General features: G+C 41.5%; 1 non-coding gene across 1 annotated transcript; it reads left to right on the top strand.

Annotated features, from left to right (window-relative positions):
• The first annotated feature begins 39589 nt into the window (after positions 1-39589).
• LOC122090264 lies at positions 39590-39696 on the top strand. The gene has a single exon (XR_006143503.1). It is a non-coding gene; the product is annotated as a small nucleolar RNA R71 (small nucleolar RNA).
• The last annotated feature ends 32393 nt before the right edge of the window (positions 39697-72089 follow it).

The following is a 72089-nucleotide window of genomic DNA, read 5'->3' as shown; positions in this document are numbered from 1 at the left end:
CCGGTAACCAAGTTAACTCTGGTTAACCCAAAACCTGCCAGGATCATCTAATACAGCACCTCACCACAGCATACCCACATCTAAGATAAGTGTTTAAAAGTTCAGTGGAAGACTTAAATTACCTGTAAATATCCCCAATATACTTGATACCCAAAATGTAGTATATAGCTAAGTACATGTGGGCTCCACAGGCATACTATTTATACAAAAGAATAACAATTTACATATCAAGTACACAAAGGAGAGGTCATCAAAAATCCAAAAAAGAAATCATGTACTATGTCATTGCTGCTATCCCACAGCACAGCCCTCGCACATGCAATCAGCACCGTTCTCATACTCCTCATGGACCCACCAATCCTCAATAGAAAACTCAATTGTGGGGCCTGACTCCTGATCTTCAGTTGGGTGACCTACAAAATCATCTAAAAGAGGTCTGCACGTGGGGTGAGCTCACTAGCTCAGTAAGTGAAAAGAAAGACCACACAAGCTTTCACATCCATATGCACTATATGTAATGCAAGTTATTTTAATCTTATCTAGCTAACCAACATTACTAAGTCTTAGGTTATGTGCTACTCACAACCATAGTGTGCGTATGCCCCGGGTACGAGTCACGAACTCCATCCCGCGATACGCCCATAGGGTTGTCGGAGAAGGCCCACCATAAGTACTCAGAAAAGTAAAGTATGCTGACCATGGGCTCTCAACATAAAAGTAAATGACAGAAATGTAAAGGTGCCGACCCTGACAAGTTAAAAGCAGTACGATTGGCCCTCTTGAATATACCACTGAGATTGCCGACTGTCCTAATGACTAGCCGGGCGTATGTCTAACTACCATAGTGACTCGACAACCGTGACCACTTCCCTCAAGTGATAACCCAACACCTCAACCCCTGTTGGGAAGGATCGTAGCACAGAGAATGATAATCCTAAACCGCATGCTCCTATATGACAAAGTACGATTGCATAGTGCCACCACGTCCCATTCCACGGGCCACCAATGCACTCGTTTCTAATCCGACTATAGCGTCCAGTCTAATAATGCATCATGCATAGTAATCCAACCATTCATCACATAAGCATATCAATCATTTAGCATTGAGAATGTAAAACATAACACACATATCATAATTCATTTGTTTAGAATACACAAGCAATGCGTGCGAATGGCATACAAGGATGACTAATCTACACATAATTTGTATGACGACATGGCTAGTCTAGATACAATTTAATGATGCAAAAACATTCCTTAAAATAAAGTCAAATGTCCTCTTCCCACTTACTTGTTGTGTACAAAAGCTCACGTTCGGTACGGGTGAGATCTGGCGTGAGAAATGTAAGTTTCTAGTGGAACCTATCATAAGCGAATGAGGTTAGTATTTCACCACTTTGGGGTCAAAACTAATGAGGTTTGATATTTAAATCATGTTGAAAATCATAAAAGAAGGCTGCCCTCCCATTTTGGGCCCATTCGGGCTCAAAAATCTAACTGGTGGGTCAACAGGTGGGCCAAATAGCCCACCGGTTCAACAGGCGGGCCAGATAGCCCACCGGTCCTTGCCCACTGGTTCAACAGGTGGGTCAGATAGCCCATCAGCCCTTACCCACCTATTGGAATTAGGGTTCTACCTCAACAGACGGGCCGCTATTGGTGGGTGGGTTCGCCCACCTGTTGGCGCGGGAATTTGTTTTCTCTCTTAAAAACACTCCTCAACCTTGGAAAAACCAAATGGGACTATTTCAATAACATTCTCCACACATCTAAGGCCTCAGAAGATGATTCTAATCTATATCTAAGTAGATTTAAGGATTGAAAAGCAAATCTTACCTTCTTTGCTCAAGAACTCTTCCAAAACCCCAAAATAACCTCTTAAACTCAAGAAATTACCAATGCTTGTCAAATCTTGCAAACACTTCTTTAAAACCTTCAAAATCAACTCATAGACCATCTATTAAACCTTAGATTCATCATCTCAAGTGGGGTTAACAAGATCTCAAGGGACTCTACCCAAATCAAAGGTTTCACTTGGGGTTTTGTGAAAGTTTAAGAAGTATAGCCTTCACTCACCTCAAATCGTAGGTCTCATGTTGGGGATCACTTTTTCGGTGCCGGAATGAGAAGATCAAACCTCAGTGTCGATTAAAATCATTTCTTCATTTTTTTCTTTTCCTTTTTTCTTCTTCGTTCTCTTTTCTTCCTTTCTTTTCTCTCTCTTCTTTACTTTTCTCACCCACTCTTTAAGGCATTAAATGAGAAAAAGGAAAAACAATAAGTACTATTTATACTAGAGAATATCTAGTAACCACATGGGTGGGTCACACTAGTGGGCGAGTTCGCCCACCTGTGACAGTCCACCTACTGGTCATAACTTAGCCAAACAATTGAGATTTCGATGGAATTCGACTCTCAGCATGTATCTCACTCTCGGCACAAGATGATAGGTGCATACCAGTATTACCCGTATATGGCCTTATGATAGGTGCATATACACGGCTTGGGTACACCCGTATCCTTAGGCACTGACTCAGACTTGTCTTCCCAACCTGTGTTCAAAGTCACCCTTGCCATCATAGTCCATAGGGAAACTACCTCAACCCTCTCTGGTTCGGGTCATGCATGGTCAAACCAGGTTAACCGTGTCAGTAAACCAGGTTTAAAAGTAGGGTATCACAGCTAACGATCAAGAAGTTCCCTTAGGGATGGTAGCAGGATTTGTACAGGTAGAACCACCTTAATCCCATATACCAAAGAGAAAGAGGTGGCCCCTGTCGAGGATCGTACAAAAGTCCGGTATGCCTATAAGGCAAGGGGTAACTTATTAGCCCAATCTTGTGTATTTCTGCCATTTTCTATAAGATGACTTTGATATTTTTGTTGGCTGCTTCCACTGCCCCATTGGTCTATGGCCTGTAAGTTGTAGAGCGATGCCTTCTGATACTAAACTTTGTACAGATTTTATCGGTCTTACTCCAGAAATGGGATCCCTGATCTTATATCAATTCTTGAAGTACTCCATATCAAGAAATGATATTTTCTTGGATGAATTTTGCCACCTTAGAAGATCTGAGGACCGCATAGGACTGAGCTTCTACCCAGTTGGTGAAATAATCAATGGCTACCAAGATGAACTGGTGTCGTTGGATGCCTTGGGGCTGACCTTTCCAATGATATCAATGCCCCAAGTGGAGAATAAACTAAGCGAATGCAACTCTATTGGCGGGATATGTATGATGTTGGCAAATATCTAACACTTGTGGCATTTCTTGACAAAGTCCAAGCAATCTGCTTCCATTGTGTTCCAGTAATATCCTAGCCTGAGGATCTTTTTAGATAATATCTTAGCATTCATATGGGTCCATAGAGACCTTGATGAATTTCCTCCATGATGGTTATAGATTGTTCTTTATCCACACACAACAACTGTATTCTGTCATAGGATCTCTTGTATAACAAATCCTCTTGAAGAATAAATTGGGTGGCATATCTTCTCAAAAACTTCTTTTCTCTGTCAGTTGCTTCAGCTGGGCACTTTTCTCTCTCTGATGAAATCCACTATATGAGCAAACTAGGACTGACCATCCACAGTAAGAGAGTTCACCTAATTCTAATAATTGGGCCTATTTCTTTGTTCCACTAAGAATGGTCGAACCCTAGCCACAGGGTTGCATTCTATTATGGAGGCCAAGGTTGTAAGGGCATCAACAAACCTATTGTTATCTCTCTATAAGTATTCGAACAAGATCTTCTCAAAGTGTTCAATCACCTCTTCCAGATGTTCTTGATACGGCTTCAACTTTTCATCTCTGGTCTTCCATTTTTTCTACTTCTAGAAAATGACAATGGATGAATCTCCATACACCTTGATCCTTTTAACCCCAATGGTCAGGGTCATTTCTAGTCTCAAGGCACAAGCTTCATATTCAGCAATATTGTTGATACAGGGGAAATCGAGGCAGAATGATAGAGGTAAATAAAGGCCATCAGGAGTGACAAGCAATATTTTTGCACCACACCCTTTTTGATTAGCCGCTCTATCAAAGAATAACTGCTATCCATTAATTGTGTCTTCTTCCTCTATTGCTGTGATTCCTTCATCAGGAAAGGCATCATCCAAGGATCTTCCATCTTTCGTGGGGTGGCCCGCCAAATGATCAACTATGGCCTGCCCCTTGATAGATTTCTGAGTAACATAAGTGTTGTCAAACTCTGATAGTAAAAGCAACCAATGGGTCATCCCTCCTGTTAAGGCTGATTTCTCAAAGAGATATTTGATGGGATCCATCCTTGAGATCAAGTGCACTAGATAAGAAACTATGTAGTGTCATAACCTTTTCGTTGCCCAAATCAACACAACTCAAGTTCTTTCCAAAGATGTGTACCATGTCTCATATTGAGGTAATTTTAAAATGCTCTACCCCTTCTTTCGTCTCCTTTTGTGCTAGTAATGAGCACATGGAATATTCTCCCATGGATAAGTACAAGAGAAGTGGTACTCCTTCCATTGGCTATGCCAATACTGGTGGGTTCATAAGGTATCCCTTAAAATATTAAAATCTTGTTGGCATTGGTCATTCCATTCTGTGTGCTGATCCTTCTTTGGTAGCTTGAAAATTGGTTCACAGATTGTAGTCAATTGAGCTATAAATCTGCTAATATACTAGATGTGACTCGAAAATCCTAGTATTTGCTTCTCAGTCCAAGGTGTGGGCATTTCCTGAATGGCCTTGATCTTGATAGGGTCAACTTCAATGCCTCTTTCACTCACCAAGAAATCTAACAACTTTCTTGCTATTACCCCAATGCACACTTCTGAGGGTTCAGCTTGAGCTGATACTTCTTGAATCTTTCAAAGAAATTCCTTAGTGTGGGAATATGCCGCTGCTAATCTTTTGAATTTACAATCATGTTGTCCACGTAGACTTCAACATCTTTGTTCATCATGTCATACAATATGGCCGTAGCTGCTCTCTGATAAGTTGCCCCAGTGTTCTTCAGTCTAAAAGGCATCACCTTATAACAATAGGTTCTCCACAGAGTGGTGAAGGCTGTCTTCTCATGATCTTTAGAGTGCATGCTTATCTGGTTGTATCATGAGAATCCATCCATAAATAATAACAAAGCATGCCTTGCCATATTATCCACCAATACATCAATGTGAGGTAATGGGAAGTCATCTTTAGGGCTCACTTTGTTAAGATCTCAGAAGTCCATGGACATTCGTACCTTACCATCTTTCTTCTGTACTGGTATAATATTGGCCAACCATTGGGGGTATTTCACCACTTGTAGAAATCCCGCATTCCACTGCTTCACAATTTCTTCTCTGATCTTCTCACTCCATTCTGGTCACATTCTCGGAGCTTCTATTTTATCGGCTTTGCCCCAGGGTAAGTCGGCAATCAATGTTGTATGATGTTGGGGTTGATACCAGGCATATCCTCATAAGACCAAGCAAAGACCTCAGCGAATTCCTTTAGAAGACTAATCATTTGTTCTGCTTCTTCGTCATCAAGGGTAGTGCTAATTTTTACCTCTCCAAGGCATTAGTCATTTCCTAGATTAATATCCTGAGTATCCTCATGGATGGGTTGGGCTTTCTTTGATTTGCATTGTTTTATTAATTCTTAGTATTTATTAAGATCATCATCAAAAAAAGGAGGCAAGTCATACTTGGAATCTGAAATTTCATTCATAAAAGGAGTAACATACTCAACATACAAGGAATCTGGACTCTCCTCAAGCGGGGAGGCCAAAATGAAATCATAAATAACAGACTTGACTATAGACTTGATAACTGGCATAATGCTTTTTCCGGGGGTATTTAGACTGGTTGACTCAATAGCATGAGCAAACTTGAAGTTTTCTCCAATGCTTGTCCAGTTCAGGAGTGGTTCAGTGGCTTGATGGATGAGGAGGTGGAAAAGGCCTTCTTCTCCTTCTAAGAAAATTGTTGCTATTTTTTCAGTGGTGCAATGGTTCTTCGTGAATAACAGCTGGTCAATTTCATGCTCTCAGAAGCCAAAATTTCTGAGGGGTGAAGATTGGTGGAGATTGCTCAGTCCTCTTTCTATAAAGTCCATCTTTTCTAGCCTGTTGAGGGATGCCATCCCAGTGCCTTGATCACACATTTGACCACCTTCACTAGTCTTCCCATTGCAGTTGGTTCAGGCACAGTACATGCAAACCATCATTCTTTGTTCCCTTCTTTGCTTTGCATACACACTTCTTCCTTTGAAGGACGAGGCTTGAGTTCATGTAGCTCTTGCGCTCTTGGTTCATGTAGAAGGTAGCAAATGTAAATTTTCAAATCCGTGGGAAGTTGTAGACTCTAGGAGAGCCTTATCTTCTTTTCCCATTCTCTTTTCAGGAGGACTCAAGGACTTGGTGCCTCATTTGATTGGATCAATGTTGTAGGGTCACCAGAGGAAGACCCAGTCTCAATTAGTGTAATTTCTGCTATCCCAGTGATGCAACTATCTTGATCACTTTTATTGACTAGCATTTTCTGTTGTTCTACTTCATGAGTCACCCAGTTGAACTCATCTTGGAAAAATACTTCAAATCCTAGTTGCATCTTTGGGACGATTTCATCAAACCCTAGTTCCATATTTCCACAAAAGGGGAATCCTCTCCTTTTACAAAATATCCATTAAGATTAGGTTAGTAAGAGATGGAGATCTTCCTAGCCATCCCCAACACTTTCTACCCCTTGGTGGTCGAAGGAGTGTATCCAAGACCATTCTTTCCTTTGTTCACTGCCAAACTGGGCTACTTTGGAACTCCCTAATGATATTTCCCTTACCCCGTACCAAGAAAATATTGTATATTCTTCATCATTTGATTCACCAGTGAACTCCAGAAGGCTTCATAGTTAGTTGGGATTTCCTCCTTTGGAACTTCTTTGGCAATGACTGCACAAGTTGTTTCTAATTCGAAACCAGTTAGTTGAACTTCCTGGCCTTATTCTTCTCCGTTTTCAATATTGGTTAAGGTGTTAACCACTTCGGGGTCCCCAACTACCATGATTACCTTTCCTTCATGAATGAACTTCATTTTTTGATGGAGACTAGAGGACACTGCCTTCGCATGATGCAACCAAGGCCTTCCCAAAAGCATGTTAAAAGCTGTTGGTATATCAATGACTTGGAAGTCAATATCGAACTTCACTGGGCCAATCTTTACGGCAAGAGTAAGGATGCCAAGGATCTTCCTCCTAGTATTGTCATATGCCATATGGTTTTGGTAGTCAACCTCATTTCTTCTAAGTTGATGCCAATACTCTTTACTGATCTCAAGGGTAGCATATTCAAAGTGGACCCATTGTCAACAAGAACTTGGGGAACCACTTTGTCAAGATATTCTACCATGATGTTGAGAGCTCAATTGTGCTAGACCCCTTTGGGAAGCTCCAAATCTGAGAACATCAAGGATTGCACCACATATGTTGCACCTACTATATATGCGAGATGTGTCAGATTTATCTTGATCGGCACTTGTACATTGGTGAGAGACTTCAAAACTGCTTCACGGTGTGTGGAGGATGCCATCAACAATCCCCAAATTGAGATATTAGCCTGGGACTTCTTGAGTTAAGCCAAGACTGGGTTCTCTAATTCTTTCTTCAAGTTGTTGGTTTCTACCTCATGGGTCCCTCACTGTTCCACTACTAGAGTCTTGCCCTTATAGTCTCTTCCACTTATAGTTTCCATAACGTTGATAGGTTTCTTCACAATAATATCTATGGGATAGCAATCTTCATCATCACTATTTGTTATGATGATTATCCCTACCATGGGATCATCCTCTTCTTTTTATTCCCCCTCCCTGCTTGGGGTGGGAAGTGGAGGTCCTCCATAAATGTCAAGGGCCTGGCTCACAACTTCTTGACTGCATTAGACAACTATTGGAATGCAACGTCAACTGCTTTTGCAAATGTGTCATATAGCCCTATTTCCTCCAGATCATTCAGCTGCTCACTGTAATAATGATCACTGATAGTTACTTCACTCAACATACTATCATTTCTTCCACCCTTTCTTGCATTCTCAATGTGTTCGAGTACACTCCACACAGCTTTTCTTCTAATTCAAATGTGGAGTACTGTTCATCCATATAAACTTATGTCAACTCTCTAGATTCCTCATCATTTTTTGAATCTGATGTAGAATCATCTCCCTCCATGCATAGGGAAGGGTAAATGCCACCTGTTGGATCAGCTATTAGGTCATCACCACCAATAGCATAAACTGAGAAACACGTCGGATGTTTTGGTGAGTAATATTCTGACTCATCATCGTTGTCATTGTACCAAGGCCCTCAGTAGTCATCCCAATCTAGATACCAATCATCCTCTTGAGAATCAGAGTCATCTCCATCATCCTCATCCTCTTCCTCGTCCTCATCATCGTCATCATCCTCTTCTTCACTGATTTCCCCCTCATTTGGTTCTTCATCAGATTCTTCTGGACCATCAAATTCTTCGGTATCCAAACGCTCGTAGTATTCAGAGCCTATGGACCAGAAGATTTCCATAGGGTTGGTCCTGACATCACTGGCCCGTAGTTGGACCAATCCTAACTCATCATCCTCTATGTCACTACCTATGTGGATTAGGGAGGTGTACTCTTTGATTTACTCTCCTACTGAAAATGTTGTTACTGCCCTGAGAAGATCATCTGTGACTTCTTCAATTACTTCTGGATTATCCTTTGAAGAAACAGCGGGCTGAATTAGAGAAGTGGGATTACCCTCCTGGTCTTCTCCTAAAGAATTCACTGATCCTATTAATGGGGTCATCCTTGGGGAATCTGGGAGTGTGAGCATATCATTCCAATTATACCTATCCATCTATCCTTCTTTTAGGTTATATACCAAACCTTGAGAATGGGATTGGTATAAGGGAGATGAGGGGTAAGAAGCGCGATGGTATGAAGATGATGTAATGTGAGATGTGGGATATGAGGATTAGGGGTGATAGGATGAGGAAATTCCTTCTCCTTGATAATGAGGGGAAGATTGATGATATGGCGGAGGCTGATAATATGGTGAGGGTGGAAGGTATAGTGGAGGTTGGTAATATGGTACGGCAGATTCTTTTGTTGATGATGAAGGACGAATGGCGGGAGTTCAATCTTTTGATTCTTCTTTTGATGATTCTCTTCTTCTAGGAATCCTTATGACTCTAGCCTTTGACTCCTGAGTTTCCTATAAGCATTGGCATTCATATGGTTCTTCCAAGCTCTAGGTACAATAACTTCAGAGGGGGCACTCTCTATGGCTTCTTCATCTAGATTGTTCACATAATCCGAAAGTTGGTTGGTGTTGACATTGGGAGATTGTTTGACCTTGACTTCAATGGTCCCATTATCCACCAAGTCTTGAATTACATGCTGTAAACCCAAACATCTTTCAGTGTTGTGCCCATTCTGAGTATGGTAAGCACGATATTCATGATCCCTATACCAAGCTGGAGGAGGGTTGTTGATCACTCTCGAGGCCACTGTCCCTAGCAATCACTGTTTCTTTAATGTCTCACATGCTGCTATCACAGGCATTCCCAAATCAAAAAAATTGCCTTCTTGGATGAGGGGCTTTCTAGGAGGGTGTATCTGCTTGTATTATGAATGGTTGTGAAGAAGTGGCTGATGGGCCTGACTACTAAACTGCACTCACCACATTAGTTTTCGGACTCTTTCCACATCCGACTCTGGTGTTCTTCCTTGTATCTTGGAAAGATCCTTGATACTGGGCTTCCCTTAGGATTCTGTTCTCCACCTGTGTGCTGGTGGCTATCAAAGGCATCAAAAGTCTATAGATGTTGGTAGTAAAGAACATCCTAATAAGGCTTTGATAAGCTCTTTATCAATATCTTCACTTGCTTTGCTTCTGAAGGCTGATCTGCCATCTTGGCAGCCTTATCCTAAATCTCATTAAGAAGGTGGTGAATCCTTCTCTAGGTTGTTGCCTCAAAGTCTCAATCTCTCATCGCTTTACATCCACTTCGGTGTTGTATGAGTACTATTTGGTGAAGGCTTTCACCACTGTTGCCCCATTTTGAGTTTGGGATGTCTCCAACTATGTGAGCCACCTTAGTAGTATTCTCAATAGGGTTAACATGAAGGCATGTCCCATCTAGTTATCCGCAAGTTGCCATGACTTGGCGATGCTGAGAAAAACTTTGAGGTGAGCCTTGGGGTCTCTTGACCCATCAAACCTATCAGTCTGCCATTTGAATTTTTCAAGAATTCTTGCCTCGGAGAAGAAACTCATTTCCTATGAATCCACTGTTTGGCCTTCGGAGCTTTTTCTCGCTCGAATCATGTTCTCCAGCTTCTCTAATTGCTCTCTGAGTTTCCTTTCTTTCTCCATCTCAGGAGGCTAAATGCGGATATGTGCTACAAATTCTTCTTCCTCATCTTCAATCATTACCCTAGGAGGAGGGACTCTAGAGTAAGTTCCCTGTTGACTATTTGGACAAGTAGGTGAGGTTCCTCTCTGGCTGGTTGGCCTAACTTGCTCTGGTTCTCCTAAGTCAACTCGCGAATAGTTCCCACTATAACAGGTAGCTCCATTCTATTCCAAATCTCCCGTAGCTAGTGCTGGCTTAGTTCTGGGATCAACTTTAGGAGGGTTCTGAAGTGCATGCAATATCTGAGCTATCCCTCTCTTGACTTCAGCCATTTTTGTTTGTAAGGTCTCTACGGGATGGAACCATGCTTGCTCGGGTGAGTCAGGGTTGTGGGGATCCATGCTAACCGGACTGCAATCACTTAGTGGTAGAGAATCTCAAGGAGATGATGGAGGTGATGATGGACTTAGTCGAGTCAACCGATTACCCTGAGGCATCCAAAGGGATTACGGAGAATAATTGAGGTGTGGAATTGTGCCTGAATCAAAAGTGGCTTATTTAGGATTCTAAAATTCCCAACCCCTTGTTCACACATTCACTAGATTAACAACCAATGATCCATCCAAAGTTAGTCAACTTAATGATAGGGGGTGGATAGGGTTTGATACCCCTAGTCCACTCGATATCATAAGCCGGAGATTCATACAAATGGCTTGTCGGGAACATTCCCATAAGATATTCCATGTAATAAAGTCATCCTTTCTTGCCCTTTTCCCCACTAGTGTCCTTTCTTCTGATTTTCTTGGGACGTCTAAGGACTTGACGTGACTCTGATGGGATTGCCTCTGAGTCACATATCTGGACTTTTTCTTAAGGAGGAGGGACATCTTTTATCCAAAACCCACTTAGGAGAGCAATTCTTTACAATGGGAATATAATATAGAAACATTCCTTTTCAAGACCGTAAACAGGTTCTATAGTTAGCTTATGGCACTCCTAGCTTTTTCATCTATTTCCTACATGATGCAAGCATACGGTGGATGCAATAGAACCGACAAGGCTTCCTTGATAGGATCTATATACGTAAGGTATGTGATCCTTTCGATATACCCGTAGGTAATAGATCAAAGGGGTGACTTCCTTGGCCATTACTCGTGACTACACATGAGGTTAAGCAATTGACCACGGGGTGGTGGAACCGTGAGTGATTGTGCGCAAAAGTGTAATGTAGGGTAACCATCATTCAATCTTAGAATGCTATAAAGTGCACGGGCCTCTCCGAGGGTACTGGCACAATTACAGACATCCTCGTCGTATGATAACGCATTCAATCTCAGAATGTCATAAAGTACACGGACCTCCCCAAAGGTGCTAGCACAACTACAACATCCTCGCCATTTGATGATATCTTCCATTCTTGTATAGGAAGTATGATTTTCTTTGAGAGTACTCTCCATGACATACACTAACCTCCCTGAGGGTGTGGGCATGACATGGAGTCCCTCACCAAATGATTTCACTTCGAGTATGATGCATGATGTGGTTAGTGAATACAATTACAAACATGGGGTTAGCCAAACAAGTTTTAAAAAAAATGTGGTGGTGGAAAATGTTCTTGCTTTTAATGGTAGCATTTACTATTGGAAGACTGACATTTGTCCCCAGCAAAGTGGCCACTGTGAGGGTAGCGGCTGAAAATGGACTTATGCATCAATTCTATCCTCTTCTCCTCTCTTTTTCATCTCTTTCATGTGAGGGAGGGGTGTGTTGTGTGTGCTTACCCTACAGGCCCCGCACCGTTGTATCGCCACTCAGAGATATGTGGGGGCTATTTCGTAAGAGTTTTAAGCTCGTTATTCTAGATGAGCGGTTTGATGATGATCCAATATAGGGATTGAGATCATACAAAAGGGTTTGGTGTCACCACCTAGAATTATGGGCCTAGGACCCGGGGGTGGATCCAATTCTGGAGAAAAGGGCTTGATAATTGGTCTAGTCTAGAGATTTAGGGTAAGCATCAGGTTATAGAGTTAGGATGGTGTTAGACACCCAATCTACCCAGTTCAACCGGTCTTCCTATTAGATGCTTAAGAACGAACATTTTCCATAAATATTACTATTCCACATGCATGGCTAAGTTATGACACATATATACATTGATTGAACTTAAACTACTATGTACACTAAAACAAAGTCTATATAAAGTCTACATGATAACAATTTGATTGAGAAACTATACTTGAACTTAACCCCTATTTCGGGTCAAGAGGGGTGGGCCCCTGAGTAGTACCAGCTCGGACTGTCTTTCGTGTTTTTCTAGCTCAGGGGAAGATAATCTTAACCTCTAACTTCCTTTCTTGAGAGATGCTGACTGTGATGGTATTCGGATAGGGTTTCGACTAGGAACGATTACTTTCGCATTTTGGATTTAGATAGAGCTTTAGCTAGGGAAGGCTATTTTTGGATTTAGATTCAGATAGAGCTCTGGCTAGGGAAGGCTATTTTTGGGCTTAGGATGAAGTGGCACTCTAGAAAAGTTTTCACTGGGGATAGGCTATGGGAGGGCTAGGCTAAGGGGGCACTCTGATAGAGCTTCCGCTGGGGATAGGTTAGGGGAGGGTTAGGCTAGGTGGCATGTAGGCAGAGCTTCCACTGGGGACAGGCTAGGGGAGGGCTAGGCTGAGGTGGCACTTCAGCAGAGCTTCTGCTGGGAATGGCTATTTCTAAAAAGATTCCAGGGGCACTCGGCCAGGGCTTCGCTAGGAACAACTATTATTGGAAAGAACCAGATTGACCTAAAAATGGAATGAAGATCTCCAAAGCCCCAAAGAACACCTTGAAGATCAGAATAGAGTTTCGGATGATGACAAAGATCTCTTCGTAGACCCAAAGAACCTCAAGGGGGAGGGATTTCTATTTCTGGTAAAACTTAAGAACACTCAAAGGAGGGAGTTGAAGAACACACTATATTTGGCAAAAACTGGATTGGACTAAGAACTTGGATTGAATATCTTCAAAGTTCCGAAGAACATTTAGAAGATCCGAACAAGATTTTGGATCTTGGCAAAGATCGCTCCGAAGAACCGAAGAAAATCAAGAGGGGTAGGGGAGGAAAGAGGGGCAGAGCTTCACTACTATGGAGTGAGATGGGGCTGTTTGGTGTGTGAAATCCAAAAGAGGGGGTATTTATAGTTTCTTTAGGCCAATGGGAAAGAGGGAACATTTTTATCCAATGGACGAAAGAGGGTTTTTAATTAAAGTGGGTGAAGAGGGCATTATCCAATGGGTAAAAGGGGTTCTTGGACTAAAATAAGTGAAGCACGTTTTTATATAATGGGTAAAAACGGGTTTTTTGGGAGAGAGAATCCTTAGTAAATTTAGTCTTAAGCGAGTGAAGAGGGAATTTCTTCATCCACTGGGCCAGGGGAATATCAATCCCGGCAATTGATGGTGATGAGCGAGACTAGGCCGAAGTGCACGGGGCATGGTTAGTATAGGAGGGTAGGCAATGTGTACAAGGTGTGCGGGCAATGTCATGAGAGTGCGGCGCAAAGCACACGAGCAGTGGCATGGGTGTGCGAGCATTGGCATAGGTGTGCGTCACTTGGCACACGGGGCAGCGCACATATGGGCATTGGCATGGACAACAAGCATGTGCTGTAGTGGCAGCACATATGGACAACAGGGGCAGCACACATGGGCAGCAAGCATGGGCGGCAGGGGCAGCACACATGGGCAGCAAGCATGGACAGCAGGGGCAGCACACATGGGCAGTATGTATGGGCAGTAGTGGGCTATGGCCAGAGGGGGCACGAGTCAAGGGTGAAGGGGGTGCGGGTGAAGGCCAGAGGGGGCATGGGTGAAGGCCAAAGGAGTGCGGGCTAGCTAGCATAGATGTGCCACAACCCATGGGCAGTAGCCATGTGCTACGACCATGGGCAGCAGGCACGCGTGTGGGCTAGCTTGCTAGTCATCACCCACTACATGAATTTTTCTGATGACGATCACAAGAGATCCATCGGTCTGATTTTGATGTACCATATATCATCGAAATCGTACTTTCGAGCACTATCCATCCGTACTGTCATCTTGACCGAATTCCTTTGTATATAAAAAGTCAAAATTGGACCCTCTTCTCTTCTATGCGAGGGTTTCTAGGGTTTTAGGTTGGGGAATGTTTTTGAGTTATCTGGGTACGTAGGGGATGAACTTTATGGTGTAGGGTTTTTCTAGGTTTCTAGCAGGCTTGTCAATGTGTGCGGCATACGTACGAGAAAATGTAATTTTCAGGGAATAATCGCAAGAGATCTGACGGTCCAATTTTGATGCACCATATATCATTGGAATCATATTTCTGAGCACTGTCCATCTATGCAGTCATCTTGACCAGATTCCTTTGTATATAAAAATCCAATATTGGACCCATTTTTCTCCCGCGTGGGGGTTTCCAGGGATTTAGATAGGGGAATGTTCCCATCATCATCTCTATTGATCAAAAGCTAGAAGTCGTGTTCAAGATCCATATTTCATCATAGTTGGGGGAGGGTGACAAAATTGGATGTCTACATACCGGTACCATGATCACCGTGTGTTTGTTGTATGTATGAGACAGAATCCGACATGACCGAGGTCGTACCGATGCCATGATTTCCATATGTGTGTTGCATTCATTCATTGATTATGTGCATTAGAGTTTGTTGTAGTCACGGATTACACCTTGTGGCCGATGTGTTACTAGTATCGTGTACTCCGGGACTGCATTTGGAAATGGATACGCTTCATGTCCGATGATTGGTACCGATGTTGTGTTGTCCATACTCAACTGCTATATGCATGCTAGATTAGGTAAACAGTCTCGGGTTACACTTATGGCCTATGTGTTACCAGTATCGTGTACCCGGGACTATATTTTGAGATGGATTATACTTTGTGACCAATGTGTTACCGGTATTCATACTAACTGTATCATTATAAAGGCATGTAGCATATATGTCGTTAGGTATCACTCCCTATGCTATGAACCTTTGCCAATAGGGGTTAAGGTGTTGGATAACCCATTGTGGTATGTTTGATGTGCCTTTCCGGAATGCCACACCTATGGGACAATGTGATTGTTGCCAGAGGTGGGAATTTGTAAGGCATGGCCGATGATCGGTACCGGTGCTGTGATAGCTAGGAGGGGGTTATTAGGGGTTTGCTTGGTGACCCATGGATGCATACGGGGACTGACTACCTTCTATTCATGGCTATCCCTATATAGTCAATGGAGGTTTCGAGACGAGGGATGCAACCTAATGTGCCGTAGTAGCATTTACCAGAATTAGTTGTATTGTTAGGTGGATAATAAAATAAATGAATTGCATGATGAGCATCGTGGACTATGTGTTTAATTTCTATTATCATGCATCATAAATTATTACTGCGATTTTTTTGCTTGGATGTGCTTAAACCCCACCCCTCACTGAGCGAGTTGGAAAGCTCACCCCACTTATACACACTTTTTAGATGACGCAGGTAAGGTCATGCCTATGGCTAGTGACTCTCTTTCCTCTGAATCCGAGTACAGAGTGAGTGACTGGTGGATACTGAAGCAGAGGGGCATGGCCAGGATCGTGCTTGTAATTTCTATGTATATGCGGCACTATGAGGTGTTCGAAATATTTTTGGATGTTGATATGAATTTGTGGATGGTATGCTTTTGCTGTTAATACTTGTAAGTCTTAGATCGCTATAATGGAATAACTTGGTTATGTATATAAAATATCATTAGTTGTTTCCCCATTTTATTGATGATTCTGCTACTATACTCTGATTCTTCTGCTTTTGATTGGTTTGTGATGTGAGATTGTGAAACATTAAGGTATTGCTATTAGAGATCCTTGTAGTTTTGTAAGACAGGTACGTGTCTTACTCACACCATCGGTATTCCTAATGGTAAGTTGGGTCTATTGAAAGTGGAGAGTGACAGCTATGGTATCAAGCATGAAGCTCTACCTTAACTCACAATCTCAACCGAACCATGACTTGGGAAAATTAGGATTTAAATAAAAATCTCAAATACAACAATAATAGAATTGCACAAACTAGGAGACAAGCATAGGTGTTAAATCCGTTTCATTAAATATGGAATTTGATTACATAAGCTTACACATTTTCATAAAAATAAAATACTGAAAGCTGAAAATCCTACCTAGCCTAAGTCTAGGAATTTAAATAATTGAAGCAAATGACAGAAAATAAAAGTTCAACTAAACCTAGAACATGAAACTCAAATAAAAATGGAAGGGAAATCCTAAAAAACTACAGTGGCAAACATGCCACTACCCCTACTGATCATGCTCCTATTGATCCTACTACTGCCGGTGCTGTCCTTGGCCTTGAAGCTAGTTTTGACCATATGTTCCTGGAGGTGGCACCAGAATGCCAAGGTGGAAGACCATTGCGTGCATCTGTGCCTCAAGGGAGGCCACCCTATTGTCCATAGGACTATAGTTCCTATCTATGCTCTTGATGCGGTTGTCTATCCTCCTCAACAGTGTTGTAGTAGTGTCTAAGTGGGCCATCACATCATTGAGACCATAAGGTCATGCACCCCTTGTGCCCTGGGAAGTGGAGGCTACTTTGGAACCCATAGCCTATGGGTTAAAGTGGTGGAACACCACCAACCATGGCAGCTCCTCTCCATACACCACTAGCACCTCTACCAATGCCTCCACCAACATCACAGGCACCGTCATCAATATCACTGGCACCGCCACCCTCTATATCCATAGGCTACTCATCCTCCTCTGCAGTAGGTGATACCTCATCCATATCTAGAGTCATCTTCCTTAGGGAGTCTTGGTTGAAATCTAGGACCTCATCATCCAAGCACACCTCACCCTCCAAATTCACCCCAAAGCGAAGGAAGATGTCTGTCAGTATCCTCCCATAGCATAAGTTCCCAACTCTGCGATCCCCTCCCTCAGACCAAGTTACCATGGTCCACATCAGAAGGTAGAGAAGATTTATTTGCACCCCTATGTAAACGCAGTAAGTCACATAGGCATGCAATACGGATACCTCATTGTAGTGCCCACAGGTAGGGAGAACGTTTAGATAGACTGCCCAGTAGACAACCTTTGGAGTGGCAAAGTAGTTGGTTGTGCATTCCTATCCATGAGCATTCTTGGTCAACATGCTATTTACCTCTTAAAGAACATCTGAACTCTGGAAATCATAGGTTGGAGTCCGAGGGGGGCAGTAAGCTAAATCCCCTGTGTTGTCAATCATCCGGAGGTTGGCTAGTTGCCTCATATCAAAAGAGATCTTGACCCCCTTCACATAAAAAGTGATCCACATCTCCTCAATACCTCGATTCACGCACTGTAGGTTGGAGTAGAACAACCTCACTAGCCTTGGGTAGTAATTCTTGTTGGGTTTCAAGATGTGGTACGACCCAATTGCCTTATCCTCACATATTTCTCTGTGTCCATATTACAGTACTCAAAGCTTTCCCAACGATCTTGCTCAGCCACAGAGCGCAGAATAGGAGTGGGTTATACTGTGGTTCAGCGGGGATGGCTTGTTCCTCTTATGCAACAGCAAGGCGAGTACATACACTGCATCTAAACATACTTGCAGTGTGATTCCTAAGTATTCAAGAACAAAAACCTAGTTTAAGAGATTGAAACAAAGCTCACAGTGAAGAAAATCTTAAAACTAGATCAGAGAAGGAAGAAAACGTACCTTAGATGCATAGATGGCTTTGATTGATCTTGGAATTGTAAGGAAAGGGTGTGGAAGAACCTCCTTGGCCATTTCCTCACCTTCTCCACGAGTTAGATTAGGGTTTTGTGAACTAAACTCCAACCCCAAGTCTATTTATAGCCGTTTTAGGTCCACAGGAAACAACCCATCGAAAACATTGGACCTGCTTGTAGTGCCTATTTCCAGTGAGTTGAAAAGTCCCAAATCAGCTTTTGGCACTCCCATCAAAAATAGTACTGATATTTCCAGTGGAATGGCTCATATTTCTGGTAAAAAAGTCCCTGTTTCCGGCAGGCTATTTTTGGAAATGAAATTTATTTTATTTTCTAAATCTTTATAATCGTTTCATTCCTTTAATTGTGTGACCTTCGTGATATGCATGCGATCGAATCCAAATATTTGTGGACCCTACTTATGCATAATCTAACCCTAATTTTTGCCTGTTGCATACGTGTTTGGACCCACTATGAATGCATGTGTTCCAAACTACATGCAACCTCGTATATGCATGTGAACTAATTGGATTCCTCCATAGGAGTCATGTCACATCGGAACACTTGATCCTGATCCTAGTCACACCCGTCACCTCCTACTTCCCCTATACAGAATCGGGGTAGACCCCACAATGCACCCACGGCTCCGCTAGTACTTACTGTGCATGATGTGGCCTCCATGGATAATATGATACGGGGAGTTGAGGAAAGACAAAATTAGTTTATGGCTGGGATCGATGATTGGATCAAGCGGTAATGGGAGCCTGTAGTGCTCCATCGACACCTCCTACTCCAAAGATACCCATTTCGGTGCCCACTGGATTGGCTACCCTTCAAACATCAGGTGGGGCACAAGTGCATGGGCAAAGGCAGCAAAATGTACATGGGCATGTATAAGACCCAGTACCGGGATAAGCCTAGGCACAAGTAGAGGGCTGGATAGACCTAACGAAGATGATGAAGAAGTTTCAGAGGCTTAGGCCTCCATGCTTCTTAAAGGTGGGCTAAGATTCATTGTATCCATTAAGATGGATTGGTGGCATGGAAAAGGTGTTTAGGCTAATGGGCTGCACCGAAGAGTAGAAAAGTTTATGTGCGGGCTATCAGCTGTAAAATGAAGCTGGTGATTGGTGGAGTGCTACTGAGCCCATTTTGAGGGCGAGTAACCCAAAGCCTACTTGGGCAGACTTCAAAGGGGCCTTCTTTAAGAACTATTTTTTAGAAAGCTTTCGGGATAGGATAGATAGTGATTTCTCCCAGTTGGTACAAGGTTCCCAGTCTGTGCTCGAGTATCAGTAACGTTTTGAGGAGCTATTCTATTTTACTCCTGAGCATCTCCAAAGTGATAGGGCTAAAGCAAAGAATTTTAAGAAAGGGTTGAGGCCAGGTATTGGGTCCACCATAGTTGGGTTGAAATTGCAGACATATGTCGAGGTGGTCCAAGTGGCCAAGTCTATTGAATATCAGTATAGAGATAATTTCTCGGCCCAGCAGGGAATAGGAAAGAGGACAATGGGGTCTATTGATTCCAGGGGAGGTAGCAAGCCCTTTTGAGTGCCTTATATCAACCCAACACCAGTACAGTTTAGAAAGCCTAAAGCTAGTCAGACTTCCAATTCTCCCGATCTACTGCTGCGTCTGAGTCTTTGGGATCGAGCCCAAGGTGTTTTTATTGTGATCAGCCAGGTCATCTAGCAGGACATGCCCCCACTGGAGGCCAGGTGATGCACTATACACTATGCCACCTAGGCCCCAGCAGACCTATGCAGCACTTAGACCAGCATAAACCCTATAGAGCCAGAGACCACAGGACAGAGTGTTTGTCATGACCATAGAGGATGCAGAGGCTACACCCGGTGTAGTGATAGGTACATTTTTTATATCATTATTGCCTGCACATGTGTTATTTGACTCAGGAGCTTCGCATTCGTTTGTGTCACTGGCATTTGCAAAGAAGATGGGAATTCCACCTAAAGGGTTGAATCAGTGTTTGGTAGTGAGTACCCCTACAGGAAGTGTAGTAGGTCTGAACTATGTATATGAGCCTTGTCCAGTGACCATAGGTGGACATGAGTTGAATGCTCATTTGATCAAGTTGGATATGACCAAATTTGATGTGATTCTAGGGATGGACTGGCTATTCATATACAGAGCCAGTGTGCTATGTGTAGAGAAGATGATCATTTTCAGACCTCATGATGATGATGATTTTGTTTTCCAAGGGGATAAGCCCAAGAAACCTAAGAAAGCTATCATATCAGCACTTCAGATGAAGAAGCTACTGGATAAGGGATGTCAAGGCTACTTAGCATCTGTGAAGGATATTGAGATAGATATTAGGCCATTGACCGAGCTAGATGTGGTGAGGGAATTTCTTGATATATTTTTGGATGACTTGACTGGTTTACCCCCGAACCGAGAGATAGAGTTTGCTATAGATTTACTCCCCGGTTTGGCACCAGTGTCAAAAGCCCTGTACAGCATGGCCCCCATAGAGTTGAAAGAATTACAGGTGAAACTTTAGGATCTTCTAAAGAAAGGATTCATTAGACCTAGTATTGTTCATCAAGAAGGATGGAAGTATGAGGTTGTGCATTGATTACCAGGAGCTTAACAAGCTAACCATCAAGAACCGGTATCCTTTTCTAAGAATAGATGATTTATTTGATCAGTTGCAGGTGCCAAGGTATTCTCCAAGATTGACTTTAGATCGGGCTACCACCAGCTCAGGATCAAGGATAGTGATGTCAGCAAGACGGCCTTTAGATCAAGGTATGGATATTATAAGATCTTGGTGATGTCATTTTGGTTGACCAATGCACCGACTGCATTTATAGACTTGATGAATTCCAGGATGTCTTAGATAAGTTTGTGATTGTATTCATTGATGACATCTTGATTTACTCCAAGAGTGTAGAGGAACATGCTGTTCACCTGAGGTTAGTACTACAATGGCTAAGGGAGAAGCAACTCTATGCCAAATTCAGCAAGTGCAAGTTTTGGTTATCACAGGTGGCATTCCTAGGCCATATTGTTTCAGATAAGGGAATAGAGGTTGACCCAGGTAAGGTGAAGGTAGTCCTAGAATGGGAGACTCCCAAGAGTGTATCAGACATACGTAGTTTTTTAGGACTGGTTGGATACTACAGGAGGTTTATTGAGAACTTCTCCCGCATTGCTACCCCAATGACCCGACTCACACGGAAGGGTGTGAAATTTGAGTGGTCTGATGCTTGTGAAAAGAGCTTTAAGGAGCTAAGAAAAAGATTGGTATCAGCTCCAGTTTTAACTATTTCGACAGGTACAGGTGGTATGGTTATGGATAGTGATGCCTCCAAAATAAGATTGGGTTATGTATTGATGCAGCATGGGAAATTCATTGCTTATGCATCCCGTCAGTTAAAGGCTTATGAGAAGAACTAACCCACTCATGACTTGGAGTTGGCAGCAGTGATTTTTGCACTGAAAATCTAGAGACATTACCTGTATGGTGAGAAGAGTGAGATTTACAGTGACCATAAGATCCTCAAGTATTTCTTCACCCAGAAGGAGCTCAACATGAGACAGAGGTGTTGGTTGGAGTTAATGAAGGACTATGACTATTCTATCCACTATCACCTAGGAAAGGCCAATGTGGTAGCTGATGCACTTAGCCAAAAATCCCAGTCACTGACTCTTACCTCACTGACCTTCTATAAGCATCTCATAGAGGAGGCCAGGAAACTAGATTTGGAGCTACTATTGGAAGGTGTCACCTTGTCACTATCGGCATTGGTGGTACACCCTAGTCTGGAGGATAGGATCACTGCAACTCAGGTTACTAATGCAAAGTTGTAGAAACTGATAGCAGAATGCAAAGAAAGAACTTAGAAGGACCTGGATTTCTCTGTAACTGAAAGAGGGATTCTCAAGTTCAAAGGGAGGGTATGCATGCCTAGTGATGGTGATTTGAGAGATAGTTTTGAGAGAGGCACACAGTTCTCCATACTCCATTCACACCGGTAGTACTAAAATGTATAAGGACCTCAAGGGCTCCTACTGCTGGAAAGGAATGAAGAATGACATGGCCACACATGTGTCTAGATGGCTCACATGTCAGTAAGTCAAGGCCGAAAGACAAAGGCCCCATGGGTTATTATAGTCCCTGTCTATTCCAGAGTAGAAATGGGAGAATTTACTATGGACTTTGTCACAGGCTTACCTCGCGCACAGAAGGGTATGGATGCCATTTGGGTAGTTGTGGATCGCATGACAAAGGCAGCTCACTTTATCCCAATCAAGGTTATATTTTCCATGAACAAGCTGGCCAACTTGTATATTGATAAAATCATTAGGTTGCATGGTGTACCAGTTAGCATTATCCCTGATCGAGACTCTGGAGTCACTTTCAAATTCTGGACATATGTATAGAAGGCTATGGGTATTAGTTAAATTTCAGCATAGCTTTTCACCCCCAGATTGATGGTTAGTCAGAAAGGACTATCCAAACATTGAAGGACTTACTTCGAGCATGTACCTTAGATTTGAGTTACGGTTGGGATGAGCACATTTTCCTTATTGAGTTCTCCTACAACAACAGTTATCAGGCCACCATCAGAATGTCCCCATTCGAAGCTCAGTATGGCAGAAAGTGCCAGACTCCACTCTATTGGGATGAGGTTGGTGAGTGGCATATTCTGGGTCTAGACTTGATACAGGCTACTAGTGAGAAGGTAAATGTGATCAGAAAAAGGATTAAAGCAGCTCAATCTAGACAGAACAGCTATGTAGATATCAGAAGGAAACATCTGGAATTTGAAGTTGGAGACAAGGTGTTCTTGCAGATCTCCCCAATTAAAGGGGTGATGCGGTTCGGCAAGAAGGGAAAGCTTAGTTGAGATTTATGGGACCGTATGGTATACTAGAAATGATCAGACTGGTAGCTTACTAGATAGCTTTACCACCAGAGTTGGAGGGTACACATGATATCTTCTATATATCCATGTTGAGGAAGTACATTCCTGACCCCACTCATGTGTTGACTTACATACCTCGTGACTTGGATAAGGATTTTGCCTACATGGAGTATCCAAAGAAGATTGTTGACCAGAAGGACCATGTTCTCCACAACCGCACTGCTTCCTTTGTCAAAGTGAAATGGATGAACCACCCTGAACAGGAAGCATCCTGGGAGTGAGAATATGAGATGTTGAAACAGTTTCCTAGATTGTTTGATTTACCGGGTATGTTCAATTTCGAGGATAAAATTCTTGAAAGGTGGGGGGAGGAATGTTACACCCGTGCCCTGACCCGATCTAATTTGAATTGTTGTGATAGCTCTTGGACTAGGGATCAGAAGTACAGTAGGGTTTTGGCTCATCATGACCCATTGTGATAGGTTTTGACCACACGTGTTCATGCATTACGTGCCAGTCCAACTGGAGGAGATTCATACCTCCCGATCCCAAACGATAAGTGACCCAACTCCTCACATATGAATTTTGGCACATACCAACATTGCCGAAAGACCATGAGCATGGCCATGGGCAACTACCCTTGCATGGCTAGATAGTGGACAACAAGCAATCAAGATAGTTTGCTATCTTGACCACTGGAAAATAAGCCACTGGAAATAGCCTGGGCCTAAATCCAGTGACTATTCTGGTGAGCCAAACGAGTTGCTGTCAAGGATCTGATGCCCGTGGGTCCTGCCACTTACATCATAGATGGTCTAGGATGATCCCAAACCATCCTTCACACATTCCTCAGGACATGAGCATTTCATGGACCTAAGTAGTTGAGTTCTCGTGCTTCGAAAGTTGTATTAACCAAATCAGTCCAAATAGGGTTCAACCAAACGAACCCATTAGCCTTAGTGTACAAAACATAGGAGAGGAGAGAAAGAGGAGAAGAAGGAGAAGAAGAAGGGGAAGAAACTTACCTTGGTGCCAGCTGCCGCCTAGTTTCCAGAATCGCTGTCAGAGGTAAGTGCAATCACTTCTACTACTCTCTCTCTTCATTTTGACCTAGGTTAAGCTAGGTTTGGATAGAATCTTAGTGTACAAAACATGTTGAGCTTGGGGAATGCGTATTTTATGTCCCTGGTGCAATTGCAAAGTGCAAACCAAGTCTGGTGAACTCTGGCAACAAGATTTAGCCAAATGACCAACTAGGGTTTCGATCATTCAATCGATGTATCTTCCAAACGGCAAGGTGGAATCAGGATTTTATTAGCTTAGAATGATGCTAGGAACATCCCCTAAAAACTCCATAGAATATATCCTGATGATCGGGCCAGAGCTGAAAAGCCCCAATTTATATGGACAGTTCTATACTGCCACCAAAAGCAAGCCACCGAAAACACTGGGCCTGCTTCTAGTGGGTTGTTTCTGGTGAACCATAGAGCCTTGTGAGCTCTCTGTGACCTCCACCAGAAACAAGACTGATATTTCAAGTGGAAAGTCCCTATTTCCAGTGACATTACTGTCACTAGGGGACTTTATCTGTACCCTTTGGGGGTGACCCATGTGGGTCCCTCCTGATGTCCCAGACACGTATTGATGTACGATTATCTTTGTGTCTAGGACAGTGATGTGCATGTGCCCCAAAGCTGGAATTGAGTTGATCGACAGATGGTCATATTTGAACCCTAACGCACACGAGCATAAACTAGGTGAGGGATGGATTGCTTTATTTTGAGATTGTTTTATTATTATAGAACTGCTCACATGTGTAGGATTTTACATGATTATTAATTGCTCAAATGATGATGGTATGCTATCACATGTTACATTTTTATGATTATGATATGAATTGTTATGGAGATGTATGGTGGAATCCGGTGTGGCTGAGGTGGTACCGGTGCCATGATTACTGTATGTGTGTTGCATTCATGCATTGATTATGTGCATTAGAGTTAGTTGTAGTCGTAGATTACACCTTGTGGCCGATGTGTTACCAGTATCGTGTACTCCAAGACTGCATTTGGAAATGTATATGCTTTGTGGCCAATGATTAGTACTGGTGTTACGTAGTCCATACTCAACTATTATATGCATGCTAGCTTAGGTAAATGATCTCGGGTTACACTTTGTGGCCGATATGTTACTGGTATCGTGTACCCGGGACTGTATTTGGCAATGGATTACACTTTGTGGATGATATGTTATCAGTATCATATAATTCATACTAATTGTATCATTATGAAGGCATGTAGCATATATGTGGTCAGGTATCACTCCCTATTCTATGAACCCTTGCCAATAGCGGTTAAGATGTTGGATAACCCATTGTGGTATATTCGATGTGCCTTTTCGTAATGCCACACCCGCAATACGATGTGATTGTTGTTGGAGGCAGAAATTTGTCAGGTGTGGTCGATGATTGGTTCCGGTGACCCAAGGATGTATACGGGGACCGGCAGGCTTCTATTCACAACTAGGGTTTGTATCCCTGCATAATCGATGGTGGTTCCGAGATGAGGGATACATCCTAATGTGCCATAGTAGCATTTACCAAACTTAGTTGTGTTGTTAGGTGGATAATAAAATAAATGAATTGCATGACGAGCATCGTGGACTATGTGTTTAATTTCTATTATCATGCATCATAAATTATTATTGTGATTGTTTTGCTTGGAAGTGCTTGAACCCCACCCCTCACTGAGCAAGTTGGAAAGCTCACCCCACGTATACACAGATGATGATGTAGTTATGGTCGTGCCTATGGCTAGTGACTCTCTTTCCTCCGAACCCAAGTATAGAGTGAGTGACTGGTGGATGCCAAAAGTGGAGGAGCATGGCCAAGACTGGGCTTGTGATTTCTATGCATACGCATCACCATGAAGTGTTGGGCATATTTTTGGATGTTGATATTGACTTGTGGATGGTACTCTTTTGTCGTTAATACTTGTAAGTCTTGGATCACTGTATTGGAATAATTGGTTATGTATATAAAATATCATTAGTTGTTTCATTATTTTATTGATGATTCCGCTACTATACTCTGATTCCACTACTATACTCTGATTCCACTACTTTTGGTTGGTTTGTGATGTGAGATTGTGAAATGTTAAGGTACTGCTATCAGAGATACTGGTAGGTTTGTAAGACAGGTATGTGTCTTACTCACACCCCGGTATTCCTAATGCTAAGTAGGGTCTACTGGAAGTGGGGTGTGACACCAAACTATGATTCCAACCTAGATCTAGGGTCAATCCAATGTTGTAAGCGTGGATCTTACCTTTTTGCTCCAGAATTACCTCAAAACCCCAAATCTTCTCTTTAGGTCAAGAGATCAACAAATGCTTCACAAACCTTGCAAGTCTTCCACTAAATCCTTTATAAACAACATATAAAACATTCATTAAACCTTAGATTCACATTCCCAAGAGATCATAACAAGATCCCAAGGATTGCTACCCAAATCGAAGGGTTTCACTTAGGGTTTCATAAGGGTTTAAGGAATATGGACTTTTACTCACCTCAAATCGTAGATCTTGAGATGAGGATCGTTAATCCAGTGTCGGATTCAAGAGATTTGATCTTGGCGACACACGACGATCACTTCCTTCCCATCTTCTTTTTCCTTCCTCTCTCCTCTTTCTTCTTTTTCTCTCTCTTCTTTACTTTTCTCACCCATAGTGTAAAACAATTAAATGGGGTGAAAGAAAGGTAATAAATGTCATTTATAGTGGGGTCAAAACATCTAGAGACCAAAGTGGTAGGTCACACTGGTGGGTCTGACCCACCTATAACCACCCACCAGTTGGCCAGAACTTAGCCTAATCATTGGGGTTTTTGATAGGGCTTGGCTCCGACACGTATTTCATCCCCGGTAATTGATTAATACATGTACTTATGTACCTTTATTATGCCTACATGGCCTTGTGATACATTTAATTGCATGATTTGGGTACGCGAACTTCAATAGGAAGATCCAGTGTGCGATGACGTGAGTTTTTAGCACACCTATCATAAAAGAGGTCAAGTTTAGTATAACCCCATTTTAGGTTCACAACCAATGGAGTATGATGACCCCAACACATTTAGAATCACTAGAAAAGGTTGTCTGAAAAATTTAGGCCCAATCAGAACCCGATGGGTTGGAGTGGTAGGTTAACCAGTGGGCGAGGTACCCACCGATCCTTGCCCGTCGCTCTATATAGGGGGCCTTTAAGGACTGTCCGGCCAGGAGTGGTGGGCAGGTGCCCATCGGTCCTTGCTCACCGCTCTACCTAGGGGCTCTACCTAGATCAGAGGGCCATGAGCGATGGGCTAGGTGCCCAACAGTCTGGCTCATCGATTAAACCAGTAGCCCATATAGGATAGGCGGGCTCTGGATTGGTGGGTCTGACCATTTCCAGGCACCCATCACTCAGAAATCGAGATTTTTTTGTTCACTCCCATTCTTCATCCCACCTTAGGGAAACCATCACAGGTTGATTCGACCACATTTTCCACAAATCTAAGGTTTCATATCATGATTCCAGTATAGATCTAGGATCGATTCAAAGTTTTAAGCTTGGGTTTTACCTCTTTGCTCAAGAACACTTCAAAAACCTCAAATCTTCTCTCTAGCTCAAGAGATCAAAAAATGCTTCTCAAATCTTACAATTTCTTCCTCTAACACCTTTATAAACAACATGTAGGTCCTTCATTAGACCTTAGATTCATCATCTCAAGTGGGATTAACAAAATCCAAAAGATTCCTACCAAAATCATAGGATTTCACTTAGGGTTTCATGAGGGTTTAAGAAATATAGTCTTTACTCACTTCAAATCATAGATCTCGAGATGAGGGTCACTAATCAGCTATCGGATTCAAAGGATCTGACCCCAGCAATGCACAACGATCATCTTCTTCCCCATTTCTTCCTTCTTCTTTTCTTCTCTCTTCTTCGTTTCTCTCTCTTCTTTACTTTTCTCACCCACTCTGTAAAAAAATTAATGAGGGTGAAGAAAGTAATAAATCCTATTTATACTTGGGTCAAAATATCTAATGACCAAAGTGGTTGGTCACACCGATGGGTCTAAACCACCAATCGGCCAAAACTTAGCCGAATCATTGGGATTTCAATGGGGCTCAGCCCCGACATGTATTTCACCCTCGGTAATTGATTAACACATGTACTTGACATAGAATATGGCTACGTACCTTTATTGTGCGTACATGGCCCGATGATACGTGCAAGTGCATAACTTGGGCACACAGACTTCATTAGTCACTGAAACTAACTCATCCGGCCAACTTGAGTTCAGGGTTACACTTGCAATCATGTTCCATAAGGTACTCGCCTTGGCTCGCTCTAGTTTAGGTCCTGCAAGATCAAACCGAACTAACGGGGAAATTAGACCGAGTTTAGAAAGTAGTGTATCACACGTTTTGCCGCCGCACAAGAACAACTAGATATTCTTGAAGAAGAATAGTATGGCAAACAACCGTTCCACTTCGTGGTTGAATAGGATCATTGGGAAGGCTTTGAGTATCGAAATGTGGATCCTGGGAAGTACATGCAGACTAGAGATTTCTGACGGTTCCACCTCCGTCAATAGTTCAAGGCTATTGGGTGGTATCGTATCCTGAAACCCAACATGAAATACTACCCACAGCTGGTGAGGTTATTCTACTACAACCTCTAATGTGTGAACTGTGGCACGGAGGAGATGAGGATTAATAGGGAGGTGGTGTTGGAGGTGTTGGTAGAGGTGATGAGGGTGCTGGTGGAGGTGCTGATGGAGCTTTTGGTGGTTCTCCACCACCTAACCCATAGGCTATGGGCTCCATTGTTGCCTTCTCTTCTCATAGCACTAGGACTGCGAGGCCTTATGGTCTCAATGACATGATGGCCTGCTCGAACACTACCACAAATCTGCTGAGGAGAATGGATAACTGACTAGAGAGCATGTCACACCCCATTTCCAGTACACCCAACTTACCATTAGGAATATTGACAATGTAAAAAAAAAGACACGTACCTGTCTTACAAACCTTCCAGCATCTCTAATAGCAGTACCTTAACATTTTCACAATCTCACAACACAAACCAACATAAGCAGTGAAATTAGAGTACAGTAGCCAAAGCATAATTAGAATGGGGAAACATCTAATGATAATATAATAGTAATATCTGAGTTATTCTATTACATTCATCCATAACATATAATATAACATCAACAAAAGATATAATCCACAGTTATATCCAAAAGTATCGAAGTATGATATACAATCTCACGGTGCAATGTAAGCACAATGGTTTCAAGCACAGTCCTAATCGTGCCCAGCTGGTTGGTAGGATCGGTGGGTACCCAGACCTGCTGGTAGCACCCACCAGTCTTGGGTTAGCCCTAGGGTCCTACCAGTGGGTGGGACCAGTGAGTACCAGATCTACTGGTACACTCGTCGGTGTGTGTCTAAATGCTATCTGCCTAGATAGCTTACATAGGTGGGTTCTCCTATCCACCTATATGACCCACCTGTGGTCCAATGAGCTCCATTCAGGCCCGAATTCATTGACAACCTCCTTTGCATTATTAAATGCATCTTGACCATATCTTTCATCATTTTTATGGTCTCGGAATAGATGTGCTCTAAGCTTCCTTTCTATGTTAGGTATCGAGACTCTCATCCTCACACACTGGATCTTACTCATACCGTGTGTGCATATTCTCGTACATGAATAGGTAAGTGGGGAGAGGGCGTTGATTTTATTTTTGGAGTGTTTATTGCATCATGTTATATTTATATATATCATCTTCTCATTCACGAATGCCATTTTTCATGCATATGCTTGTCTACTGTTGGATGCATTTAGAAATGGTCATGCTGTATCTTTAAATTCCAAACACTTGTTACATGCTTTGAGTTATGAGTATGGATTATTCGATTGTTGGATGATGATGATTAGTTGCACATGTGATGAATTACTACATTAGATGCCATAGACGGCTTGGAAATGAATGCATTGGTACACCATGGAATGGGATACGAAAGTACTATGCAGTCGTACTATCTCATGTAGGAGCATATGGTTTAGGATTGAAATTTTCCTCGTGCTACGACCCTTCCCAACAGGGGTTTAGGTGTTGGGTTATCATTGGGGGCAAGCATCGGTCATGAACCTCTGCGGTGGTTAGAAGTACGCCTGACTGACCATTAGGATAGTTAAAAACCTTGGTGATATATTCAGAGGGCCGAGCATACTGCATTTATTTTCTATTGTTGTTCGGCCACAATTTACTTTTTCGAGTATTCACGGTCGGGCCTCTCCAACAACCCTATGGGTGTATTGTGGGATGGAGAACACACCTCGAACCCGAGTCATACACACACTGTGGTTGTGAGTAGCATGTAACCTATGACTTAGTAATGTTGCTTAGGTGGATAGGATTAAAATAAATCTTATGCATATAGGATCATTTAAATTGCGATTGCTTTTATGTGTCTTTCTTTCTATTTACTGAGCTAGTGAGCTCACCCCATGTGTAGGCACATTTTTTATATGATTTTACAGGTTTTTTGGTAGAGGAACAAGAGTCGGGGCCCACTAACAAAATTTCACTAGGAGATTGGTGGGTCCTAGAGGGATTTGGGCATGACGTCAGGCGCCCGTATGAGGGCTGCGTTGCGGGGTAACTGTAGCTAACTCCGAACTCAATACTCCTTTTAATTCTTTTGATGTATTCCCCTTTTTGTGCTCTAGATATTTAAATTCTTATTTCTTACGTAAATATCATGCCTATGGGCCCACATGTAAATATACTATGTATAACAATTTGGGTATCAAGAGTAAGTGGGGAATTTACAGATACATATATATATATGACTAGTCTTCCGCTAAATTAATTAATTATATTTTCAAATTATTGTAGCATGTTGTGTTGCGGTTACTGTATTAGATGATCCTAGTGGTTTTGGGTTACCTGGAGGTAACCAGGTCACCAATACAGTTCTATGTGAACAGAGTGTGACAACAGTGGTATCAGAGCGAGATGCTCTAATCACTCATATCTTGCAAGTTGAACCCTGTAGAATCTATAATAGGATTTGGAGTAGGGTAAATATAAAATATTCCACATAAAAGCCATACAAATATAAAAGTTTGAATTTTATCATGTTGCATGTACGAAGAGAAGAATACAAAAGTTAATATCAAAAGAGAGGAATATAAGGAAAAGTTTCTCAATCAAGATTACATAAAACCATCACCACTCACTACAACATCAAGCGTCATCTAAATCAATAACTTCTTCCACCTAGGACCTAGAATTGATGTCAAGGCGACTATCAAAATAATCGAAGTGACGGTTCACCAAATCCACCTCTTTTTGAAGCTGTTTTAGGCTCACAGTCAACTCTGCGGAGACTAAGTCCAAGGATTCGTATAGGTATGTAAGATCTGTATCCAAATGTGCTTGGGCCTGTAGGAGTGACTCCTCACGGGCAGCACTCTCCTCCTAGTTCTACAAGATCTGCTCTTGGCCTGCCTGTAGTGCCCCTAACCAGTCCATTATGCTCTGAAAATCAAAAGCTCCACCTGTAGATGGTGGTGCTGTTTTTGAGATTTAAAGTAACTGCAAGCGTATGGGATCAATGTAGCTAACAGGTCGAACACAAGGAGAGTAGCCACTTTATTTTAAGCTTCTTTTAGTAATGTGAAAGTGTAACGATTGATTATAGTGATCTACTTCTAACCACCACCCTAAACAAATGCATCTAAAAACATCCTAACCAACACATCTAGGAAAATTGGAAATTGAAATTAAAAATTGAACGACCGAACCATTCGCATCTAATCCTAATCATTCGTCATCTAGGAATTTAAATACTCAAACCTCGTAATTAAAAAGAAAATAACTGAAATAAAAAATAATAAAAAAATGGATAAATCTAGAGAGAGGCACACAAGTAGGTATCTTTACTTAGCCTGAGGGATGCACCATAAATAATATGAGCTTCCGTACTTAACCACAGAGTACTTTTACAAGGGCTTTTCTACTTGGCTTTAGGGGAAGGGATGCACTATAAATAATCAAAGTAAAAGGATGGTTCCATAGCTAAAGAGGGGCAAAGCCGACAAATAATCTAGCCATGAACCTTAGGGGATATATATTTTCTCTTATTTCCTATTTTTTCTCTCTTTTTCTCGCTCTCTACGATTTTTTTTGCTTGCTTGAAGATTTAGACAGGATTTATTTCTCTTTTTATTTTCTTTCCTTTTTCTCTCTCTCTCTACGATTTTTTTTGCTTGCTTGAAGATTTGGACAGGATTTATTTCTCTTTTTTTTTTCTCTTTCCTTTTTCTCTCTCTTCTTGTGTAAGAAACCCTGAGAAAAGATCATCTCCAACACCAACGAGCATCCAACGATCCGTCCAAGGGCTGGGATTATTTGGGCACACATCCCCAAATGTTGAGATGCGTGACCAAGCCATCCCAACCCTTGGATCCAGATCGTTGGATGCTCGTTGGAGCAACTATCATTGGAGACCCCTTGGTCTTTAAGTGGTTGGAAAATGAGAGAGCAAAACAAATAGCCAAGAGGTTCGAACTTGAGACCACTTGGTTAACATGGGATTTTTGCACACCATAGCTCACCAACTACGTTAAGTAGTTGTTGTTACCATAAAAAAAGAATCTTCAATTATTTAAAGGTGTCCATCGATCCTTGTTGGCATTTGAAATATTCTTTTGTACCCCTGGGACAACTGCAGAAGGGCTGGCCCACATCTTGGTTCAATTCTGGTTTATTATTCTTTTCCTGGCTTGAAAAGAATTATTATGCATACGGGTGCCAAAACGAATGCATACTTTTAATGCAACACATCCATCTTGCTCAAAATTTTGTCCTCTTCACAACTGTGAAAAGAAATTGGACCTCTTTACGTTTGAAAATTGGAGATATGGTGCTCGATAGTCCTTAAGGCCTGTAAAATACAAAACCTGCAAAAAGAGAGTAAAACCCAAGGTAGCTCCATTCTAAATATGTAAAATGCATGCTTTTATACCCTAGATTTCATACATAAATGTGCTCATTAGAATTTCCCCACACTTAGACTTTGCTAGTCCTCGAGCAAAACCAAAAGAAAAAGAATAAAGATAAAAAAACCTAACTCACTTTCGTAGGAATCACAATTGCACTTAGCATGTGCAACAAGCCTTTAAACCACTAGGACGAGTTGTGTCTCATGGGTGTTTGCAGTGAATATATACCCAAAATTTAGAGAAACAAATCCCAACCTTGGCTAAAGGTAAGGGCCATACTGATCCAGAGCAAAGATAATTCCTCTTACATTTGATCTAGGGACCCCCACACTTGAATTTTTATTACCCCATATAGATTTCAGGCATAAGCATATTTCTTTAATTTGGAACTCACATTGTCTCTTCCAAAACATCCTTATCTTAAGGCAAGGCCATTTGTGAAGTAATAAGGAACCAAGGACTAAGGCATTGGAGTGTTTTTGACCAAACATATTACCAAGGCATTGATGACATTTGCACATACTTTCCTGTTGTGTGGTTTTTCTTTCTCCTTTTTTTTCATAATAACTCTATCCTACTCCACTACACAAACACTAGACACCCAAGTTACTATGTAGCTTTACTTTTTGCATATACCCAAATAGACAGTGATGCTAGAGTTCTTTCAGAAGTTTCCTCCCTAGGAATTTGATCAAGACGCCACGCTTCTTGAGGCACAATATCCTGTCTAGTTCTAAGGAAATCAATTCTTACTTTTCATTTATATCACTTTCCACACTTCATTTAAAAAAATGTATTTGTCAACACATGCCAAATTAAAAAGAGGGTCTCAACTCCAAATCAAGAGTATAAGGAACTCACAAACTTACATATGGTCCAACACCATAAAACAAAGGTTTTTTATTTTTCAAAAGAGAGTTCTATCTCAAGACATAGGTTTGTTTCTTTTTTCATATAATAACTCTATCCGACTCCACTACTGTTAGCCTGAATGACATAGTGGAGCAACCATCAGAAACCCAAGTTACTATGTAGCTTTGCTTTTTGCAATGCCCACATAGATATTGATGCTAGAGTTCTTTTAGAAGTTTCCCCCTTGGAATTTCGATCAAGACACTATGCTTCTTGAGTGCAATGCCCTGTCTAGTTCCAAGGAACCCAACTCTTACTTTTCATTTATATCACTTTCCACACTTCATTTAAAATTGTGTATTTGTCAACACATGCCAAATTAAAAAGAAGGTCTCAACTCCAAATCAAGAGTACAAGGAACCCATTAACTTACAATATGGTCAAACACTGTAAAACAAGGGGATTTTATTTTTCAAAAAAGAGTCCCATCTCAAGAGATAGGCTTGTTTTTTTTTTTTCTCAATAGGATTTTTATGTGTTCAAGATGGGTACCTTAATAAAAAATTCTTACATTCATATATCAAGCAACCGAATTATATGATCATTTACCAAAAGCCAAAGTAGGAAAACAAACAAAGGAAAAAAACAATAGGAAAACAAACAAAGGAAAAAAACAATAGGAAAACAAACAAAGGAAAAGAACAATAGAAAAACAAACAAAGGAAAAAAACAAAAAGAAACTAATTTCCCTCCCCCACACTTAAGTCATGCAATGTCCTTAATACATGGAAAGAATTAAAAGCAAAGATAATGCAAGGGGGATCATACCTAGGTAAAAGTCAGTCATCTGTGTAAAGAGGTTCATGGAGATCCATGACCTCTTCACTAGCAGCAGTAGGAAGCTCAAAGAACGGTTTTAGATGTTGACCATTGACCTTGAAAATTGCATATGTGTTAGGGTTCAAAACCTCAACAGCACCATGAGAAAAAATAGTCTGCACAATATAAGGACCATCCCAACAGGATCTCAACTTGCCTGGAAAAATATGCAACCTAGAATTGTAAAGCAAAACCTTATCACTAGGAATGTAATACTTCCTAAGGATTTGTCTAACATGAAAACACTTGGTTTTTGCCTTATAAGTCCTAGCATTGTCATAGGCATTATTCCTAATCTCCTCCAACTCTGCTAGTTGGAGTCCGCTATAAGTACCAATAGTAGACAAATCAAAATTCAGCTATTTGATTGCCCAAAATGCCTTATGTTCTAACTCAACCAGTAAGTGACATGCCTTCCCATACACCAGACGGTAGGGAGATTGACCCAAATCGTTCTTATAAGCAGTCATATGCACCTACAAGGCATCCACCAATCAATTAGACCAATCCTTGCGATTAGGGTTGACAGTCTTTTCCAAAATTTGTTTAATCTTTCTATTGGATACCTCAACCTGACCATTAGTTTGAGGATGATAGGGTGTAGCCAACTTATGGGTGATCCCATATTTCTTCATCAAGGTCTCAAAAGGCCTATTGCAAAAGTGTGCACCCCTATCACTAATAATAGAACGTGGTGTACTAAAGCGGGAGAAAATGTGTTCTTTCATAAACTTGATCACCACATAGTGGTCATTAGATTTACAAGCAAGGGCTTCAATCCATTTGGAAACATAATCTATAGCCAATAAAATGTATAAATTCTCAAAAGAATTAGGGAATGGTCCAATGAAATCAATACCCCACACATCGAAAATCTTAACAACTAGAATTGGGTTAAGGGGCATCATTTTTCGCTTGGTCACACATTCTAAAGATTGACAGGGTTTACAAGACTTGAAATACATAAAAGCATCCTTGAAGAGACTAGGCCAATAGAATTCATAGTGTAAAACTTTGGCCGTAGTCTTCTTCGCACTAAAATGACTTCGACATGCCTGATCATAACAAAAGGAGAGAATGGAATGCTGCTAATGATCGGGAACTCATTGTCGGATAATCTGATATGGACATATCTTAAACAAATAAGGATCATCTTAAAAAAAAGTACTTAACTTGGGAATGAGACCTATACATATCTTGGGTGGACTAGTGATCCGGAGTCACACTCGAGACTAAGAAGTTGACAATGTCAGTAAACCATAGTTCACTGGACACTGTAAGTAACTATTCATCAAGAAAATTCTAGTTGACTAGAGAATCGACAGTCAAGGAATTGGGAAGCTAGGATAAATGGTCTACAACTAGGTTTTCACTTCTTTTCTTATCCCTAATTTATAAATCAAACACTTGTAAAAGTAAAACCCACCTAATGAGATGGGATTTGGCATCCTTCTTCTGAATAAGGTATCTAAGAGCAGAATGATCACTATACACCACCACATGTGATCCAACTAAGTAAGACCAAAACTTTTCTAATGTAAACACAGCAGCTAAAAATTTTTTTTTAGTGGTGCATCATTTAGGGTCCTACTAGCATAGTAAATGACAGTGGACAACTTATTAGTCCTTTGTCCCAAAACCGCTCCTATGGCAAACTCAGAAGCATCACACATCAGTTCAAAAGGTTCAGTCCAGCAGGTGGTTGAACAATGGGTGCATTGGTTAACTCCTTCTTAAGTTGCTCAAAGGATTCTAGGCATTCTGTAGAAAACTCAAAAGTTTGATCTTTAATAAGTAGTGAGGTGAGAGGCTGGGCTAACTGACTAAAGTTCTTAAGAAACCTTCTGTAGAAGCCAGCATGACCAGGAAAAAATCGGACATCCTTAACAGATTGGGGAGATGGTAAATTAACAATTAAATCCACTTTGGCTCTATCTACCTTAATTTCCTTTTTAGATATTACACGGCCTAAAACAATACCAGATTTAACCATAAAATGGCATTCCTCCCAATTCAAAACCAAATTCTTAGATATGCACATTTTCAAAACTAGGGAAAGACGGTGAAAACACTCAAAATAGGAATTCCTATGAATCGAAAAGTCATCCATAAATACTTCTAAGAATTTTTCAACAATGTCAGAAAAAATTCTCATCATGTATCATTAGAACATAGCAAAGGCTTTGTAAAGCCCAAAAAGCATTCATTTGTAAGCAAATGTTCTATACGGGCATGTAAAAGTGGTATTATGTTGATCTTCTAAAGCAATTGGGATCTGGTTATAGCTGAAATATCCATTAAGAAAATAATAATATTCATGTTTAGCTAACCTCTCTAACATATAGTCAATGAATGGCAATGGGAAGTGGTCCTTCCAGGTTGCCACATTAACTTTTCTGTAGCCTATGCACACTCTCCACCTTGATTGGATATGAGTTGGAATCAGTTCATTATTGGCATTGAGAACTATAGTAATACCAAACTTCTTAGGCACTACATGAACTGGGCTTACCTATTGGCTATTAGAAATAGGATAAATTATTCCATAATACAAGCACTGTAGGATCTCTTTCTTAATGGCTTCCATCATCACTGGGCTAGCTCTTCTTACACAATAGAAGGGCTTATACCCTTGATATCAGCCATGGTCCAACTTAGGGCTTCCTTATTATCGTTTAAAACTTTGAGTAATTCCTCTTCTTGGCTAAAAGTCAAATATGAAGAAATTATTACTGGAAGAGTCTGGTCAGGCCCTAGGAAAGCATACCTCAAATTAGATGACAAATCCTTAAGATCTAGCTTAGGGGGCTCAACTATGGAAGGTTTGGGAATGGAATTGGAAAGGGGTCCTAAGGGCTCCACAGGTGTGTGAAGATTCGAGACTTTAAAAAATAAATTTTTACTATCATCATCCAATTGATCCATACACTCTTAGAATTCTGAATCAAAATCAATATCAAATTTAGTAATTAAATCACAAGAAAAATCCAAAAAAATCCTCAAGCTTATTGATCTCTTCTTCCATATGTGGTTGCTTTGACTATCCTAAACATATTAAACTTAACAATTTGGTTGCCAAAAGATAACCTTATGAAACCATTCCGACAATTGATTAATGCATTACTGGTAGCCAAGAATGGTCTTCCAAGGACTATAGGGATCTCATCCTTAGTTGAAAAAGGCTTAGTATTTAACACAATGAAATCAACAGGGAAAATAAATTCCCCCACCTTAAGTAAGACATCCTCAATCATCCCTTCAGGAATCTTAACAGACCTATCTGCCAACTGAAGAGTAGTTCCAGTGGCTTTCAAATCTCCCAATCCTAGTTGCTTCTACACATGGTAAGGCAAAAGATTCACACTTACACCAAGGTCAAGTAAGGCATGCTTAATGTTGGTGTTGCCTATTCACAAGCTATAGTAAGGCTCTCTGGATCCTTATACTTGGTGGCTATAGGCTGAGTAATTATGAAACTAATGTTACTTGCCAAGAACGCCTTTTTGGGTACACTAGCGATACGTTTGTGAGTACACAATTCTTTCAAGACCTTTGCATAGGTGGGGATCTGGGATATGGCTTCTAAAAGAGGGATGTTCACTTCTACCTTTTTGAAGACTTCTAAAATTTTATCTATGGAAGCAGTCTTCTTTTTGTTTACTAAGCGATTAGGAAAGGGGATAGGAGGAACATAAGGACTGTTAGAGATTTGCCCTTTTTCAGGAGAATCATTTTTTGTTTCCTTGACTAAATCATCTTTCATTTTAGAAAAATCTTTATGTTCATTAGAAAAACTTGGAATAAGAGGCACACTTATGTCCTCAACAGAAGGAGAGTTAATAGGAGTAATTATTGGGGAAGATTTAAAAATACTCTGTTGGTACTCTCTACCACTCCTAAGGTCATAAACAACAATACATTGGTTGAAGGGCCCTTATTGGGTCTGACCTTGTACTATATTCAGTGGTAGTTGGTGCTTGTGAACTAACATACTGATGATGCCTAGGGTTAGGCTCTGGTTGACTGGACAAAGTTCCCTTCTCCCTCTCATGCAAAATTGAGACAACTTGGGAAAGTTCTCTTGTAAGATTTTGATGGCTTGTCATGAGGACAGCCATATTCTTTTCCAAATCACTTACTCTACTTGCCTCTCCAATGTTGGTAAAACCATGGGGTTGCTGATAAGAAGATAGGAGAGGAGGCCTAAAGAAACTAGCCTTAGGTCCTACATTTGGCCTAAGAAAAGTATTTGGTGCAAAAGGTTGTGCAAAGGGAGGCCTTTGGGGTCCAGATTGACCTTGATTATGGAAATTAGAAGGCCCTACTTGATTGCTCTGGTTCTAGGAAAAATTTGGGTGATTTCTCTATCCTGGATTGTAAGTGTTAATATATGAATTATTCTAATATAAGGCATTCACACTTTTATTGGAAGTGCCCCCAGAGGTGTTGGGGTATTCTTCTATAACATGTCCAGGGGACTGGCACCAAGCACACATCTTAACCAAATTGACTGATGACGGCTCTCTAAGAACAATAGCCTCAATCTTTTTGATAAGGCTATCCAAGTGGGCTTCCTTGGCTACTAACCCATCCACAAAATATCCTTTCCCTCCTATGGTTCTTTCACTCTCTTGGGTTGATTCCCACTGATGGGTTTTGTCAGCTAAGTCAAGTAAGAATTCCCATGCCTTTCCTTCATCTGTAAAGGATGTGAATCCCTCGGGGAACGTAGAGTCTATCATTTGTTTAGTTGGGTAATCAATACCCTAATAAATTATTTGACATAAATGCCATAAGTCTAGGCCATGGTGAGGGCATTCTTGGAGTAGATCCTTGAATCTTTTCATAAGTTTAGAAAAAGACTCACTAGGCTTTTGCCTAAACTGAAGGATATCACTTCTAAGCTTATTGGTATTGTGAGTTGGGAAAAACTTCTTGAGGAAGGCAACTGTGAATTTCTCCCATGTGGTTATGGAATTTGTGGGTAACCCATACAACCACTTCTTAGCTTAGTCTTTCAATACAAAATGATGAACCTAAGCTTAACAGCATCATCAGAAAGCTATTGGATCTTAATTAGAACACATACCTCTTCAAATTCCCTTAGAAATAGGTATGCATCCTCAAATGTCAGCCCATGGAAGTGGGGCAACATAGTGATGTACTGAGATTTGAGCTCAAAATTATTGCCCTGGTGTGAGGGTAGTGGCCGGAGAATTCTCTCATCTTCGGCCGTCTCTCCTCTCTTTCTCTTAGGGAGGGGTGTGTAGTGTGTGCTTACCTGTGGGCCTCGCACCATCGTATCGCCACTCAGAGATACGTGGAGGCCTATTTCACAAGAGTATAAAAGTCATCATTGAGACAGGGATTTGATGATGGTCCAATATGGGGGATTGGGATCATACAAAAGGGTTTGGACTCTCCACCTAGGGTTATAGGCTTGGGACCCAGGGGTGGGCTTGGTTCCTGAGAAAATGGCCAAAAAGTTGGTCTGGTCCAAAGATTTAGGGTATATGTTAGGTTGTAGAATTGGGAAGGTGTTAGGCACCTAATCTACTCGATTTGACTGGTCTTCCTACTAGATGCTTAAGAACTAACATTTTTCACAATTATTCCTATGCATGCATGGCTAAGTTATCACACATATATATATTGATTGAATTTAAATAAGTACACTAAAACAAGATCAATATAAGGTCTACATTATGCTAATTTGGGTATGAAATTATACCTGAGCTTGACCCTTATTTCGGGTCAAGAGTTGTGGAACCCCGATTAGTGCCGGCACGAACCATCTTTCAAATTCTCCTGGCTTAGGGGAAGATGGTCTTGACCTCCAACTTCCTTTTTTGAGAGATGCTGACTGTGGTCATATTTGGACAGAGTTCCTACTAGGAACGATTACTTTTAGGTTTTGACTGCGGTATTAATTCTGCAGAGCTTCCACTAGGGATGGGCTACTTATGAATTTTGAATGAGGTGGCACTCTGACAAAGCTTCCACTAGGGATAGGTTATGTAAAGGCTAGGTTGAGATGACACTATGATAGAGCTTCCGCTGGGGATAGGATGAAATCTAAATGGTTGAGGAACTTCGAAGGCCTGAAGAACACTTGGGATCTTAGGAAGATCTCTCCGAAGACTTGAAGAACCTCAAGAGGGGGTGGGAGACTAAGGGGAAACTTTTCCTATGCAGAAATCTCACTCAAAGAAGACAAAGGATCAAAGAATTCGAAGGCCTGAAGAACACTTCGGATCTTATGAAGATCTCTCCGAAGACTTGAAAAACCTCAAAGGGAGAGGGGAGGAGAGAGGGTAGAGTTTCTCTACTATGGATGCTCCTAGGAGGCTTGGGTGTTTTGTGGTGTGTAAAACCAAAGGGAGGGGGTATTTATAGGATTATTGAACCAATGGGGAGGAAAGGGGAATTTCCTTAGCCAATGGGGAGAAACGTGGTTTTTCTAAACCAATGGGGTGAAAATGTGAAATTTTGGACCAATGGAATGGAAGGTGATTTCCTTTGACTAATAGGGAAAAAGTAATATTTTTCAGACCAATAAGGTAAAAAGATACTTTTATAGGCCAATGGGAAATTGTAGTGTAGGGTATGCTAGCAGGAGAGTGTAAAGTGCACAAGTGGATGGAGAGAAAATCTCTTCACCCAACAAGTCAATGGAACACATATTCCGGCCATTGACAGCGGCACACGAGGCTGGGTAGGGGTGGCTAGGATAGTCATGGGTGCACAGGGTAGGCAGGGTGTGCACGAGGAGGTTGGCAGGGGCGCACAATATATTGCGTATAAGGCAAGCAGGCAGGTGTGCGTAGCATGAGTGGGGTTGGCTGGCGGGTGTGTGAGACTAGCAGGAGGGGGCATGTGGCATACATGCGAAGGCTTACGAGGGTGCATGGCCTTAACATGCAGGTGTACAAGGCTTGTAGCCGGGGGAGCACGAAATGTGCCCGAGGCCATGTGGGGCTGGCTGGCAGGTGCGCAAGGTGGCAAGCACCGAAGGCTGGCAAGCACTTGCGACATGCTTGCGGGGGCACTCGGGGCTGGCTGGTGGGTGTTGGCATGCATCGAGTTGGCACACATGGGGGGCATACGCGGGGCTGGCTTTCACGAGGTAGGTCCTGATGCATGTAACTAGGTGTAAATTTCCAAGAGCGATTGCGAGAGATCCAACGGTCCAATTTTAACGTGCCATATATCATTGGAATCATAATTCTAAGTAATATGCATCCGTATGGTCACTTAGGACCGAATTCCTACATCTATGAAAAGTCATAATGGAACCCTCTTTTCTCTCGCACGGGATTTTTAGGGTTTTGGGTGAGCAGGGGATGTTTCTGGGTTGGATTATCTTAATCAATTATCATCTCTGATGGTTGGAAGCAAGAAGTCACATCCAAGATCCATAATCCATCATACCCAGAGGGGGGGCAACAAAATTGGGTGTCTACAGAATGCCCCTCTTTGGGTGAGGCCTGTGCTAACAGCTGAAGGGAAAAGAAAAGAACGATCACATTTTGTCACCCGGAGCATGTGCTATGGTCATTTTGCTCATTAATGACAGAGTTGAAAATGCAATAGGCAATATCTCTTAACTACTTTAAAGTTTGAGACTTACCTGGGCTGCCGATTGTAGGAAGGAAATTCGCTGCTCCTCCAATCCTTCAAAAGATGTTAGTACTTGATCTTTATCTTTTCCTATGCTAGGCTTCCATGTTCCAGTCTAGGGATTTCATCAATGAGATTAGGCCACTTAGAGCTGATTCAAAGAGATTGGACCACCTAGGGCCGATTTAATGAGATTGGCCCACCTAGGGCCGATTCAATGAAATTAGGCCACCTAGGGCCGGTTTAATGAAGTTAAGCCACCTGGGGCTGGGTCAATGCAATTGGATCACCTGGGCCGTGTCAATGAAATTGGGCCCCCTTGGGCCGGTTCAATGAAATTGTTTCTTTTCTTGATTTCTCTCTTGTCCCTTGATTGGGGTTCTTGAATTTAAACCAAGAGTTTGGAGTCTTGAATTTTGGCTTTTTGATTTGGAATCTTGCCCTTTGCTTTTGATTTGGAATATTGCTCTTTGCTTTTGATTTAAAATTTTGGCCTTTGCTTTTGATTTGAAATCTTGCCCTCTACTTTTGAAATTTTACCTTCCTTCTTTGAATTTGACTATAATTTTTACCTACCAATGAAATTTGACTTTTACCTTCCCCTTTTCATGTGATATAATTTTCATCTACCACACAAATTTTGATTTGGATTTCACCTTCCCTTTTTCATGTGATGTAATTTTTTATCTACCCATTTGCTTTGTATTTCACCTTCCCTTTGATTTTTACCTTCCACTTTGATGTGATATAATTTTCATCTACCACAAGAAGTAATTTTGAATTTGGTATTTTGTGGTACTAACCTTTAATTTTCACCTTGGAATTGGAATCTCAATTTTTTTTTTGAGAAAACTAATGTTTTACCCATAAAATGGTCCCCCCTCCTGTTCATTCGCCATCGCGATTTTTCTGAGTTAGGGACGATTTGTGAATGAGTGAGGTCAGATTTTTGAATCTCCTTGAAGATTCGAAGCTTTTTGCATTTTTCTGGGTTTCTTCAAAAAAAATTTCCGAAGATCTTCAGGTTTCCCTTGAAGTTCTTCATCGTTCTCTTGAAGATCTTCATATTTCTTGAGGAAGGAGTCATTTGGAGAATCTAACATCTTTTTTGGACTTTTTTGCAAAATTTAAAACTTCTTGGGGTTCCTTGTGATTTTGGGAAATATGGTTGAGAGAAGAAAGAGAAAGACTTCCAGAGTGGTACCGCTGGATGTTTGTAGCAACTCTTCTCAAAGGGACGAGGGTCTCGCAGACTAGTACACTAAACAAACACTTCGCAAGACTCAGGATCATGTCTGCAACTCAGTATGGGGCTCATAGGTAAGTCCTTGCATTTTATTCATTTCTCTTTATTCATTTATCATTGTTTTGCTCTTTTTTTTATTATTTATTTTTTTTCCTTATTTGAGAAGCATAATGGGGGAGTACCACTGACCTTGGCCAGATATGGCCATCTGAACATAGCTCGGGAATGGTACAAGATGCTTCCCCGCAGAGTGAATGAGTTGGTTAACTCATCTTATCTGAGTCAATTGGCTTCCATAGAGACTAGGAAGTTTAGCCTGGCATTGGCAGAGGCCGTATTGGAGAGGTTGTGGTCGAGTACTCACTCCTTCCATCTTCCTACTGGCAAGATTACTGTTACGCCCTTGTGCTTCTATGCCTTGATAGGTATACCATTTGGGTGGAGGCTCTTGGCCCTTCTCGAGACTCTGACAGCTAGGGAGTTCACAGACTTGACAGACATAGATATCGAGGATGATTAGACACATATCTGCCTCGACGAGATCAGTGCTCATTGGTGGAGGACTGGCCTGGGGGTAAACCCTGGTAACATTGCACAGGTGACCTATTCTTTCCTTTTGTTCACTATGAGTTAGTGTCTCTTTATTCAAGGCAGGGTGGACATTCACATGGCTGCCTTCTTCCAGAATATCCAGGATGTGGACACCTAGGATTGGGATGGGGCTGCTTATGCATATTTTCTTTGGACTCTGGACCTGTTATTATACAGAGATCGGGGTCTCAAGGGAGTGGGCTACATCCTCCAGGTAATCTCTCATCCTTGTACTCATTTCTTTTCATTTGATTGCATTTCCTCACTTTGATTTTTCAAATCATCCCTGGTGCTATTAGCATCTGGGGATTATAGCTTCCATACTGAAGGATCCTCAAGCATCGGCCTTTCCCATAGCCATGAGATGGGGAGATAGCCGAGTACTCAAGGGTGGCACCATCCTCTGGGGACCACTGCTCATTCTCTCCTGAATTTGCAGGTCACTTGGAGACCATTCCAACCTCTTATGTTCCTAGACCTTGATGAAGTTACTCGGGCCAGATACTTATCAGAGAACCAAGTCCTATTCAGGGGTATATAGGGTCATACCTGGTATTTAGGAGAGAGAGTTATACCCCAATGGTCTGATTCTGATACACGCTTCTCTCCTTGTCTCCCTCCACCGACCATACATTGTTTGGAATGCATTCCTGTAGATCAGATCGAGAGACTGGCAGACGAAATATGAGATGATTCGTTCCTTGACCAGGATAAGGATTATAAGACCTTCCTTGAGGAAGGGATAGTATGCACGCCTCTTAGTCCTAACGGTCTAGTGGTATGTTGCTCTTCCTTGAGTATCACCTTCATTCTTCAATTTCTTTTTGCTTGGCCTTGATCGATGTTCTTTTAGGGGGGAACACGGTGTGTAGACCTTCCTACTGTTCAACTATATGTTAGTGCTGCTGGTCCATCCCAAGATGAGCCTTCTACTAGCGTGGGTGGGTCCCTTAGGATAGCCACCATCCCCTTCTATGGCTTCCCAATTTGGTCTTATCCCAACACAACCAATCCTAGCATTCCTCATCTTCTGGGGCAGAGAATAGACATAGATGCTTCTCTTTGGCTGGCTATTCCATATGACTATGTGAGTATCTAATTATCCCTCAATTGATTGGATTTCAACCTCACTTGACTGATATGCTCTTTCTCAGGTGTCTCCGGAGGTCTATACTGTGATCAGGAGGATGCATCAGAGCTTGTGTGAGGTGGTGATCAACAAGGTATCCCCATTTTTTTTTTATCTTGTCCTTCTTATTTTGATACTCTTTTTCTTGTTCCTCTTTATATTCCTCAGGAATGAAAGATCATTGCCTTAGAGAGCCAAGTCAGCTCCTACCAGTAGGAGAATGCCCAACAACATGCACATATTCAGGATCTAACCTAGAGGCTGGCGAATTCGAGATTGGCACCTATGAGCTCCTCGACATTCCATGAGGGTGACCTTGAGTATGGTTCAGGTGAGGACTTTGACTCTTAGGGATCTGTTTTTGTAGTTCCTGCAAGCACAAACACATTTATATCCTTTTTTTTTTCCTTTTTCCCTCCCCTTCTTTTTGTATTACGAAATTTGGAATTTTATGAATGAAAATTTATTGGGGTTATAAAGCCAATTTTATTTCTGAATTTTGAATTTTTAGGCATGATTAATTCCACAACTCAAGTCTTTATTAGAATAATCAGAATAACACGAAAACCCAAATATTACACCATTTTACTACCAAGTTCAATACACGGAATGAAAATAACTTTCCTACCACAGACAAGATAGGCAGGTAACAAGGTTGGGAGACAATCCTTGGGGTGGGTAGAAGTTCACCAACTCTCTCGGGTCCTCTTCTTTCAATCCATACTGTCAGTTGATGTAGGTGGGCAAGTAAAAGGACGTATGAGTCAATCCCATTATCCTGACATAGTTGTGTCCAGGGGTCTTCATTAGAAAATCTTCTTGTGGCCACCATAGGCTCGTCCATGCAATTTCCTGTGTAGTTCTTCGTTGTAGGTACTCCTCCCAATCAACGATAAGCTTGAATTCTGGTTTTTTCCTCTTATCCTGGTAGCAAAAAGCCTTAAGTTGGCATTCTTTTAATGGACTAGTCAACTTCAGTTTTTCGAGGAGTCAAATCTGGAAAATAGCAGGACTTCCTTGATAATAATCAAGTCCGATTCTATGGCTATGACTCATGTCATCAAATCCCTTAAGTGTTTTTGTGAGGACCATAGGGATGATATCACCTCCTTTCTTCAATTGCTTGACCACTTCTATTAGAACAAGTGGTGCACCACGTCCGGGAGTTTGCAGAACATAGCGAGCTATCATAAGACAAACATCCTATGATCTTTGTTGATGGATTCCTCCCAATGATAGATATTGAGCGAGGAACCTGGCCACCTTCAGAATGTCAATCTTCTCAAATCTAATGAATTGCTTCACTTCCTCCTCTTTCCATCTGAAGAAGTCTTGAACTTCCTCTGAGTAATCTTTCTTCAAAGATGGTTGGATTAACCTGCCCTTGGTTGTTGATAACATTCAAACTTAGAATTCTTTGAGAGTTAGGAAAATCTCAACTCATCCAAACTAAAACACATGAAGATTGGTATCCCAGTATTGAGGCACCTACAGGATTAAATGGTGATGTAATTTTGCACACCCAATCCAACTGAGCATTGATATATTCATAGATTCCAGTAGTCTTGGTGCCATTATGTTGATGTCTAAGGTCCATTTTCTTAATGACTCATCCAAAGAGTCCATGAATTTTCCTAAAGCCATCATAAGCAAAGAAGGGATGTAATGATTTGCTAAAGTATCACTCATTAGCTACTGACACAATCAAACCTTTACCACTGTTGCATCAAAACCTTTTTCTTTTTTTTTTTACTAATCAAGATGTGATGCATGCCAAATGGAAATTCTTGGGGACACAAGCTATGATGATCTTTTTAGATACCTTGATTATTAATCTAAGAACCAATTTATTGCCTTTAGATGGTTGAGACTGAACTTGAACATGTCAAGTTGCCTACGTATCCCTTGAGAGGAATCAGGTCAGTGTAGCTCAAGCTCTTCACCCCTTTCAGACATAATATCTCTTGAGTTGATCCATATTGACCAGTCCGGGTATTTCTTCGCCGTTATGGTCTATAAGTTTCATAGCCTTGCCTGGTAGAATCTCTTTAACAGTGAATAGGCCACTCCAATTGGGCCTGAATTTCTCTCTTGGGTCATGAATTGGGGCTCTTCATTCTTGAAGAAAAAGCTCACCCTCCTTTGTGTGATGCGGCTTCACCTTCTTGTTGAAGACCCTTGCCATTCTCAATTGATACTTTTTCAGATTATCCTTGGCCTTCATACGCCTTTTATTGAGAAAGTTGAGCTCGTCATGTCTAGTCTTCACCCATTCTCCTTCAGGTAGCTGACTATCCAGAAGCACCCTTAGGGATGGCACTAGGATTTCCTTGGGTAGAATTGCAGAAACCCCATACACCAAAGAGAAAGGAGTTGTCCCCATTGAGGACTACATAGAAGTCCGATATGCCCATAAGACAAGGGGCAACTCATCCGCCCAATCCTCGTGTGTTTCAGCCATTTTCTGTAGGATGACCTTGATGCTCTTGTTGGCTACTTCTATTGCCCCATTGGTCTGTGGCCTATAGGTGGTAGAGCAATGCATTTTGATACCAAACTTTATGCAAGCCTTGTCAGTTTTGCCCCATAAATGGGATCTTTGATCCAATATCAACTCTTGAGGCACTCCATATCTGCAAATGATGTTTTCTTGAATGATCTTTTTTACCTTAACAGATGTGAGGATTGCATATGACTGGGCTTCTACCCACTTGGTGAAATAATTAATGGCTATCAAGATGAATTCATGACCATTGGATGATTTAGGGTTAACCTTCACAATGATATCAATGCCCCAAGTAGAGAACGGCCAAGGGGAACTGGGGGAGTGTAGTTCTATTGACGGGATGTGTATGATATTGGTAAATATTTGACATTTGTGGCACTTCTTGATAAGGCTCACACAGTCTGCCTCCATTGTGTTCCATTAGTATCCCAATTTGAGAATCTTCTTAGCTAACATCTTGGCATTCATATGGGGTCCACAAAGACCTTGATGAATTTCCTCCATAATGGTGGTAGCTTATTCTTCATCCACACACAATAATTGTATTCCATCATAGGACCTCTTGTATAACAAGTCATCCTGAAGAATATATTAGATAGCATATCTCCTCAAAAATTTCTTTTCTCTATTTGTGGCTTCAACCGAGTACTTCCTTTCCCTAATGAAGTCCATAATATAAGCGAACCAAGACCAACCATCCATGGTAAGAGAGTTAATTGAATTTTGATAAATGGGTCTATTTCTTTGTTCCACTAAGAATGGTCAGACTCGAGCCATAAGGTTGCATTCTACCATGGAAGCCAAGGTTGCAAGGGCACCAGCAAACCGGTTGTTATCTCTTTGGAAGTATTCAAATGAGATCCTCTCAAAGTGTCTAATCACTTCTTCCAGATGTTCTTGATACAGCTTCAGCTTCTAATCTCTAGTCCTCCAGTTCCCTCCATCTGACAAATGGCAATAGATGAATCTCCATACACCTTGATCCTTTTCACCCCAATAGTCAAGGTTGTTTCCAATCCCAACGCACAAGCTTCATACTCGGCAATATTGTTGGTGCAGGGGAAAACAAAGGTGGAATGACAAGGGAAAGTAAAGGCAATCAGGGGTGATGAGTAATATTCCCACATAACACCCCTTTTGATTAGCTGCTCCATCAAAGAACAACTGCCATTCATTAGTTGTGTCTTCTTCTTCTATTACTATAATTTCTTCATCGGGAAAGGCATCATCTAGGACTCTTCCATCTTCTGTGGGGTGGGCAGCCAAATGATCGGCTATAGCTTGTCCCTTGATAGATTTCTGAGTAATATAGGTGATGTCAAATCTAATAACAATAGCCGCCACTAAGCCATCCTTCTTGTTAGAGCTGGTTTCTCAAAGAGGTACTTGATTGGATCCATCCTTGAGATCAGATGTACTGGACAAGCTACCATATAGTGTTGCAACCTTTTCGTTGCCCAAATCAATGTAGCACACGTTCTTTCTAAAGATGTGTACCATGTCTCATACTCTAAGAACTTCTTATTGAGGTAGTATATGGGATGTTCTACCCCCTTCTCTGTCTCCTTTTGTGCTAGCAATGAGCCCATGGAATATTCTCCCACTGATAAGTATAACAGAAGTGGTGTCAATACTGGTAGGTACACTAGGTATCTTTTGATCTTATTAAAAGCTTGCTGGCATTGGTCATTCCATTCTGTGGGCTAATACTTCTTTAGCAGCTTGAAAATTGGTTCCCAATTCATAATCAGTTGTGCTATGAACCTACTGATATACTAGATGTGACCCAAAAATCCTCATATTTGCTTCTCAGTGCAAGGCATGGGCATTTCTTCGATTGCTTTGATCTTGATAGGGTCAACTTCGATGCCCCTTTCACTTTCCAAGAAGCTCAGTAATTTTCCTATTGTTGCCGCGAATATACACTTCTGAGGATTCAACTTTAGTTGATATTTCTTAATTCTTTCAAAGAATTTCCTTAGTGCAGGAATATGCCCCTGCCGATCCCTTGACTTCACTATCATGTCATCCACATATACTTCCACATCTTTGTTCACCATGTCATGCAATATGGTTGTGGCTACTCTTTGATAAGTTGTCCTAGCATTCTTTAATCTGAAAGGCATCACCTTATAACAATAGGTTCCCCATGGAGTGGTGAAGGTTGTCTTCTCAAGATCCTAAGGGTGCATGCTCACTTGATTGTATCCTGAGAATCCATCCATAAATGATAACAGGCATGTTCTGCTGTGTTGTCCACCAATACATCAATGTGAGGTAATGGAAAGTCATCCTTAGGGCTTACCTTGTTAAGATCTTAGAAGTCTACGCACATTCGTACTTTTCCATCTTTCTTTGGCACTGGTACTATGTTGGCCAACCATTGGGGGTACTTCACCACTTGTAGAAACCCTGCATTCCACTGTTTCACAACTTCTTCTCTATATTTTCACTCCATTTTGGGCACATTCTTCTGAGCTTCTACTTGACTGGCTTTGCCCCAGGATAAGTCAGCAATTGATGTTGCATAATGTTGGGGTCTATACCAGGCATATCCTCATGAGACCAAGCAAAGACTTTGGCGAACTCTTTCAGAAGACCAATCATCTATTCTACTTCTTCATCATCTAGGGTGGTACCAATTTTTACCTCTCGAAGGCATTGGTTGGTTCCCAATTTAATAACCCGGGTATCCTCATGGATGGGTTGGGCTTTCTTTGGTTTGCATTGTTTAATTAGCTCTTGATATTTATTAAGATCTTCATCAGAAAAAGGAGGCACGTTATACTCGGAATAAAAAATTTCATTCATGAAAGAAGAAGTAACAGACTCAGCATACACAGACTCTGGACTTACCTTGAGAGGAAAGGCAGACTCAGAATCATAAACAGAAGACTCAACAACTGACTCGACTACAGACTTGATGACTGGTTTGATGCTTTCATCAGTGGTATCTAGGCTGGTTGACTCAGTTGCATAAGTAGACTTGAAGTTCTCCCCAATGCTAGTCTAGTTCAGAAGTGGGTCGATGGCTTGATGGATGAGCAGATTTGGCATAGGACCTTCTTCTTCTTCCAGAAAAGTCACCGCTATCTCTTCATCGGTGCTAACATCAGATACTTGTTTCTTCACAAAGATAAGCTGATCCAACTCATATTCCCTAAAGCCAAACTTCTTGAGGGGTGAGGATTGGTCGAGGCTATTTAATCCTCTTTCTATAAAGTCCAAATTTTCAAGCCTACTAATTGAAGCCATCCCTGCTCCTCGGTCACATTTCTGACCACCATCATGGGTCTTCCCATTGTAGTTGATTTGGGCACAGTGCATGCAGACCATCACTCTTTGTGCTCTTCTTTGCTTTGCATATACACTCCTTCCTTGAAAGGGTCTGGGTTTGCCTCTCATGTAACTCCGGAGCTTGTGGTTCCTACAGGAATGAATAGATGTGGTTCTTTAGATCAATAGGAAGTTGCAGACTCCAAACAAGTCTTATCTTCTTTTCCCATTCCCTCCTCAAGAGTACTTGGGGACTTGGTAGTTCCTTTAATCGGATCAGTGTTGTGGGGTTGCTAGAGGAGAACCCATCTTTAATCATTGCTACTTCCACTATTCCAGTGATGTAGCTATCCTGATCTTCCTTTGTCTTTTGTTGTTCAACCTCATGAGTTACCCAGTCAAACTCATCCTAAAGGAATACCTCAAATCCCGGTTGCATCTTTACAGCTGTTTCATTAAACCATGGCTCAACCTTTTCGCAGAAGGTAAAATCTTCTCCTTCCATTACAAAATACCCATTGACAGTGGGGTAATAAGAAGCAGAGATTTTCCTTGTCATCTTTAGTATCTTCTGCCATTTTCTGGTGTTGTTGCTTCTTGGTCTGGTGGTTTGAGTGTACCCAAGACCACTTCTTCCTTTGTTCACCACCAAACTAGGTTGCTTTGGAACTCCCTGATGATATTTTCCTAGTCCCATGCCAGAAAATATTGCATATTCTTCATCATTTGATTCACTGGGGGGCTCCAGACTGCTTCATAGTTAGTCAAGATTTTCTCTTTTGGTATTTCTTTGGCAATGACTGCACATGTTACTTTTAATTCAAAACCACCAAGTCGGACTTCATGGTCTTGTTCTTCTCCTTTTTCAGCATTAGCTAAAGTGTTGACCTTTTTAGGATCTCTAGCTACCATAATCACTTTCCTTCCATGAATGAATTTCATTTTTCAATGGAGGCTAGAAGCTACAACCTTTGCATGATGCATCCAAGGTCTCCCAAGGAGCATGTTGAAAGACACTGGTATGTCAATGACTTGGAAATTAATGTCAAATTTCACAAGGCCAATTATCAGGATTCCAAGGACTTCTCTTTTGATATTATCATATGCCCATATTGTCTGGCTTGACGGCCTCATCTCTTCCATATTGATGCCTATGCTCTTGGCCGACCTCAAAGGTAGAACATTCAAAGTGGACCCATTGTTAATGAGGACTTGAGGCATGATTTTGTCATTACATTCTACTATAATGTGCAAAGCTCTATTGTGCCTGGCTCCTTTGGGGGGTTTAGATTCTGAAAACATCAATGACTGCACCGCATAGGTTGCCCCTACTATTTGTGAGAGATGTGTTGGATCTATCTCGATCGGTACTTACACATTAGTGAGGGACTTCAGCACTGCCTCATTTCTTTGACTGTTATACGACTAGGGCCTTGCCCTTGTAGTCTCTTCCACTTCAAGTCTCCATCACACTGACATACTTCTTTACAATGATCTTTGTGGGATAGCAATCTTCATCATCAATATTCGTTATGGTTATTATACCTACCATAGGATCATCTTCTTCTTCGGACTCTCCTTCCCTACTTGAGGTGGGAAGTCAAGGTCCTCCACAAATATCCAGAGCCCTGGCACGCACCTTCTTGACTACATTGGAAAGTCACGTAACTGTTTTATCCACCATTTCTACAAGTGTGCCATGCCTCCTTCTTTTTCAAGGATTCCTAATTACTAGGTGTAGTAGTGCTCACTAATGGCTACTTCACCAAACATTTGATCAATTTCATCAGCCTTGAGTTTCATGTCAACCAAACGATTATAGACATAAGCCATGTGTTCTGCTATAGGGTTTACTTCACCCTAAAAAAGATCTCATACCTTTCACTATCTTCTGAATCTGATGCCGACTCATCTCCTTCCATGTGGATCGTGAGTGCTGATTGGATTGCATTGGAAGGGTCAATCATTGGGTTATCTTCACTGATTGCATACACAGAAAACCCTCAAGGATCTCTGGGTGAATAATATCTAGATTCATCATCTTTGTTATTATCCCAAGGTCCCTGGTAATTACTATCATCCCAGTCCTAGTAGTCATCATCATCTTGAGATCTGGAGTCATCCCCATCATTCTCATTCTCACTCTCATCCTCATCATCGTTGTCATCATCTTCTTCTTCACTGATGTCTCCCTCACTTGGTTCTTCATCAGATTCCTCCCAACCATTGAATTCTCCAACATCCAAATGCTCGTAGTATTCAGAGCGTATGGATCAGAAGGTTTCCATAGGGCTAGACTTGACCTCATTGGCTCATAGTTGGATTATACCAGACTCATCATCTTTCGTATCACTCTCTATATGGATTAGGGAGGTATGCTTTTTGATTTGTTCTCCCACTACTAATGCCATTACTGGTTAGAGGAGGTCATCTATGACTTCTTCAATGTTCTCTGGGTTATTCTGAGGTATGGTTGTCTGAATTAGGGAAGTGGGATCACCATCTTGATTTTCTCCTAAGACATTCACCAACCCTGTTGATGAGGTTATTTTTGGAAAATCCGATAGTGCAAGCATGTCCTTTTAGTTGTATTCGCTTATCCATTCTTCTCTTGGATTATCCACCAAATCTTGGGGATGGGATTGGTATGAGGGTGACGAGGGATATGAGGTGGGGTGATATGAAGGTGAGGTGATATTAGAGATAGGGTGTTGTGATGAAGATAGGGGGTGATAAGATGAGGAGGTTCCTTCTCCTTTGTTAATTAATATGGGTCAGACTGGGTTCTGACCCGATTCCTTCATGGGTCACCCACTTGGGGTAATTATAGACCCACTAGGATTGGGAACCCTAGCAAGCCAATTCTTTATAAATAAGAGGGTTTTGGCCACAAAGCCAATTAAGGGTTTTGACCTCATCTCTAATGCTCTTGCTCTCCCTATTCTCTTCTGTCTCTCCCAATTGAGAGTGTGTGTCTCCAAGGATCCCATTGAAATCCTCGGATTTGGAGGGTGGAATATTTCCTAGTGAGATTGCCGCAACCTTTTGTTTATCGCTATTCGTGCGGATCGATGCATGGTGCAATCCGATCCATTCCACTGCGAGGAAAGCTATACTAAGGTAATCCCTGATACTTGTTTGCTTTCCATTTAACATTGGTATCAGAGCCAGCGTTCTTGGTTGCATTCATTTGTGCTTTATCGCACTTGAACATGCATCACCTTGCTTGACTGTGGCCATGCTGCACCTTAAGACCCACTTGCTACCATTTATTGGTCATTTTTTATTCTTGTGTGAATTGTGATTTCCGTAATGGTTGCTGGATGGTAATGGGTTCAAAGGACACTCGTCTTTTCTAACTAGGAAACTAAAACACTGATTGTGTTATTGTTTAAAAAAAAAAAAGGAATGATGGTGACAAATATAAAGGGTTTTTTTTTTTTATAATAAATCAAACTCTCTAATCTATTTAATGCAAAAGACAATCTATTTATAAAAGGATTACTTTTTATGCAAAAGAAGCTTGCATTAATAAAAGAAAAATCTATAGCCATCATTGAAGTTTTTTAAAAAAGGAAAAAATGAATATACTATTTACGTTATTAGACAGTATAAGTGGTTTTAGGAACCGGATTTGAATCGGTCTGAATAAGTTGGATTAGATTGGTATTGTCCTTTACCGCCGATCCTAATCTTTGTATTCTTAAACCAACCCAATATGCTATTTTGGTGGTTTAATTTTATATGTTTCTTTCAATGCTAGAACTTATAAGGTTATTGATGTAATTAGGATTAGGCTTTGTGTAACCCCATTCCAAAATTATTTTTCTACCTTTATGATTTTAAAGGTGGGAGACTGCATGTTATGTTACTTACTTTAAGGTATTTGGATCGACAAGTAATGGAAAGTATTAATTTAGGGTTTGGGTTTATGTAACCCTGCCTAAAATTATGTTTTTCCCTTAATGACTTAGGTCAAAGGGTGACTTAGGTCAAAGGGAGGGTAATTTCTCAGATAATTTACGTGAAATGGTTTCTTAATATGATGATGCATATTTAAGTTGTTTGCTTTACATTATTGGTTCTATTGGCATAACTCGAACATGCGACCTTCGTGTTATTAGGCAAGACATGTTATTGCTTTGAAATGTGTTTTAGCATGTATATGTATATTGACAAATCATCATACCCTCCCATGGCGGGTTTGACTTGAGACTCACTCCACTTGTTGGGATGCATGGTCGATCTCCACCCATTGGACCCATGGTTGTTTATTATTTTTTTTGTTAGAGATCATATTGGTATTTAGTTTAATTAGGGCATGTTCATGTATGTATGTTAGAGTTAGTCTTCATGCATGATGTAAAGTGCGGCACTCCCTACTAGTAGATTGATGTAGTAAGACTTTTAAAGGATGTAATTATTTTTGGGACAATGTAATTACTTTTTTGAAAAGCCTTGTAAAGAAAAAGTTCCTCGCACTACATAACATACACTTATACTACCTCAACATGTCACTTTAAGTACCAATCGGGTTCCTATGTAGGACCCATGCACATCCGTTTGTATAGCACCGTTTTGTGGATTGGAGATACCTAATTCTCCTAATATTTTTTCAAAAATGATTAGAATTATGTCCTTGACCCAGACATGTGAGATTTGATTATGAGCTTAGCAAAATTTTTGGTCTCACTATGTGTAGTAAGGAACCATTAATTTTAATTAGGGTTTCTAAAACAAATTCTTAATGTGTACCTAATGTTTACCTTGCACATTTTTGTGTGTAGTGATATGGCCACTAATCATGTTGTTGCGAACCTCACCAAGGGTGAAATATTGACTGGACCTAACTATGACATGTGGCATCGAAAGATTTAATATTTGCTAAATGAGAAAAACTATCCTGAGTATTTGACCTATGTTATGGACAAACCCGCTGAGGGTACTACTGCTCAACACCGATGTGATATAGAAGCCTATAATCAGTGGGTGAATAAAGATCACAGTATGCACTTTATTATGTTAAGAGATATGCATAATGAGTTAATTGGTGATTATGAGAAATACACCATGGCTAAGTCCATGTGGGACCCACTGAACATTGACTTCGGAGGTACATCTATTACAAGGTTAAGGGGTATGACCTTGAAGTTTGAGATGTATAAGATGGATCCTAAGCACACTATGCCTGAACACCTTAGGGTGGTCGAGGACATGATTGGGAAGCTAAAAAATGTTGGGACCACTTTCACTGATGAGTAGTAGGTTCAAGCTATCATTAAGACATTACCTAATTCTTGGAACCCCATATATCTCATTCTCACACATAATGATAGCATTAGAAATTTTTCTGATGTTGCACAACATGTGGAACTTAAGGTGGAGCACCAAGAGGCCAACTGTGTATCTACCCTGCTCTCCTAAGGTGACAAGCGCAAGTTCAAGGGAAAAAGATAGGGCAACCTAAGAAATCAAGGTATGGCTCAGAACTAGGCACCAAAAGAAGGCAAGCCCGCCAAGAGCAAAAGAGGCTAACGTGGCAAAAAGAAAGATTTATCCAAGGTCAAATGCTATAACTACCAGAAGAAGGGGCACTTCGCTCTTAATAGCATTGAGCCAAAGCATGTACCATTTCTATCCCACTCTCCCTGTTCATATGTTTATACCCATGTTTTGGTTGATTATACAAAGTCTGATTGGATTGTGGATATAGGAGCAACAAAACATATAGCACGAGATCGAGGGGGTTTTGTAGGTTATCACAAAATTCTAGCTGGATCTCAGAATATGTTCATGGGGAACGACACTAGTGAGGCAGTTCGAGGAGTTGGTACTTATCAGCTCAATGCACATTGCTTCTTCACGATGTGCTTTATGCACCAAATATTCAGCATAATCTACTTTCAGTTTCTACATTATTACCTTTAGGATATTCATTCCATATTGATGGTTACACTTTAGAGTTTTATTTGAGATGTATTTTTGTTGGACGTGGATCTTCACTTGATGGATTTTTTAAATTAGATTTAATTGATTCTACTTCATCTATTTCTTATGTAGTTAATACATGTGATAATTTTGAATCTATTACATGGCATGTTAGATTGGGACACATAGGGTGAGTCAGGATGACTAGGTTAGCTAGAGAAGGCCTTTTAGGTCCACTCGCTAAAGTCAACCTCCCTGCGTGTGAGCCCTGTCTAGCAGGTAAGGCTTATCGGAAGCCTTTTGGAAAGGCAGTTCGAGCTACCTAGCCTCTAGAACTTGTCCACTCAGATATTTGTGAACCTATGAATGTAAAGGCATGCCATGACACTTTTTATTTTCTCACATTTATTGATGATTATTCGTGATACGATTATGTGTATCTGATCGCTCACCGCTACGAGGCATTAGATTGCTTCAAACGCTTCGTAGCAGAGGTTGAGAATCAGTCAAGGAAGAGCTTAAAAACTCTACGCAGTGATTGGGGATGTGAATATCTATCAGACCGGTTTAAAGAACTATGTGAGGAGAAGTGGATTTGCAGGCAATTAACCATTTCTCACACTCCGCAGTAAAATAGCATAGTGGAGAGAAATAGGGCTCTTTTAGATATGGTTAGGTCGATGATCGCGTAAGAAAAACTCTCGACATCTTTCTATCGGGATGCTCTTCTGACTGCTACCGACATCCTTAACCACAATCAGTTCCTTCAACCCTCTATGAGTTATGGAAGAGCACAAATCCAAATTTAGGGCATATGCAACCATGGGGATCAGCAGGTTATATTCACAACACCTCCTATAAGTTTGGGAAGCTTAGCCCTAGAGCTCAAAAACACATCTTTATAAGATATTCTAACAGCTTAAAGGATTACGTTATGTCCAGTGAACACCTTGACGAAGGAATGAATGAGATAGAGTCATGCGATATGACTTTATTGAGACAGATTTTCCTAGCATTGGTGACTCCAGTAGGGATCTTAACCTCTTTGAGATAGAGGATGAGGAAAGTGTCTCACCTATTCTTGGCGAGGGTGGGGAAATTACTCATCCTGTAATTGCCAAAGAAAGTGAGACTAATCATCAGTCTAGTGGAAGCATACCACTAGATGATCATCAGAATTCCCTCACACGTAGAAGTACTCGTGGGAATATTCCCCATCGTCTTTTTGAGATTAAAGGGGAAGCTCTCATTTGTGTTTCAAAGGATGAGGATGAGCCCGCTTCTTTGTGAAAGGCACTCTCCTCACCTACTAAGGATAAGTGGTAAACTGCTATGGAGGATGAACTGAGTTCTATGAGTAATAACCAGATATGGGAGTTAGTTGACCTAGGTCCTGGATGTAAGACCATTGGAAACAAATGGCTTTTAAAGGTCAAATGCATAGCGGCAGATGGTTCAATTGAAAATTATTAGGCACGCCTTGTGGTGAAGGGCTATACCCAAAAGGAGGGTGTGGACTATGATGAGACTTTCTCCCTAGTGGTGAGAATTACCTCAAGTCGCCTCATTCTAGTACATCTTTATAAGATATTTCGACAGATCGAAGGGTTACATTATGTACGGTGAACACCTTGATGGAGGAATGACTGAGATAGAATGACGGGATATAGACTTTATTGAGACAGATTTTCCTAGCATTGGTGACTTCAGTAGGGATCTGGACCACTTTGAGATAGAGGATGAGGAAAGCATCTCACTTATTCTTGGTAAGGATGGGGAAATAACTCATCCTGTAATCGCTAGAGAAAGTGAGACTAATCATCAGCCTAGTGGGAGTGTACACTAGACGATCATCAGGATTCCCTCGCACATAGGAGCACTCATGGGAATATTCTTCGTCGTCATTTTGAGATTGAAGGAGAAGCTCTCATTTGTGTTCCAAAGGATGAGGATGAGCCCACTTCTTTGTGAGAGGTGCTCTCCTCACCTACTAAGGATAAGTCGTAAACTACTATGGAGGATGAACTATGCTCTGAGTAAGTACCAGGTATGGGAGTTAGTTGACCTACCTCCTGGGTGTAAGACCATTGGAAACAAATGAGTTTTAAAGGTCAAACACAAAGGTAGATGGTTCAGTTGACAAGTATAAGGCACACCTTGTGGCAAAGGGCTATACCCAAAAGGAGGGTGCAGACTATGATGACACTTTCTCCCCAGTGGTGAGAATTGCCTCAATTCACCTCATTCTAGCCATTGTCGCAAAATTAAATTTGGAGCTCTTTCAGATGGATGTTAAAACTGCATTTCTCAATGGAGAACTAGATGAGGAGGTCTTTATAGATCAACTAGTGGGTTTTGAGTCCAAAGGACAAGAGCACAAAGTTTGTCATCTCAAACGTTCTATATATGGCCTTAAACAATCGTCTAGGCAGTGGTACTTTAGATTTTATCAAGCCATTACCTCTATTAGTTTTGAAATGATTGAAGAGGACCACTGTGTGTATGTGAACGGTCCAAGGGAAGTTTTCTTATTCTATCCTTATATGTTGACAACATTCTATTAGCCAGGAATGACATGGAGATGACTGTTGCCACTAAAGAGTGGTTGTCCTCTACTTTTGAGATGAAGGACATGGGTGAAGCCAACTTTGTGTTAGGCATCAAGATTATTAGGAGCCACTCTAGGAGTATTCTTAGATTGTCTCAAGTGACTTACATAAAGAAGATCCTTGAACAATTCCATATGGATAAGTCTAAACCCATTGACACTTCCATAGACAAGGCCTGGGTTTTGAGCCTTCACTAGTGCCCTAAGACAGATGAAGAGAAGAATCAAATGTCCAAAGTACCCTATGCAGCTACAATAGGCAGTCTGATGTACATGATGATGTGCAAGCTTCTTGATATATGCTTCACAGTTGGCATGGTTAGTCATTACCAGAGTAATCTAGGACCACACCATTGGCAAGCAGTGAAAAGAATCTTTTGATACCTTCATGGGACCATTGATCTCACCCTCACTTATAGTGGTTCGGATTTGAGATTGAGAGGCTATAGTGATGTTGACTGGGCCAGTGACAGAGATGAGTTCAAATCTACTTCGGTATACGTATTTGTCTTAGGAGGTGGGCCTATATCTTAGAGTAAAAAGAAGCAGACCTACATCACCCTATCCATGGTGGAGTCTGAGTATATTGTATGCTCGATGGCTGTTCAAGAGGTCATTTGGCTAAGGAGGTTCCTACAATACCTTGAAATTACCGCTCATTTAGGAGATCCAGTGCTTGTACACTATGATAGTATGACAGCTTGGCATTCGCTAAGGACCCCAAGTCCCGTGGGAAGGCCAAACACATAGACATCAGATATCACTACATTCAAGAAATGGTTGAGCAAGGGGAAGTTGTCTTGAAGCATATCTCCACGAGTAGCATGGTGGCTGATCCATTGATTAAGCCTATTGCTTGGTACATTTTTCTTACTCATGTTAGAAATCTGGGACTTAGATGTGGATGATTTATATTTTGAGTTTTGACATTTTCTTTAGACATTATTGTTATCACTCCTTGATTTATATACATGAGACATATAATTTTTTAGAGTGATTTACGTGTGTACACATTTTATTTTCTAAATATGTCACCAGGCTTGAATCAACCCAATCACACGGGTGATTCACCTTGGCGCTTGGAAATAGCAAGCAAGATGAGCCAAATTCACCTTGGTGCTTAAAGATAGCGAGCGAGATGAATAGATAGCTTTTCAGCTTAGTGGTGCCTTAGTTAGAGCTAAGATGAGACATTTCTATGGTCGAACACACAGATCCCACATCTCAGTGTAGCCTACTTATAGCCGAGTGTGAGAACTCAGGTAGATGCCTTTGTGGCAACTGCGTTGATTTACTCAGGTTAGGTGCTTGAAAGTGCGACTGAACCCAGACTCGTATAGTGTTCTTTTTATTTTATGAGTGACATACCCACCTTAGTGGGAGTTGCACCATAGCATACATTTCATACTGTATGTGCTTTATTACGACCGTTTACGAGAGTGACTGAATGGATCCCTTCTTCATCACTGTGTGAGCCACTTGGATCAAACTGAGTTGATCCTATGGATACTCTCTACCTGAGACAATGTCATGAAGAGGATGCCCAATGACGCTACTTTGACTGCTCCTTAGGATCATGGATGATGCGATCCAGCGAGATACAATTGGGAAAGAGGTTGGAAATAGTCAGATTGACATGTGGGCCTAGGGAAAACTATTCAAAATTGCACCCTTGTTTTGTGGCTTATTGCCTAGGCGACTTGTCGTATTTATATTTCAATGTAATCATAAGCATATTATATGTTTTAAGGTTAGCCTGGTTATCATGAGGGATTGAGAGTGCTAGACTTGTTGTAATTGGATTTTTTAGGGTACCCAAGATTATTTGTGAGTGATGTGCTATATTGGTTAGATGGAAGCTTGATATAGCACTCCTACATTTGTATTATCTCGTTAGGTGGCACGCTCCATTTCCTGTATGATGAGACACCTATGGTAGAGAGACTTCTAGAATGGACAATTAAGTATGTCCATCCTACGTGGGCAATTGGGAGATGTTAATTAATATGGGTCGGACTGGATTCCGACCCAGTTCCTTCATGGGTCTCCCACTTAGGGTAATCATAGACCCACTAGGATTGGAAACCCTAGAAAGCCAATTCTCTATAAATAAGAGAGTTTTCCACAAAGTCAATTAAGGGTTTTGACCTAATCTCTAAAGCTCTCTCTCTCTTTGTTCTTTTTTGTCTCTCCCAATTGAGAGTGTGTGTCTCCAAGGATCTCCATTGCAATCCTTGGATTTGGAGGGTGGAATATTACCTAGCGAGATCACCACAGCCTTTCATTCATCATATTCATGCAGATCGATGCATGGTGCAACCCGATCCATTCCACTGCAAGGAAAGCTATACTGAGGTAATCCTTATTACCCGTTTACTTTCTGTTTAACATCCTTGATGGTATGGTGGAGGTTGGTGATATGGATGCAGTTGGTCATATGGCCAATGTTGATGGTGTGGTAAAGGTTGATAATATGGTTGTAGACACCAAATTTTATCCCCCCCTCGGCAATGATGAATTACAGGTAATGAGGAGACATATATACTCTCCTTCGGAAAGAAGTCAAATTTTCAGCATGAGTCCAGATTATCCTAGAACATGTGATTGGTCAAACCTGATGATGTAACGAAAGTGAGTGGAAGTGGTCAATGTATTTTGTCAGAATACAACAATTGAACCTAGTATGTGCTCGATTCCCATATCATTAGAACGTACTTGGGAATACGGTCCTATTGGTATCTTGCACGAAAAAATTGGATACCTAGGTGTGCCGTATTTTTTACTTGAACTTTGAATTGGTTGAACAAAATCAACCCAAACCAAACCCTAACCCAAACAAAACCCTAACCCAAGCCAAACCCTAAAGCAAGCCAAACTCTAAACCAAGCCAAACCCTAAACCAGACAAAATCCTAAACCAAACCAAACCAAACCCCAAACCAAACCCCAAACCAAACCAAACCTTAAACCAGACCAAACCCTAAGCCAGACCAAACCCTAAACCAAACTAAACCCCTAAACCAAACCAAACCCTAAACCAAGCCAAACCCTAAACCAAACCAAACCCTAAACCAAACCAAACCCTACGGCTACTGCCATGATAAGATTTCCATAGTAACCACGTAGGGCTAGTGCCGCCCAGCCTAAGGGGTAGTCGCTCAGTCTACGGGCATATCTAGAAGCATAACAGGGTGCCATGGGATTTTTCAAGACATTACAAAGTGCCATGAGGGGGAAAGGCCTTACACGGATGTGTAGGGGCCTTACATGCCATTAAACCTCCTTTATAAGCTCCTATGTGGCATTTTTACATAGGATGCCTCATTCCTTCTATAAAAAGTGACATCGGGTCACCGAGAAAACCCCAGAAAAAAAAAGAACCCCTGAAGAAAAAAAACCTATTCCAGAGACCTTACAAAAAGAGAGAGAGAGAGAGAGAGAGAGAGAGGAAAAAAAAGAAGAGACAAGAGTCTGTAGAAATTCTGAGCCAAGCTTACTGAAGGTGACGGAATCCTACCCTATTTTTAGAAGTCCACGTCATCCATATCAGGTTAGTATGGAACTTCTATTTAAGTTCTTTTGTATTTCATTTCAATATTTTCATTATGGTATGGAAGCTCTGTCCAAATTTCCACAGCTGATTCTGACCCTAGGAAAGTAGCACGGAAGTCCTGCCCAAATTTCCAAAGCTGATTCCAACCTTAGGAATATGGCGTGGAAGCCCTGCCTAAATTTCCACAGCTGATTCTGACCCTAGGAATATGGCACGAAAGCCCTGCATGAATTTCCAAAGCTGATTCCAACCCTAGGAATATGGTACGAAAGCCTTGCCCAAATTTCCACAACTGACTTCGACCCTAGGAATTCGCCGTGGAAGCCCTGCCCAAATTTCCTTAGCTGATTCCAATTCTAGGAATATAGTGTGGAAGCCCTGCTCAAATTCCCAGAATCTAGAACCCATGTTCACACCCTAACATAGAAACCCTATCAACTTTCTTACCCAAGTGCCGAAAGTTTTTAATTTCTACAAGAAAGAGAAAAAAATTAAATCGTTGCCCCTGAGTTGAGGAAAATTATCAGAAATTTCATCATTTTCATCGGTCATCATCATGTAAATATTACATCGTAATTTCATTTGCATGTATAACATACCTCATCTCCGCATGTATTATTTTATATGTCTACTGCATAAAATAATGATTTGTTGTTATCATTCCATGTATTAATTTTAGCATCTATGCATTAAATGTAATCTATTTTATCATTTTATGTGTTATTGCATGTGTTTGTCACATGAAATAATGATCATAATTGTCATGTCATGGGCATTGTAAATGTATGTAAATAAGGTAATTGCATTTTCTATTATTTTATTTAGATTTTAATATTTCATGTGGTTTTAATATAGAGCTACATTTCATGTGACATTTCAATAACTTCGTACAATTTTATATGAGTGTATGTATATGTGATTGCATTATTTCATGCAATAAGACTTCCATGCTAGCTTAAGCTATTAAAATTCTCAGGGGAGAATATTCAAAATCCAAGCCTCTTGTAGAAAGACCAAAATTTTGGGTGAAGTGAGTTCCTAACACCTTCCCACACTCATAACTTGACATGGACCCCTATCTCTAGAACAAACCAAAATATGAAGTCAAATTCGGGGCTTCCTTCCTTTCACAAGAATCCAACCCCTTATTCAAGCTCGATCCCTCGATCAAAATTGGGCTCAACAATAGGGTTCTAGGTCCTGAATCTTAGATGGTGACTCCAAAAATCATGCTTTCCCCATCCCCCTATAGTCACCGGACCATGTTTGGAGACAATTCACCACCCTTGCAAGGTAGACCAGGTGAAAAGTAAATAGAAAGTGGAAAATGATATTTTCACTTACGTTGGCGGAGGTTGAAGATATGGTGCGGTGGATCCCCTAGTTGATGATGAAGGAGGGATAACAGATATCTGTTCTTTTAGTTCTTCTTTTGAGGATTCTTCTCTTTGGAAGTCTTCCTGACTTTAGCCATTTGGCTCATGGCTTTCCTGTAAGCACGAGCATTCATGTGACTCTTCCGAGCTTGGGGTATGATCAACTGAGTGGGATCACTCTCTATTGCCTCTTCATTTAGGTTGTTCACATGATCATAGAAAATGGGATGACAAAAGTGCTTGTCTGACTGATACATGTGAACGAGCCTTTAGAAGCAGTCACACTCCGTTTGACAAGCATCCTTAATGAAACCATTGATGTATCCTACTATCTCCAGAGGAAGGGACAATCTTTGAAGCTCCTCTGTGAATGGTTGGCCTGACTTGCTCTTGTTCTCTTGAGTCAACTCGAGAAGAATTCCCCCGATGACCTGTAGGTCCATTCTAATCTAACTCTCCTATAGCTTGTACTGGTTCAGCCCTGGGAGGGTTTCAGAGCATGTGCAATATCTGAGCTAAACCACTCTTGACCTTAGCCATCTCTGTCTGCAAGGTCTCTATGGGGTGGACCCAAGCTTGCTCGGGTGATTTAGAGTCAAGTGGATCCATGTGAACTAGGTTGTAATCACTTGACGATAGACAATCCCGAAGAGACGAAGGAGGTGACACTGGACTTAAGCGAGTCAACCGGTTACCCTGACGTGTCCAAATGGACCGCAAAGAATACTTGAGATGTAGAATTGTGCTTGAACCAAAAGTTGCTTATTTTAGAATTCTTGTATTCCAAACCCTTTATTCATTCATCCACTCACTTATCAATCAATGATCCATCCAAAGTTAATCCAGTTAATGATAGAGAGTGGATAGGGGTCAATGGCCCTAGTCCACTCAATGTCATAAGTGGGAGATACAGATAAATGGCTTGACCAGAATACTCCTATAAGACATCTGCCAATAAAGTCATGCTTTCTTTAATCTTATCTCACTAGGTGACCTTCCTCCCGGTTTCCTTGGTTCTTTTAGATAATTTGGCATTTTACAGGATTTTGATGGGCATCACCACATAATCACTCATACCAAATCATCCACATTTCATTTCTAAGGAGGAAGGACACCTTTTATCCGAAACCAACTTAGAAGAGAATTTTTTTGTGACTAGAATGTATTATAGGGAAATTCATTTTCAAGACTGCAAACAAATTCTACAGATCAGCTTGTGGCATTCCTAGCATTCTCCATTTATTTCCTAAATGATACGAGCATGCGGTGGATGCAATAGGACCAATAAGATTAAGCAACTGGCTATGGGGTGGTGGAAACGTGAGTGATTATGTGCAAAAGTGTAATGCAAGAATATCATTATTCGATCTCAGAATGTCATAAAGTGCACGCACCTCCTCGAGGGTGCTAGAATAATTATGAACATCCTCACCATTTAACAATATCCCACAATCTTGTACAAGAAGTGGCTACGATTTGCTCTTAGATTACTCTCCATGACATGCACTGACCTCCTCGAGGGTGCGGGCATGACAGAGAGTCCCTCGCCAAATGATTTCATTTTGAGCATGATGTATGATGCGGTTAGCGAATACAATTACAAGCATGGGGTTAGCCAAACATGTTTTCAAACAGATGTGGTGAAAAATGTTCTTGCATTTAATGGTAGAATATAGTGTCGGAAGCTTGACATTCTCCCTAGTGGAGTCACCACTATGAGGGTAGCGACCAGAGAATTCTCTCGCCTTCGACCCTCTCTCCTCTCTTTCTCTTAGGAAAGGGTGTGTCGTGTGTGCTTACCTATGGGCCCCACACTGCCATATCACCACTTGGAGATACATGGAGGCCTATTTCATAGGAGTGTAAAAGTCATCAGTGAGACAGGGACTTGATGATGGTCCAATACGGTGGATTGGGATCATGCAAATCCTAGGGTTATGGGCCTAAGACCCAGGGGTGGGTCCGATTCTTGAGAAAAGGGCCTGAAAGTTGGTATGGTCTAGAGATTTAGGGTACATGTCAGGTTGTAGAATTGAGAAGGTGTTAGGCACCCAATCTACTTAGTTTGACCGGTCTTCCTACTAGATGCTTAAGAATGAACATTTTCCATAATTATTCTTATTCTGCATGCATGGCTAATTTTTGACTGAATTTAAATAACTATGTACACTAAAACAAGATCAATATAAGTTCTACATTATACTAATTTGGGTAAGAAATTATATCTGAGCTTGACCCCTCTTTCGGGTCAAGAGCGGTGGAACCCCGATTAGTGCTGGCTCGTTTTGAATTCTCCTGGCTCAGGAGAAGATGGTCTTGACCTCCAACTTCCTTTTTCAAGAGATGCTAACTATAGTAATATTTTGATAGAATTCTAGCTGGGAATGGTTAATTTCAGGTTTTGACTATGGTATTGATTTGACAGAGCTTCCGCTAGGGATGGGCTACTTCAGAATTTTAAATGAGATTTGATAGATCTTCCGCTGGGGATAGGTTATGAGAGGGCTAGGCTAAGTTGACACTCTGGCAGAGCTTCCGCTGGGGATAGCCTGAAACTTAAATGGTTGAAAAATTTTGAAGGCCCGAAGAACACTTTGAAGATCTGAAGAACATTTTGGATCCTAAGATGATCTCTTCGATGATTTGAAGAACCTCAAGAGGGGGTGGGAGACTAAGGGGAAACTTTTCCTACGTAGAAATCTCACTCAAAGAAGACAAAGGATTAAGGAATTTCAAAGGCCCGAAGAACACTTCGAAGATCTGAAGAACACTTTGGATCTTATGAAGATCTATCCGAAGACCTGAAAAACCTCAAAGGGGGAGGGGAGGAGAGAGGGTAGAGTATCTCTACTATGGATGCTCCTAGGAGGCTTGGGTGTTTTGTGGTGTGTAAAACCAAAGGGAGGAGGTATTTATAGGATTCTTGAACCAATGGGGAGGAAAGGGGAATTTCCTTAGCCAATGGGGGGGAAAAGTGGTTTTTCTAAACCAATGGGGTAAAATGTGAAATTTTGGACCAATGGGATGGAAGGTGGTTTCCTTTGACTAATAGGGAAAAAGTAAGATTTTTTAGGCCAATAAGGTAAAAAAATACCTTTATAGGCCAATGGGAAGTTGCAGTGTAGGGTATGCTAGCGGGAGAGTGTAAAGTGCACAAGTGGGTGGAAAGAAAATCTCTTCACCCAATAGGTCAATGGAACACTTATTCTGGCCATTGATGGCAGCACACGAGGCTGGGCAGGGGTGGTCGGGGCAGTCATGGGTGCACATTACAGGCAAGGTGCATGCAGCAGGTAGGCAGGTGCACGCGGTATGCGCGTAGGGGTTCGTGAGGGTGGCTGGCGGGTGCCCAAGGCTGGGAGGCTGGGGCATGCAGGGGTGGGCAAAGGCTGGCGAGGGCACGCAGGGGCACGTGACATTGGCATACTGGTGTACGAGGCTGGCAGGTGGGGTCTCGTGGCATGCGTGTAGGGCCTCGCAGGGCTGGCTAGTGGGTGTGCGAGGATGGCAGGCGAGGGCTCACAGGGTTGGCTGGAGAGCGCACGAGGCTAGCAGGTGGAGGCACGTGAAGGCTGCCAATCACTTGTGGCATGCATGTGGGGGAGCGCAAAGGCTAGCGGGCACATGCGGTATGCACACGGGGCTAGCTGGTGGGTGCTGGCAAGGGTGAGGCTGGTGCACATAGGGTTGGCATGCGCGGGGCTGGCACGCATAGGCCTGGCATGACGAGGCTGGTATGCGTGGGGTTGGCACACATCGAGATGGCTTGCTTGGGGCTGCCGGGTGCTGGGTTGGCATGCGTTGGGCTATCATGCGCAGGGCTGATGCGTGAGAGGTAGGTCATAATGCATGCAACTAGGTGTAAATTTTCAGAAGCGATTGCGGGAGATCCGATGGTCCAATTTTGACATACCATATATCGTTGGAATCGTAATTCTGAGTACTATGCATTTGTATGGTCACTTAGGACCAAATTCATATGTTTATGAAAAGTCATAATTGAAACCTCTTTTCTCTCACACGGGATTTTTGGGGTTTTGGGTGAGTAGGGGATGTTTCTGGGTTGGATTATCTTAATTAATTAATTATCAACTCTGTCGATCAGAAGTAAGAAGTCACGCCTTAGATCTGTAACTCATTATAGCTAAAGGGTAGTGACAGAATTGGGTGTCTACACCTGGGCTTGTGGTAGAACTATGCAGGAAGGTTGGGCTGCTTTAGCAGGGTAGAACCTATCTTTCAAAGATTTAGATAGAGGGTTTTGCTGTTGGTCTCCCATATTGAAAGGTTTTAAAGAGAGTGTTGGTATAGGGTTACTACTTGTTGGATCTCTTCTTTCTAACCAATTCTCAGTATTACGTACCCACCTAGCACTTATGCAACAGAAAACTAACCACAACTAGAATAAGACAAGCACAAAAGAATGGAATTATATTTTTGTTTTTTTGGCTTTTTGGGAGCTTCCCGACAGGGATCCGAGGTTGCTCAATTCAATTCCTGAGGAATTGCTACAGTGCAAAACCTATCTTTATCATACTGTGAGGCTTGGTGACCTCCACCGATACAACTATTATTGCAAGTTGTTTTTCTTAAGAATTCAATAAAAGAAAAGGAAAAAGAAAACAAAGCACTTTGATTTACTAAAAGAAAGTGAAAAATAACATGGAGAGCTTCTGCTGGGGATAGGCTAGGGAGGGCTAGGCTGAGGTGGCACTCCGACAGAGCTTTCACTGGGGATAGGCTAGGGGAGGTGGCACTCCGGGCAGAGCTTTCGTTGGGGATAGGCTAGGTGAAGGCTAAGTTGAGGTGGCACTCTGAAAAGATTCCAGGGGCATTTGGACAGGGCTTCCACTAGGAACTGCTATTTTTGGAAATAAATGGATTGACCTAAAAATGGATTGAAGATCCCCAAAGCCCCGAAGAATACTTTGAAGATCCGAACAGAACTTCGGATCTTGAGAAAGATCTCCTCTAGACCCAAAGAACCTCAAGGGGGGAGGGATTTCCATTTTTGGTAAAGATCAAGAACACTCAAAGGGGGGAGGCTAAAACATACTAATTTTGGAAAAAACTGGATTGGACTAAGACCTTGGATTGAAGATCTTCAAAGTCCCGAAGAACACTTTGAAGATCCGAACAAAGATTTTAGATCTTGACGAAGATCACACCGAAGACCCAAAGAAAATCAGGAGGGAGGAGGAGAGGGAGGGTTTCACTACTATGGAGTGAGGTGGGGTTTTTTGATGTGTGAAATCAAAAGGAGGGGGGTATTATAGGTTTTTTGGGCCAATGGAAAATAGGGAACATCTTTATCCCACGGATGAAAGAGGGTGTTTGGAATAAAGTGGGTGAAGAGGGCTTTTATCTAATGGGTAAAAGGAATTCTTGGACTAAAATGGGTGAAGAGGGCTTTTATCCAATTGGGCAAAAAGGGGGTATTTTTTGAGAGAGAATCCTTAGCAAAATAGGGGTTTTTGGGTCTTAAGTGGGTAAAGATGGGATCTCTTCACCTACTAGGTCAATGGAATACTAATCTCGGCCATTGACGGTGGTGCCCAAGATTGGGCCGAAGTGCACGAGGCATGGTCAGTATGGGAGGGTAGGCAATGTGTACAAAGTGTGTGGATAATGTCATGGGTATGCAGCACATGGCACGTGGGTAGAGGCATGGGTGTGTAAGCAGTGGCATGGGTATGCGGGGGGTGGCATTGATGTGCGGCACTATGGTATGTGTGTGCAGCACACAAGGCTGGTTGGGGCAACAAACATGGGCAGTAAGTATGGGCAGCAGCCATAGGCTGGCAGCAGCGGGCATAGGCGTGGGCTTGGTCCTATGGGGTGTGGGTCATGGTCAGAGGGGGCGCAGGTCATGGGCAGAGGGGGCATAGACTACGGCCAGAGGGGGCACAGGTCATGGCCAGAGGGGGCGCGGGATGGGTCCTACGGGGGCACAAGCTATGGCAGCAGCCATAGGCAGTAGCCACGCACTAGGCAGCAACTAGCGTGCACACTGTCATGGAATTTTTTGGTGACGATCACGGGAGATCTAACGGTCTGATTTTGACGTACCATATATTTTCAGAATCATATTTCTGAGCACTATCCATCTGTACAGTCATCTTGACCAGATTACTTCGTATATAGAAATTCAAAATCAGACCCTCTTCTCTCCCGCATGGGGTTTCTAGGGTTTCAGATAGGGGAATGTTTCCATCATCATCGTTATTGATCGGAAGCCGAAAGTCACATCCAAGATCCACATTTCATCATAGCTAGAGGTGGGTGACAAAATTGGGTGTCTACAATATGTAATGGTTCTAGGAATAGTTACCTCAGTCAGTTGTCATCTCTGTCGATTGGAAGTAAAAGATCGCATCCAAGATCCATAAGTCGTCATAGTCGAAGAGGGTGACAAAATTAGGTGTCTACAAAATGCCCCTCTTCAGCCAAAGCATGTGCCAATAGCTGAAGGGCAAAGAAAAGAACAACCACTTTTAACGTTTAGAACTTACTTGGGCTGCTAATTGTAGGAAAGAAATTTGAGCCCTTTCGATCCTGTTAGAAAATGTTGAATCATCATTTTGCAGAGATTTGTGCCCTCCCTACAGAAGATGTTAGTGCTAAAAAATATTCTTGATCCATCATTTGAGAGATTTGAGTCGTCCTTGCAGAAGATGTTAGTACTTGAAAATATTCTTGATCGATTATTTACAAAGATTTGAGCCCTCCCTACAAAAGATATTAGTACTTTGATCTTTGACTTTTCCTAGGTCGGGCTTCCATGTGCTAGTCTAGGGATATCCGGTCTCAAAGCTGGTTCTTTCGAACCAATCTGGGCTATCTGGGACTATCAATTGGAAGAAAGAAATTCGCTACTCTTTTAATCTTGCAAAAGATAAAAAAAAATTGATTCTTGGATTTTCCTTAGCTGGGCTTCCATGTGCCAGTTTAGGTGATTTGGTCTATGAGATCGGGCCACTTGGGCCAATTCAAAGAGATTGGGCCACCTGGGGCCGGTTCAATAAGATTGGGCCACCTAGGGCCAACCAATGAGATTAGGCCACATGGGGCCAGGTCAATGAGATTGGAACCTTAAATTTAGGCCCTTTGAATCTTGAAATTTGGCTTTTGATTTGGAATCTTGATCTTTGAATTTTGGCTTTTGATTTGGAATCTTGAACTTTGAATCTTGACTTTTGATTTAGAATCTTGATTTGGAATCTTGGCTTTTGATTTGGAATCTTGAACTTTGAATCTTGGCTTTTGATTTGGAATCTTGATTCTTTGAATTTTGGCTTTTGATTTGGAATCTTGATTCTTTGTAAGATAATATCCATCTACCTCACAAATTTTGAATTTTGATTTCACCTTTTATTTTTATCTACCAATTTCATCTTCCACTTTCATGTGATTTTATCTACTAATTAGAATTCACTTTCCCTTTTCCATATGATTTTATCTACCAAGT

Source organism: Macadamia integrifolia, chromosome 9 (assembly GCF_013358625.1).
Source record: "Macadamia integrifolia cultivar HAES 741 chromosome 9, SCU_Mint_v3, whole genome shotgun sequence".
Classification (NCBI taxonomy): Eukaryota; Viridiplantae; Streptophyta; class Magnoliopsida; order Proteales; family Proteaceae; genus Macadamia; species Macadamia integrifolia.
Note: the sequence above shows the minus strand (reverse complement) of the source record. Positions and strands in the feature narration are given on the sequence as shown.